Source organism: Vicia villosa, linkage group LG4 (genome assembly GCF_029867415.1).
Source record: "Vicia villosa cultivar HV-30 ecotype Madison, WI linkage group LG4, Vvil1.0, whole genome shotgun sequence".
Lineage (NCBI taxonomy): Eukaryota > Viridiplantae > Streptophyta > Magnoliopsida > Fabales > Fabaceae > Vicia > Vicia villosa.
Genome location: NC_081183.1, coordinates 190,942,702 through 191,014,790, shown reverse-complemented (window position 1 = coordinate 191,014,790; position 72,089 = coordinate 190,942,702). Strand labels below are relative to the sequence as shown.

The 72,089-nt window shown below is 36.6% G+C and overlaps 2 protein-coding genes across 2 annotated transcripts; both read right to left on the bottom strand.

Annotated features, from left to right (window-relative positions):
• Nucleotides 1-12,891: 12,891 nt before the first annotated feature.
• Nucleotides 12,892-16,225, bottom strand: LOC131596493 (putative cyclin-A3-1). The gene is made up of 8 exons (XM_058869152.1): nucleotides 15,669-16,225; nucleotides 15,330-15,562; nucleotides 15,157-15,232; nucleotides 14,948-15,024; nucleotides 14,819-14,855; nucleotides 13,741-13,890; nucleotides 13,521-13,655; nucleotides 12,892-13,360 (listed from the first exon to the last, which is right to left on the bottom strand). Exons 1-8 carry the CDS (start codon nucleotides 15,951-15,953, stop codon nucleotides 13,283-13,285), a joined length of 1,071 nt encoding a protein of 356 aa, XP_058725135.1. The 5' UTR covers nucleotides 15,954-16,225; the 3' UTR covers nucleotides 12,892-13,282.
• Nucleotides 16,226-20,050: 3,825 nt separating this feature from the next.
• On the bottom strand, nucleotides 20,051-70,710 carry LOC131598587 (uncharacterized). Its single transcript, XM_058871170.1, has 6 exons — nucleotides 70,252-70,710; nucleotides 69,775-69,966; nucleotides 68,974-69,636; nucleotides 20,381-20,512; nucleotides 20,226-20,338; nucleotides 20,051-20,144 (listed from the first exon to the last, which is right to left on the bottom strand). Exons 1-6 carry the CDS (start codon nucleotides 70,708-70,710, stop codon nucleotides 20,051-20,053), a joined length of 1,653 nt encoding a protein of 550 aa, XP_058727153.1.
• Nucleotides 70,711-72,089: the final 1,379 nt, after the last annotated feature.

Here is a 72,089-nt window from a genome sequence, read left to right as displayed (position 1 = left end):
GTATAAATCATGTATATTAGATAACACTTTAAAATAGTAGCTATTATTAACATTAAAAATCTATGTTGATTGTGTTTAGTTGTGATTATTGGATTATAATACTTTATTATATACATTAATCATCTATTAAAACAGTATTAATTATTCAATGTTTTTTGGTCAAAGTTTGATATTAAAATGTTGCTTCATAATGACAAAACTCTTTTCAAGCATGAGTCAAGGAAAAAGTTTTCTTTTTAGAAAGAGTTGTATGAACTGACTTCAAAGTCATGTCTACTGTTTAGTTAGGATATAGTAACCATTCAGAAGAAGCTGTTGAGTGTTATAGTAACACAAACTAGCTGCACAAGAATTTAGCAAAGCAAAACACTATTTGGTTGTACTTCAATTTCTTTTTCTTTTTGTCATTCTATCTTTTCTTTCCTATCTTCTGCTATTATATTCGGGCATGCAACTACAGTAATTAGATACCTCACTGCCATTACTATCATATTAGAAATTGCTTCATCACTTTAAAATTTATATATCATATTCTCCTTCTACAAAAGAAAAATACAAACATAATGAATTTTATATATATATATATATATATATATATATATATATATATATATATATATATATATATATATATATATATATATATATATATATATATATATAAAGATCAAATCTCTCTTAAGTTTTTTTTCCAACTATCTTCTTCACAAATATTTCTCTCTCTACATTTTATATCTCTTCTATTTATTATTTTCTTAACCAGAAATCAACCCTAAACAAACATCAATTTTAAATTCTATTCAGAGAGAATTTTGCTTTTCATTATAATCTCTCTTTTTCAATAAATTAATCTCGCAAGTTGCACGCAGATAATACAAATTTTTATTCATTGATTATTCAATGCATATGATTGAGATGAATATATGTTATTTCATCCATCTCAATAATTTTCATAATTAATTATCATTATTAGCTATTTCATTCGGATTAAGAAAATATAATAAATGAAAAATGGAAAATAGTATTTTTATTAAATTATCTTTATTCATTATTGATGTATTCAAATTATCATTAATACAGGGTGCGAGAATAATAAATTAAAAGTATTAATTAAAAAAATAGAATTTAAAGATAAAAAATTAGAAGTGTATTGGAAATTAAAAACGACAATTAATTTAGAACAATTTTTTTTAGGGAAAAGCTAACATGTGCCCCAAGGGTTCAAGTTAATGAGATATTTATGGAAATATTTTATTGGAACGCGTGCATTCAATGTATTGAAACTTTAAATTTGACTTTATTATATTTAATTATATTTTACTTTTTATCATTAACATGTGCCCTAAGGGCACATGTTAGCATGACCTTTTTTTTATCATATGCGACAATTATTATGGAAAAAGGGAGTATATATTTATACATTAAATATAAATTGCATATATTTAATCTTGCAAAGTAGCCACCATATTACTAACTTATAAGAAGAAAACAACTTCCAATCATGGTTGACAAAATTCTTGAAACAATACCTCTACACATTCAAATTTTCTCATTTACAAATCTTAAGATAAATACATATTTGTATTGACAATGAGATTTGACATAATCATAATGAGTCACACTATTTTTGGCAACAAAAAATAATACAATATTTTGACCATAATAATTTTTGTCAAACTTACTCTCAATCCAAACGTGCCCTAACGATTATGAAGAGGGTCTGATGCATTAGGAACTCTCCTCATCTGAGAGAAGTAAACAGGAATTTGCTGTTGCTGCTTTTGCTTCTGATTCTTCTCTGTCTGAGTTCTTTGTGGCTCAACAATTGAAGAGTCTTCATTTTCTTCTCCACATACTAAGAAAGTAATAAGCAAAAGAAAAACAATTACTACTTTGTGAAAGTGCATGGTTTTTTGTTACCTTCAAAGGAGAAGATAGTGTTGATGATGATGAGGTGGTGACACAAATGTATAGAAATATAGAAAAAGTGGGAGGAATTAAAGGGAAAGAAAGAAGCACATATGATGAAAAAGCTAATAAGCTTTGTTTGTTTGTTTGTTTGTTTGGTTGAGCAGTGTAGAAGGAAAAAGGTGATGCAGTGTTTTTCATTACTGCAAACAAGGGGCACATTCAACGAGACCCCTTTTTTCTTCTTACTTTTGCTTTTATTTATTCTTTGTGTTTCACGAGAAACTTTTGTTTTCATGGGAACCAAAAATTCTAAGGAAAGCTCTCAAAATAAAGAAATTCTAAAACTATCATCCATATTTTTGATTTTTTTTTTTAAGTATTTTTGGATTGCCAATGAATTTATTTTTATACAAAAATATATAAATATAAACTAATTTATAATGTATTCACTTTTACATAACTTAATTTATTTAAAATTAATTTTTTTTTATTTTACCTTTGAACACTTAGAGTTGATTCTAAATATGTAGAATTGCTATAGAGTAAAATTATTTCTATTTTGTAGAATTTATTTTATTTAAAATTAGTATTTAAAGCTTTTTAAATCTAAACATGATTTTTTAATATTTAAATTTGTTGCTTAACTTATTTTTTCATGAATTTATTCAAATATAAATTCAACTCATTTTTTAATCAGAAACATTTTTATATAATCAATTTATTCGTAATCAATTTTTTTACCACAAAATCAAACACACTACTCACTTACTTTATTTAAAGTGTGATAAAATGATTTGATCCGCCAAACATATAACATATTTTTAAAAATTTTAATTTTTAAAGATGTATGACCTGCATATCTGTCTTTTTTTTAACATAAAAAAAATTAAAATTTTAGATTTATATCTTCAATTATATTGTTTTTGGGTGAATATGTTTATTTTTTATTAAAATGCTTATCAACAAATTTGTTTAATTTTTTAAAATGCTAATTTATGAAGTAAATTAACAATGTCATAGATCTAAATTGGTACTAGTACTACTTACTTCACTTTATTTTTCAATCTACTGTTGCACAGAATCTGACTTTATTGTATCTTTTAGTTTCCCCAAAATAAGGGTCATTCCAAGATCAAAATATAGCCAATGTGTATTTAGATTTTGGCTCATGTGCTTTTTTCTTTATTACTCTTTGTCTTCACATTACTTGTCTGATTTGTAAAGGTAACGAGTTTTGCTTACTATACCTATTTCTGCTATCTAGCTGCAGGAGGACCCAGTAATCAACACATTGTTACCTAAATATGAGTAAGTTGTTGTAGTCCTCAACTTCCAAGTATCTTTTGTATCTCTCTCAGCTTTTTCATTTTTTGGGTTTTGGTTTTGCTTAGGGTAACACCCTAACATGTCCCTGTCTCACCTCACAGATCATTCATAATTGCTCTCTCATTCTTCCAATGACTTTTGTTTGATCAACAATTTTGACTCAAAATACTAATCAACTACAAGGATTTTCTTTTTTCTTATTTATAAGAAAAAATTTATTTTTAAATTTATTAAAAAAATAATTTATCTAATTTATATATAATTTAGATACATTAACTGTGTAATTTATTTAATTTTTTTATAAATATGATCTGAGAGAATAGTAAAGACGTGTTTGGATTGACGGTGAATAGAATTGATTCTAGTTGAATTGAGTTTAATAGAATTGATTTTAACAAAATTGAGTTTAACAAAATTGATTTATGTTTAGATATATTTATGCAAAAGTGAGTTGAACAATAAATTTCAGTGTAAAAATCACTCAGAATCAATTTTAAAAATAGAAGCTACAAATTCTAACTTCAAATACAATTAATTTTGAAAACAAAATAAATTTTATGTTTAATAAAACAAACATGTTAAAATTACTCAAAATCAATTCTATATTTTTATTGATTTTGAATTTTCCAAAAATTAATCCTAACATGCTCTAAGTAAAGTTTTATTTATTACTTAAATGAGTGGTCATGTCTGTCATGCGAGAGACTAATCAACTACCAAATGCCTGAATAAATGGCTTGATTGTGGATTACTGTATTTAACATTAAAAAACCAGTGGGTATTGTACACTTTTATTTTATCCTGTGCTTCCGTCACAGATACTCTCTTTTTCAACACTTTTAATTCTCTAACCTTCAATAAACATATTTTTTCACATATTTTTCTTTATGCTATATTACCAAATACCAATACATCACAATTATTACATCATTCTATTTACTAGTAGTATCTCTTTTTCGGTTTTAGAACAAATCGTGAACTCATCATCTCCGATGGGAAGGATTTGTTTCGAATGTTTGAGATATTTGTGTGAGACCAAATTATTACACTACATTTAAATAATATCTAAGTGACTTAAATAAATTTTATTTTAATAGTGATTTTGATAAGTAATTTATATGTGCCTCAATCAATTTATATTTGACCTTACAAATTATCAAGATTAAAAAAATATATAAAAATAAGAGAAAAAATAATGTTTTTACTATACTATTCTTGTCATGTATTAGAAATGATAAAAAAATTTAATAATTAGATAGTAGAATTAAAAAAGGTGTATTAAAAATTGAAATTGATCACTCATTTTGGAACACTATTTTATTCAACCATTTTGGACAGAATTGATTCTGGAAGAATTGAGTTTAGTAGAATTGATTTCAACATAATTAAGTTTAGAATAATTGATTTATGTTTGGATACAATGATATAGAAGTGATTGTCATCCATTAATGTTGTTTGGATAGTTTTAACAAAAGTGATTTTGAATTGGATAATTACCAAAATGGTAATAAATTCTAATACAAATAAAAAAGAAAAGAAGTAATTGATAAAAATTAAAGAGGGTAAAAAAGGAAAATTTAAAAGAGTTGTAATAAATAATATATAATATATGTAGAATTGATTCTACTAAACTCAAAAGCTAGGAATTGTAGCTTCTACTAGAATTGCTTTTGGAGTAGGAGAATTGATTTTGAAAAAGTATTCAAACAAGAAAAAAAATCAATTTTCAAGTTGAAGTGTACTAGAAGTGCTTTTGGGACTTGTAGAAGCCAATCCAAACATGCACTTAGTCACATAATCTATGGGTCTTCTCTCTACATACTCAAATAACTTAATCTATTTTTCATCATCATTTCTACTAAAGGTGTTACCTAAACACTCTTTTTAATATTGTCATTTCAAGTTGTTGTGAATTCAATGCCAAGAACAAAGTATAAAACAATGGAAGAATAAAGGACAAGGAAAAAGAAGAACACAAGAATTGGTTATAACTGTTATTCTTTTACTTTCTCTTAGAAAACAAGATTACAAGCTTACAAGAATAATAAATAACCTCTCCCACCCTAATTTAGGATTTGTTGTGTACAATGATGAGAGACTAGTATGTTATTTATAATAAAACCTAACATACTAACTAATGGGCTTTTTCCACAAGGCCCATTACACAAGTCAACTTAATAAACAAGCTAACTTAACAAATTAGGGTTTAAACACTAAAACCTAATTTAACACGCTAACAACCCTAGCATCTTTGACACAAGCATGTGAACAACTTTCGACTTCATGCTTAATCTTGTCGAACCAAGAAGCTACCCTTCGACCATACTAGAGTTCGATCCAATATCTCACAAATCTCCACCTTGGACCTAAATCTACAACAACAAGGGAACAAACTAGCTTTCTTCATGCAGCTTTATCAACTGCATACAGTGGAAAAACTTGCAACTTGGCAACGTCTTTATGATCATATCAGCAGCATTGTCCTCAGTCGAAACCTTCAGCACTTGGGCTTATCCACGCTTGATTCCTCCTCTGACGAAATGCAACCTCACATCAATGTGCTTAGTTCGCTCATGATAGGCTGAGTTCTTCGACACGTGTATTGCACTTTGACTATCACATTTAACAGTGATACCTTTACCTTGAAGTTTCAGCTCCTTAGCAAAACCTTCAAGCCACAATGTTTTTTTCATAGCTTCAGTTAGGGCAATATACTCCGCTTCAGTGGTTGATAAAGCAACAACCTTCTGAAGTGTTGCTTTCAAACTAATTGTTGTGCCAAACATGGTGAAAACATATCCAGAAATAGACTTTTTAGAATACTTACAACCTGCATAATCAGAGTCGACATATCCTTCGATTACTGATTTACTATCTTCACCCAAGGCTCCACCATAAATTAGGACCCTATTCAGAGACCCATTTATGTACCTTAAAATCCACTTCAATGCTTGCATGTGAGCCTTTCCAGGATTCGCCATGTACCTGCTTACAAGACTTACTACATATGCTAATGCCGGGTCTAGTGCAGACCATAGCATACATCAAAGAACCAACTATATTAGCATATGGGATGTTGTTCATATAGGCTCTTTCGACATGAGTACTGGGACACTGATCAATACTCAGCTTGAACTGAGGGTTTGTCGGAGTCACAACTGGCTTCGAATGCGACATACCAAACCTTTCGAGAATCTTTTGTAGATATGCCTCTTGAGATAAGCATAACTTCGACTTCTTTCTATCTCTTCGAATGTCAATTCCAAGAATTATGGAAACAGCTCCCAGATCCTTCATATCGAACTCCTTATCGAGTTCATCCATCACCCTCTTTACATCTTCGACGTTGTTGCTTGCTATGAAAATATCATCCACATAAAGCAACAAAATAACAAATGAATTACCAGGTCGAAATCTGAAGTAAACACAGTGGTCGAACTGACTTCTAATGAAACTTATGCGTGCCATGAACTTGTCGAATCTCCTATTCCATGAACTTGTCGAATCTCTTTAGCTTGCACACATAATCTTCCTTTCCCTTTTCGACATACCCTTCAGGTTGCCTCATCAGGATCGTTTCATCTATATCACCATACAAGAACGCATTCTTCACATCCATCTGTTCTAGTTCAAGGTCGAACTGTACCACCATGGAAAGCAACATTCAAATGGACCTATGCTTCACAACAGGAGAAAACAAATCATTGAAGTTGACACCTTCTTTTTGAATGAAACCCCTTGCAACTAACCTTGCTTTGTATCTTTTCGACGTCACTCCTTCAATTCCTTCCTTAACTTTGAAAATCCATTTACAACTGACTAATCTTGCCTCAGCATGTTTCTTGATCATTTCCCAAGTGTGATTATCATGAAGAGATTTCATCTCATCATTCATGGCCTTCAGCCATTCAGTCTTATTCTGACTCCCCATAACTTCCTTATAGTCTCTAGGTTCTTCGTCTAGAACCTCACTTGCAGAGATTAAGGCATAAGCTATAAGATCTGCATATCCAAGTCTGTGAGGTGGCTTGATGACTCTTCTCGACCTATCTCTCGACAATAGGTAGTCATCGACAGTTTCCTCAACTTCCTCACCATCTTCTGCTTCGTCTTAATCTTGAATATGGAATTCAGCATCAACTTGCTCCACCTCAACAGGAATCTCTACCTGTTCCAGCTCTTCTGCACTTCGACCATCATCATCACCAGTTTTCTTAAAAGTCATCTCAGCTTCATTGAAAACTACATCTCGACTGGTGATACACCTCCTGTGACCTGGCTCTAGGCATCATAGCCTATAAATTTTGACTCCTTCAGGGTATCCCATGAACATGCATTTAAGAGCTCTAGGTTTGACCTTGTCTTGCCTAATGTGAGCATAGGCTATGCAGCCAAATACTTTCAGTTTATCGAGATCTGGTGGATGTCCCGACCAAACTTCTTCAGGTGTCTTCATATATAACAGTGTCGAAGGACATCTATTTATCAGATATGTTGCTGTCGAAACAGCCTCAGCCCAAAACACCTTCTTTAATCCAGCACTAGTCAACATGCATCTGACTCTCTCCAAAATAGTTCGATTAAACCTTTCAGCCAAACCATTTTGTTGTGGAGTACCTGCAATAGTTCTATGCCTTGCAATACCATAGGCAGCACAAAAACTGTCGAACGCCTCATTGCAAAATTCAAGGCCATTATCGGTTCTCACTTCTCAACCTCTTGACCTTCCTGCCAGTCTGATTTTCGACCAGAGTCTTCCAACTTTTGAAATTCTCAAAAGTTTCATCCTTAGTCTTCTGGATGAATACCCATAACTTCCTAGAATAATCATCAACTATGGATAGAAAATATCTTGCTCATGAATGTGATGGACACCTTCCAGGCCCCCAAAGATCAGCATGGATGTAATCAAGGGATCCATGTGTTCTTTGTTTGCCTTTGTTGAACTTCACTCTGCAAGATTTTCCAAGTACATGTTGGTGATTTTAGTATCATCAATGTATTTTGGTAGTAATTTGATTTACTATAGGCCAATGCAATTATGCGTTAAGTTTGAAACGAGTTAGGGTAGTGCGGAGTGCACGCTCGTCGAGCCAAACGTGTAATTGAATATGAATAATAGAAACTAGGTTCCAAGGGGCGTAGTCCCTGGCGGGGTGCGGGGCAGCGCCCCGTTCGAAAAATTCGTTTGAATAGTTGCATCTTTTCCCAACGGACATAACAATTCGTTTGAATAGTTGCACCCGTTTCCAACAGACATAACTGTTTTTCCGAAAAGGTGTGTCTGTTCGTTTCTATTATTGGTCTCCTATATAAGGAGTCTTTTGGTCTCGATTTGGTACACGAAATTACATACTTCCTCTCTACATTCTGATCTGTTCTCTATTGTCAGAAACAGATTGTTCTTCAAGAATTATCCCCGCAAAGATTTCGTGAACCCAGACAAGAATAGGGTCGAAATACTTTGTTCGGAAAGTGAACAAACACGATTCTTGAAGATATCCAAGATTATCATACCAACTTTCTAACAGTACACAGGATTCACAAAACTTCAGCTTTTCGACTTTGTCTCCACCATGCAGATTTTGTTTCCCTAATTCGACCAGACCCCTTTCACTGACATGGCCCAATCTCATGTGCCAGATTTCTGTCTTCGACAATGGTTTCGTGGATGCATCATTTGTCGAACCACTTACAACTTCAGCCTCAAGGGTATACAAGTCTTGTTTCTTCACACCTCTCAAGACTTCCTTCAACCCCTTCATGACTCTTAGGATACTTTTCTCTCCTTGAAAAATATATCCTTTCTTGTCGAATTCACCAAGAGAAAGCAGATTTCTCTTCAAATCAGGAACATACCTGACTTCAGTCAACAACCTTATTGACTCATCATGGAGCTTGAATCTCACAGATCCAACACCTGCAATCTTGCAAGCTTTGTTATTTCCCAGCAGTACTGATCCACCATCTTGATCACATAATTCCTCGAACAAGTCTTTGTTTGGAGTCATGTGCCAAGTGCAACCTGAATCCATAATCCACTCCTTCCTAGAGTCACTGCTCGAAACCACAAGGACATCAGATGATTCGAAACCATCTTGAACAATGACTGCATTGCCATTATCCTTACCTTCATATCTTTCAGGCGTTCATGGAACACCTTTCTTGTGTGACCCTCCTTCTTACAATGATAGCATCGAATGTTGGATGCTTTGCCACTGTAAGACTTTGACTGGCCTTTGCCCTTCTTCTTGTCGAATTTACCATCCTTTCGCAAAAAATTTCCCTTAACGGCCTAACCTTCACCAACAGTCGAAGATTTATGCTCCTTTCGTTCGTTCAAGTCCTTAGAATACAGGGCTAATTCAACTTCTTCCAAGGTCGGGGACTCCCTTCCATACAGGAGAGTTTCTTTGAAGTGGGCATGTGTTCGAGGAAAAGCGCACAATAGTAACGGTGTTTGATCTTCATCATCGATCTTCTCATTAATATTTTCAAGATCAAGAATCAGCTTGTTGCACATAACCAACTGCTCAGCCAAAACTTTATCTTCAATCATCTTGAATGAATACAAAGCTTGCTTCAGGTAGAGTCGATTTACCAGCGATTTGGTCATGTACAAACTTTCTAGTTTCACCCATAATCCTGATGTTGTCGTCTCCTTTGATACCTGCCGGAGAACCTTATCACCAAGGCTCAACAAAATTGCACGGTGTGCTTTCTCGATCATAGTCGTCTTCTACGCTGCCGTTAATTAAGCATTCATGGCTGCTTCTCCCTTCAACGCTTTCAAGGAACCCTGTTGAACCAGTAGGGCTTTCATATTCAACTGCCACGGACCGAAATCATTCACTCCGGTGAAATTTTCAATCTCATACTTTGTTGAAGGCATCTTCTCCACGCTCACTGCACCAATTTGTTGTGAATTCAATGCCAAGAACAAAGTATAAAACAAGGGAAGAATAAAGGACAAGGAAGAAGAAGAACACAAGAATTTGTTATAACTGCTATTCTTTTACTTTCTCTTAGAAAGCAAGATTACAAGTTTACAAGAATACATGGATATCGACTCAATATGCCTTAAAGATGATTGGGTGCAAGCCTACCTGGTAGGTCTGAATTTGTCTCAAACTGAAACGAGGCCAATGTGATATTGAAGCCTTGTATAGTATGTGCAAAGGCTTGCATGTGGCGGCCTCGAGGGTGGACGTGATTATTTTTACTTCTATATTGAGTTCATAGCTGACTTTAGGGTTCGCATTCTATTTAATTCTGCATCTAGCCTTTAGTTTTGATGATAACAATTCATGATATCTTAGATAACAATTTTGTACTCGAATGGTTTTTGTCTAGTGTGTAGTTTTTTTTATTTCACGTTCTAACTTTGATAATATGGCATGTGACGTCATCGGTTACTGGAATAAACACACTCTGGCCATAGGAAGATACAAAGCAGGGTTCTTTACAAAGATTAGTCAAGATTTGGAACGCTTTTTGATTGTGCTTCTGATAAGAATGCAAGTCATCGCTTCTAATTGTGATTCTGATAAGGGAGCTTCTGAAGGCTCTCAAGATCTCACTTTTGGTGCAAGTTCTGAAGACCAAATTTTGAAGACTCTGAAGACAATGTTTTGGAGAACAAGTTTTGAAGATTCTTAAGACAAGGTTCTCGTGGGTTCGATAATCTTTTGTATTACTCCAATATACTCCCTCTATTCATATTTAGAAGCAAATTTTAACTTTTTTGATTCATTGAATAAATGATGTATTTGGACTATAAGAAGGGTAGATACATCAATTATTTAATGAACCTAAGAAGTTAAAATTTTCTTATAAATAGAAATGGAGGGATTATTTCGTACACTTGTGAAACGCATCATCTTGAAACCTCAAATTCTTCCTACAAAACCAAAGTGTTAAATATATTAATAATGTCACTTTGGATAACACGTTTACACTGCCAAGACCAAGATTTGTCACAAAAAGTTAAAGATATGTTGCGCATAAAGAGTGTCAATAGGGATACCAATGATGTTCTGCAACTAACTTCAAAGTTGTTGAGCAATAAGACATAAGCAAAAGATATGTGAAGATGATTATAGGTTAGTATCAAAAAGATCATATTTATAACAGTGGCACAACCTCTAAAGCAGAAGTTGTCATGTGTAGGTAATTTATTATGAATTAGTCTCTAAATAGTGATAGACTTAGATGTTGGAATATATTTGTATAAAATCATTTTAGTATAAGGAAACATATGTCCAATAGGCCTTTGAAATTCATAACCTTCTTTAAAGTTGAAAAAGTCATTCACACTATGAATCCAAACAAACTTGTATCAATCAGACCAAAATTTATCACGAAAGTTGAAGATATACTGCACAAAACTAGTGTCAATAGGGTTATCAATGATATTCTAAAACTAACTCATAAATTGTTGAGCAAAAGGACACAAGCAATATATATATATATATATATATATATATATATATATATATATATATATATATATATATATATATATATATATATATATATATATATATATATATATATGATTACATGTTAGTACCAAAAAAATCACATTTGCAAACAATTGCACAACCTCTAGACTACAAGTTATCATTAGTAGGTAGTAACTTATTATGAATTAGTTTTTAAATAGTGTTAGACTTAGATGGTGGAATATCTTTCAGTCAAATCATTTAAGTCCAAAAAAACACCTAATCAGATAACCTTTACAATTTATAATCTTGTTTAAAGTTGAGAGTTGTCCACACTATGAATTCAAACAAATTTGTCAGGAAACTTAATCTTGGGAATTATTATCTTGCTAAACATGTTACACATATTAGGAATGGTGTGCATAATATAAGCAGAAATGTGTCATTGATCAATGAGTATGAAATCTCTCACCTTAGCATTGAAGACCATGTTAGAGTCAGTAGAAAGACTGACCCCTAATTAGTAATCAAACTAAAAATTATTACAACTCACATTACCAACAAGTCATCCAGAAGTACTATATGAAGTTTTGCTTTTAATTTCTCCCAAAATAGAGTGGATGTGGCATTTAATAAAACATGTTTTCATAATGACTCTGTAAAAAAAAAAAAGAAAGCCCATTGGTTTTGAGAACTAAGAAGTTTCCACCTAAACTTAATCATTGCTGCTTCGTTCCTATCTTTAAGGCCATAGTGACAATTTTCCTACTAATAATATTACATGCCCATATGAAATTTGTTATCTACTTGTCAATGGTAAGGAGATTGATTGGAAAAGAATAGAAAAGAAAAGAGTAAATCATGCCACAAATGACGAGAACAGATCCTCTGCAATTTAAATTTTCTGGGTATATGAACTCTTCATTCATTTGTGCTTTGGATAAATTAATAAATAAAAAAGCCATTGCAATTAAAGGTTAGGATGTGCACCAGTGATCAGACGGTCTTCGTTAAAAAAAACCACAAGAGAGGAACCACTCTTCTTGAATGACACTCTGATAAGTTAACTCTTTTAAATCAACACGAGCAACCAAATTTCTGTAGACATTCACATATGGAGATAACGAGGTATTAAATTAAATTTAGAAAAATAACTTGGAAATGAATTTGGCCCCAACAACAGAAGAAACTTTAAATAAATAAATAAAAGTAAAACCAGCTGGGGTAATGTCACCTATTCAACACTTTTAGAAGATAATTTGATTTCTGCAGATCAGAGCTAGGACATCTTACAAATTTGCAATGAAAACCTATGCCAGTTTTCTATACATGAAAAAACAAAAACTCCTTGACCTAACATTTGCAAAAGATCTCTACACTATTAAAAAGAAAACCTAATTTAAAACTAATTGCAATTATATTTCATGGCAAAACCATCAATCAGCTATTGATACATTAAATGCCTAAGTAGTTCATGGTACCCCCTAAATCAGCATCAGCATATCCCCTCAATCTTCACAATAGTAAGGCCATTTTCCACATGCTTCTGCAGATTGTTGAAACAGAAGTGCCATAATAAAAAAAATTCAAGTTGCAGTTGCCTAAGTATCTGCCCCTCTAAATTCAAAGAAAGAAAGAGATATCTCTGGTGGAGAGGGTGTTGTTGCAACGCATTTGAACTGTGATCAAAATAACAAAGGCAAAAGAAATCAGCATTACCATACCAATTATGTCAAGTGCTACGAAATAAATAACCCACTTGTTTAAAAAGCTTCAGACAAGGCAAGACAATTTGATGGAAAATGGTTGGCAATAAGTGTGTAGGATTATTATTATTACCTTATGTTGTTTGTATTTGTCTCTCACAGCTTGCAAAGTGGCACCTTTCCTACCAAGATACAAGTCATGTATGTTTAGAACACATTCCTTCAAATCAGCAGGTTTATAACTGGTGCATTGATAGATGGCTGAATTCTGTAATGTGATGACAAGTAATTTAGTAATAGTTGAGTCAAACCCAAATACCAAATATAGATGTACACGCAAATTAAAACATTACCCAAGGTCGAGTCTTTGGGTTTAACATGAAACGTGCTAGAAATAGAACTGATGCAGCCACCATAGAAGGCAAAAACTTTACACAATTATAATCCAACAAACTGAGCTCAGCAAGATAACTGCAAAGGAACTCAAACTGCAACTCAGAGGCCTGCAAAAAGGAGTAAAAGTAATAAGCAAACCATTCAAGATTCCAAAATTGGCACACCCAAATTTGGAAATAGGTTATGTATGGGTCTACCTAACTTAATGAGCAATAATGCAAGTAAAATTGATTTCAAGCTTTGGGACTACTCAATTCAAGGGATCACTATTGCACAGGGCAAATATAATTTGTGTGGTAGTGGCTAGGTTGATCCAGATAACATTTTAGTGTTTGAAAATCCAATTACCACCAAATTAAGAAAATATATCCTAAAAGGAGGTAGTAAAATTCAATGGGTTCCCCTAGTCTATAGATAAAATAGGAATTTTATTTGAGTTAGTTTTAGAAAAAACTGTCTCTGGAAGGTTGAACACCAATCTTAGATTCGGGAATGGATTGCCTTCAGTTAAAAGATTTTCCCATGAATTTTTAGCCACATAAAATATAAATAAATAGACGAAGTTGGTATTTAAAAGGTAAAGATATGCACTACTCCACCGCCAATGAAAATTAAACTAGAGGGAATCCTTTCCGCGTAGATCCCCTATCTCTATAAGGTCGAACACAGATCATAGATCACCTATCTCTAGAAGGTTTCAACCCATCCTAGATCCCCCCAAATGCTCAAAGGTTATAACTACATTCCCAAATAACATCATAAATCCCTCCCTAATTCAACATTATATTTATATATACTATTGCATCATCTCTTATTTTCACTAACTATTTCCCAAGCTTAGATGCTACTATTCTGTAAGCACTTGGGCGGGGAGCACACCCTTAAGTTAAAAGCCAATACGTCATTTAGGTACATCACCAAACCAAGAATCACATACTATAAAGTACAAACCATAGAACATGGGCGCACGCATACCTAAATCCATGTCATAACCTATAACTTTTATGAGATGGGTTGAAGAATGAGATAACTTACATCAACACCCTCTTGCCCAACTTTAGTGATGAATCTTCTGTAAAGAGAAAAAGAAAAAGTTACCCAACTAGCAAAAACCAACAAAACCATTCAACAAAAGAAGAAACATAATCAACAAAACACACATGCCTTAGAAATGTCTTTATCGTAGGACCACCCAATTCAAACTTCAAAGATTTCAAAATTTCAGCCTCCATACTCAAAACCTTCAATCAAACAAAAACAAACAAAAAAACACCATCCAAAATCAGCAAGATCCAAGATCCATAACCAAACAAACCATAAACAAATACACAGAAACACAAAAAATCCATAACTACAAAAAAAAAAAGTATCACCTCTTCCTTAGAATACGTATTATCAGTAATGTAACAAAAATCCTCCACTTCCGGTGGCTTAATCTCCTCATATTTTCTACTTCCAAACAAAATCAAACAATTAATAAACAAAAACATAAACAACAAACAACAAATCAAAACAACAAACACAAAAAAAGTAAATCAAAACTTACGAAGCAATCAACATTGAAGAAACCCCAAGCAATTGCAACTTCTGTCTACTCAAATCATTCAAAGATAAAAACCTATCTATGTACGAAACAGAGAAATAAAGCGTATCCGAAACAAGCTTGTACTCTTCCGCAACTTCAACTAACCAATCCACAAGAACACCCCTCATATTCGCATTAATATCCCTCTGAACTTTCTGTATATAATCAGGTAAAGGCCTTTTACTAGGATCAACCTAAACAAACAAAAAAAATAACACTGTTACAAAAAGCCCCAAATTAGGGAAAAAGAAAACCCTAACGAAATTTCAATTTTAATTATAATTAATAATTAAAAATTACCTCTAAATTACGAAGGTAGTCGTGAATATCAGAAACATAGGGTTCACACAACTGAGGATCTTCCGGTTTCTCCGGAACCGGAGAGTTACCGGTGTTTCTCTTCTTCTTCTGCCGGTGACTGTGACTGTGAGTATCGGAAACGAGTCTCTCGGTTTCTGAAACGACGTCGTTAGTGATGTCACCAAGAGCAACGCGCTTTCGTTTTCGTTGCTCGCATAGTGCAGCTACTGCTCTTTTCTTGGCTTCACGTTGAGGGCGGCGCGTGGAGTTATCTTGGTCGGCCATGGAGAGGGTGTGAAAGGAAATGGAAGAGTGAAAAGAACTGTGAATGAGGAAAGAGAGGAAATAAAGAGGCTTATGAAAGGAAGCATAAGCGGGTTATTGATTTTGAAAATTTTTTGCGGTGAGTTTTTGGTGTTTTGGGAAATTTTGAAGCGGAAGCGCGTGGTTCGAAATTTTTTTGGAGCCGTGGTTCCCGCCTTGCTTTTGGTGGATTTTGGAGTTTGGAATTTGGGGGTTTTGGTTGGGTCTAAAAGTGAGCGGGTGGGTCTAATGATGATGATTAATGGAGTTGCGGCTTGATTCCATCCATTTTAATTGATTCATAATTTTAAAATAAGTCTATTGTTTTTACTTTGTTTCACTAAATTTAGTTGTGTTTTTTTTATAGATAAATGTTATGTATGTGACGAGGAAGGATCCACTTCATTTTTTACCTTCAATTTTTTTTCATTACTATAGTTTTGTGTGCATAAAGTTAAATGAATATGTCACATGTCTTAGAAATACGTGTAATATACAAAAAAAAACTATAATAATGGAAAAGAAATGGAGTGTAAGAAATGGAGTGGATCTTTACTCGTATGTGATATGGTAAAGAGTTTAATTGTTATTTATTGTGTGTGTTAAATGTTTTATATTCATAAAAGGTAAATATTTATATTAATCTAACAATGATGTGATGCATTAATATTGTAAAAAATGTGTTATTCTTCTTTAAGGGTCTGTTTGGTTCAAATGAGGGGGAGGGGAGGGATTTTAATGAAGGGAAGGGAAGGGGAGAGGAGGGATTTTTTTAATTATATATATGTTTGGTTCAAACAAGGGGAGGGGAGGGAAGGGATTTCGTTTAAAAATATGTTTGGTTCACGAGGGGAGGGGAGGGATTTGAATAATAATTTACAATTTTATCCCTGTAATTTTATATAAGTGATATGATATTCAATTATAAAAATTTCATAAATATTTTTTTGAAAATAATATTTGTATAACTGAGTGACTAAAAAGTCATAACTTATACCATAATATTAAAAAAATTGAGTACACTAGATTCGTATTATAACTCTCTACACAAAATAAACTATGCGTTGATAACAGCTTTTGAATACATAAAATAAATTATAATAAAACACAAAAAATTATAGTAGTTATAATTTTTATTAAGTAGAAAAATAAAAAATAATTTGAAGGTGAAGAATAATTATAATAAGTTGATGGAAGGCTTGGAAGCAATAGATAAAAAAAATCACAAAAAGAAAAGTAGAAACATGAAAGAAAATAATATTTTTATAATAATAAAATAAAATTGCGGATATTTTAGTAAATATATTAATTTAATTAATATTAAAACTCAGATCCCCTCCCCTCTCCTCTCCTCCGAATCCCCCGATTCGGGGGAACGCAAAAAATGTCATTTAGAGGGATTTTGCTCCCCTCACCTCCTCTCCCCTCCTACAAATTGAACCAAACACATTTCATTTTAAATATTCTCTCTCCTCCCCTCCCCTCCCCTCCCCTCGCTCCACCTCAAATCAAACACACCCTAATTATTTTGTCGTTACTTAACTTATTAAATGTTTATAAATCATTATATTTTTTATGAATCATATGGATCAATTTGCCTCGAGTATACACATTTGATAGACGAGATTATTGTATTAAAAAATCGACTATGTTTTAAGTCAAGAAGTTGACTTTACTTTAGGTCATGTAACGGTCTCAAATAAGAATCACATGTCTCATAAGATACGTAATTGATAAAGACAATGTATATAATAATAATAATAATAATAATAATAATAATAATAATAATAATAATAATAATAATAAATAGAAATATTAACGAGTACTCCTGAGATATTGGTTGCGAGATTAAAAAATAAGGTGAGCATTGTTTAATCAATTAAAAAATAGATTTTTAACCAAAATATATCTATTCAATATTAAAAACATAACCCGAGGGGGTTGGCCTAGTGGGAGGGTGCTTGGGTCTCAAGGGTACGCTCGCCTTGAGGTCCTGAATTCGAAGGAGCTTAGGATCAACTTTCGGAGGCTACGTGGAGATGCTCTAAGGTGGATCTCACCTTTTATAATGAGAGATGAGATGAAGAAATATGTGGGGCATTTTATGGTTGATGGATCGTAATGTTTGGTTTTTTAATTATAAATGAATGGCATTCATATGCATTTTCATTACGAATTAGTGCATGTTTTGAATCACTAAATTTTGAATCACCATTTAAAAACTATTATTCAAAAAAATTATTGATTTTGAAGTTTATAGTTAGTATAAAAAAACACTAGTATATCATTAATTTTATAAATTATGGAGTTTATATTTGATGGAAAATTAACACACAATGGCAGACTAATATACATCGGATAGAAAAAAAATTCAAATTCGTAAGAATCTCAAGTTACATAGTCGTCGGAATTATACCTCATAAGTTGAACTTTAGATGATTATGGAGCTTCACCAAGATTCTCATCATCTGACATATCATTCTCCCATTCATCAACATTAGTTGAAATATTCACCTCGTCTCCAAGTTGTTGACCGTCAACATAATCACATGGTTCACCATTCTAATCATCACCACAAATAACATCCAGATTATGATTAGGTAGCCGAACTGGATCAGTATTAGACAAAATGATATCTTCCTTAGGTGTAGTCTTATCCACCTTATCAATGTCTTCAATGGTTTGGTCTTCCATGAACACCACATTGTGGCTTCGAATAAACTTTTTCCCAACAAAATCATACAACTTGTAACCAAACTCATCTTACACATAGACAATGAAGATACATTGTTTTGACTTTGCATCCAACTTGAATCTTTCATCATTTGGAATATGCACAAAAACTTTGCAACCAAAGACTCTCAAATGATCATACCTGACATTCTTTCCAAACCAAATTTTGCCTAGAACTTCAATGTTCAAAGCCACAATATGAGTGAGATTAAGAACATGCATCGTCGTGTAAAATGTCTTACGCCAATAATGATTGAGCACCTTAGCTTCATAGAGCATACATCTTACTCTCTCAATTAGTGTTCGATCCATCCTCTATGCTAAACCATTCAATTGAGGATTTTTAGGTGGAGTCTTGTCATATGAAATACCATACTGCTTGCAATAGGAATCAAATGGTCCATGTTCTTGTATAAAAACTAGATTTAGGGAGCGTATCCTCGTAGGTGAGGAAAGCTTAGGGACCAGATGGTTTTTCGACTAACTTTAGGGATTTGGAAGCGGTGGGCTAAGCACCGTGCTCCAAGAGTGGTGTCTGGTTTATCCCTTGTACGGGAGCCCTTGTGTAAGTCGTTGTCGAGTGATCGATTAGGTTGTCATTTCCATTCTCTGATGGCTCTATATATAGGCAAGTATTTGGTCTAATGGTCATTAAGGCCTTTGTAACGTCCATAACTGCCTATTAATAACCTGTAACGTTTGTAACCACCCATAATGACTTGTAACGCTCGGCTTCCTGGTTAGTACTCGTCTTCTGTTAACATGCAGTTCCCGGATGGACTACATGCTTGCTGGGTAGAGCTTAGTGCTCGGCCTAGTGCTCGGCCAGATGAGTATTACATGCTATAAGTCAAGTTCTTATAAATATCCCGTGTCTGGAACAGTCCATAATACTCACCACCATTGTCAGAACGGACACATTTCAGCTTCTCGCTTGTCTGCCTCTCAACTAAAACATGGAATTCTTTGAATTTCTCCAACACTTGGTCTTTTGTCTTCAAGGCATAAACCCATATTTTTTCTAGAACAATCATCAATAAAGGCAACAAAATAAAGTGCATTGTTAAAGGATTTTACCTTCAATGGACCACAAACACTAGAATATACTAATTGAAGCAACTTTGACTTCCTCGAGGGAGAATGTCTTTTGAAGTATACTATAATCTATTTACCAGCCATGAAATGAGAACACTTCTTCAAATTAGCTTTCTTTAATCTTGGAAGAACATCTTTTTTGGCCAAAACATTCAGCCAATTTTCACTAATATTATGACTAAGTATTCGATGCCACAAAGATACTTACATGTCGATAGCATTCACAATGTCCCTATCAACCCAAGATTTGTCTAATATAGTTTGGAAAGCTTCTCCCCTCTAGCCACAACAAAGTTACATTTGTCGAGTTTCTTCCACTTTCTAAAACCAGAGTGATTGTCATAACTATAATCATAAAGTAAATGCACAAAGATCAAACTAAAGCGGGCATTTGGAGAATGTTTGACACCTTTAAGCAACAATTACATTCCCATGTTGGTTTGAAAGAAAACATCACCAACACAAATGACCTTATATACACCATTATTACCCATTTTTAACACTTCAAATTCACCAGAAGTATAAGATGTGAAGAAATCCTATCATAATTTAACATGCAATATAGCACCATTGTCAACTACCCACATTCTCTCGTCTGATACAAAATTAACAGACTCATGATCACGTAAAATAACAATATCATTACTAGTAGTAGTAACACGATAATCATCATGATCTTCATGATATCTTTGTTTAGACTTACTCTCTTTCATCTGTTATCCATTTTCCACTAATAGCAATACTTTCGTATGTGTCCTATTTTGTGACAATAATGACACTCCGGATTCGTGTATTGCGGCTTGGACTTGATTCTTTTATTCTCTCTACCACTCTTCGATTCCATTTTATGAATTATCCCCTTATTTTTAGTGATAAGTACCTCGATTTGATATGAAAAACCATGTGCCTTCCTTCTCATATACTCATTAAGAATACCACCCTTAGTCATTTTTCAAAGAAACAACACTTACATGAGAGAACTTGTGACAGATACCTAAAATGTTTCCAAAGACTTTAGTAAAGTTCATAATAGAAATAGTCCAAAAATTTCATCATCAAATTTAATACTCATTATTGACATCTAATCAAAGAGCCCTTGAAATTCATTCAAGTGATCTGAAATAAAAGTCAATTTCTTATACTTCAAACTTATGAAGCTATTGAAAAAGAATAATTTACTATTCCCTAAATTAGAGTCATACAAAGACTATATATTATCCCACTTTTTTTTTTACAAGTGTCTCATTAACAACATAATTATAAACATTATCTTCTTCATATAAGGTTTATGTTTCCTTTTCAAAGATTTCTAATATCTTAAACCTTTTTAGAGATAAAGTATACAATTTAGGGTATTAGTTGAGTATTTTTAATGATTTTTATAGTATTTATATTTGTGTTTTAAAAAAAATCAAACCAAAAATTGATCTAAACAGTATTTCATAAAATATTATTTTAAATATTTTATTTTTTGTTATATTTTTTATTAAAATTTTAAAAAATATTTAAATTAAAAATGATTTTAAATAATTAAAAGAAATATTTTTTAAATATATTCTTTAAAAAATTATATGATTTTACCTATGTTATAATCTCCAATAAATTATATTTTTTTTAGTGATGTGAAAAATAATTTCTTAATTTATAAAAAATAAAATAGTTTTTACTATTTCAAAATTTCATAAAAAAATTATTTCAAAAAACATAAATAAAGAATCATTTTTTAAAAATTTGTTCATGCAAATCACAAACCTCCAAGGTAAAATAAAATCATTTTGCTGTATTCCTATCAAACTTTTGATTTTGTTTGAGCCAGCGACCTACCACTGGGCTTTTCCTCTCATAAACTTTAATTGACATGTAATGTCAATATTAAAAATCTAAATAAAATATTAATTGGTCACAACCAATTTCCATCAACTCTAACTTTAGTAGCATACCTACTAAATAAATATTACTTTTTGAGAGAAATATAAATATTATCATTAACTTTAGTAGCATACCTACTAAATAAATATTACTTTTTGAGAGAAATTAAATATTATCATTAGATGCCAACTTAATATAAACATGGGAGGATCTTAGTGAGCCAGCTGAGGCCATGGCCCTCAATCATAATGTCAATTAAAATCATGACAATTATATATTAACAAGTGCTTTCCCTTGGTTTAATTATTTAAAAATGAACTTAATTTGCCAACAAGAAAGTTAAATTAAATAATGCAAGTTCATAGCTATAGTTTTTTGCTAACTTGTTTTTTTTGGGAGAAACAAGAAAATAAAGGTGTAAATGAAAAACACTTACGTGTCCAAAGTGTACAATATTTTAAGAATAGGAATCAGATCATTATTTTAATATCTATGGTTATATTTTTTAAAACTAGTTTTGTTTCTTGGATTCTCTACTTCCATGTGTTTCTTTCTCTAAACTATGAGTATCCTTCTCATGTGCACTTGGATATGATGTTCCCTCTACCCTTCTTTACAGAGATACCAAAACAACAATGCTTACGAGTTTTTGTTTGTTGGATTCTCTATTTCCATTTGTTTTTCCTTTGATTATTTTTTTATCCTTTGATTATTTTTTTTATCCTTTTTATGTCTTATGTAATCTTGATTATCCCACTCTTTTGTTTGGTTTTAAAATATTAAATTATGAAGATTATGGACCAACATAAACAATTTGTTGCCTTTATATATTTAACTAAGAGATTAAAGATGATGCACTGTCAGTATAAATTAGTTTTACAAAATTATCCAATAGAATTATAATATTCCGTCATGTCATATCAATAATTTTAAATTAAAAATGTTATTTGGTTGAATACACGTATCTGATTAGATGATATTATAAAATTATTTTATACAGGCAGTGTATACTCTTTTTTCTCTTTAACTAATTATAATTGTAGTCTCTATTTTATTTTTAGGGTAAAATTTTATATATGTTTAATCTTTGATTTACCTAGTTTTAAATAGACTTTTGTTAATAAGTGTATCAAGATTCAAGACAAATTATTTCGCACGGAACAAAGAATGACTAATATCTTAATGATGATCATTGTGCATACACGTCAACTATGAAGTGATATATTCCTTAAAAAGTAGTCGGTCAATAGCTTATCTAGTTAAGGTAGAGCGGTTACTACTCAAAAGTCCTTAAATCCAGGCCCATTAGTGTCTATAAATATCTCATCCTTAGGATTGAGAGAGATATTCAGAGTTCACTATGAAATACCTATAAAATACAGAGTTTCTCACCCTCGTAAGATTGCTCACCCGACATAAGACACCTCAAAACAAAGCCTCTTACCACCGTAAACTTGCCCTAAACCACTGCAAATTCTAAAGTCTCTAACTACCCCTACCAGCATAATGGTACCACACATATGTACTACTTTTTTAGCATGTACAAACTACAATGGTGATAATGCTCTAATGATGAAAAAGGGTACTTATAAAAAAATGTTAACACTCAAACGCTCAATTAATTATGGGATTGAGGTAACCTTTTGTAAGTATTAGTTGATTCGTATATGGGTGTGACTTAATGCTACACACACAAATATATATATATATATATATATATATATATATATATATATATATATATATATATATGTATATATGAGAATTAGTTATAACTAAAGGTGACAAATAGGATTGCACACCCAACTTAGGTCCGCTTCGTAAAAGTCTTTCAAAAATGGGTGGATGGGACATATAAAGTATAGGATATTGGTCTAAAACTTTGACTCAGCCCGCCAAAAAATATGGACAAAACATGCATGTCTGGCGGGTTAGACTCGTTTTGCCACCACTAGCTATAATCATCCTTGGGCAGTCTAGTGTAGAGCGCGAGTGACCGTTAGATAAAGATCAACGATTATAATAGAAGGAGGGGTGTGCTCTTTTTTGACTCCATGTGATGTAGTTCTACATGTACATCAAAGTGTTAAGAACCATAAGTGGATTGAGCCTGTGAATTAAGACGATCTATGTGGGTGGTTGGCCAACCCGTAATAGTTTCCCCACAAGTCCTTGTTGTTATGAACTAGGGTCAACCTAAAAGTTTGAACTGCGATAACATTGTTCGTTGAGAGATATTGATTATTAAAAGACGCTTTGTGGTGACTATTGATAAGTGTCAAATTGTAGTTAATTTTGTATATAGTTTTACGGCACTTCTTGACTCATTTTCCTCAACTTGTGCGTGAATGCTTACGTTTTCGTTATAGTTATACGTATTGTGTATTATTTGAGTTTTTATTCATTTATGTACCGTTTGACCTTTTCATTCATTTTATAGGTATTGATGCATATTGGAGCCTCGAGTAATAAAGTGTCGAAGATACGACTTCAATTATGCAAAATTTGGAGAAAATAAGGTATGAGCCCGCTAAGCCCCGTCCCTAGCGCGCTACCACTTTTCTGGAAGAGGCAGAGCCAGCTTTCGAAGCCCGCTTAGCCCGCCTAGCCCGTTAAGCTCACTCACTTTTACAAAGTTAGATTTTTTCAAGAAGCGGTTCAGTGTGTGAAAATAAAGGCAGTCCTCTAAGCGCGATGATCCCGCTAAGTGTGGCTCCGTAAATTTTGTTTATATGTATTTCATTTTCAGCATAGTTAGGGTTTATGGTTTTGGGGGTTTTTGTGTGCCAACTCCATCAATTTCATTCTTAGGTTAGATTAACTAAAAAACAGCGATCAGGTATTGCATTTAGATGATTAGAGGTAGATTTTTCATCAATCAGAGCTGACAACTCGTGAGATGTTTGGTTTTTTCTCTCTTTCTCTCTCTCTCTCTCTCTCTCTCTCTCTCTCTCTCTCTCTCTCTCTCTCTCTCTCTCTCTCTCTCTCTCTCTCTCTCTCTCTCTCTCTCTCTCTTCCTCTTTATGTATTTCTCGTTTGTTGGGGTTGTTTGTATATTTACCCTAAATATATGTATATTTATTGCTCGTGGCGTTGTATAAAATTTGCTCTACAAATCAATCTTGATGCTTTCCTTAATCTTTTTGCATTTATGTTTGAATTTGCGTTGTTGTAGAAATAGACATTACAAGTCTTGATTAGGGAAGGAAATCTGTTAGTTTCTCAATTCTATAGATATGGTTAGAGCTAACAATCACTTGTGTATCAAAGCTTAATGCTTCCTTGTTTGAGTTTCGCGCGAGACATCGCCGATGCGAGAATACAATTGTTCTCGCAACTTTGTGTTAGACATAGCATTGATTGTGATACATCTCATAGGCATTGCATAATTGGACACTGACGTGATAGATACATGATGATTTTGACGAGTATTCATGCCTAATAAGTTTTTCTCTTGGAAGAATGTATTTATTTTCCTGTTTATATTTTCTACTTTTAATCCATTTTAATCCAAGCTCAGAAACACGGAAATTGATGAATGTCATTCTTTCTCTTGCACTGTTCTCTGTGGACACGATAAAACCTGAAATACTTCCAATCTTTTTCTTGCCGCTATATTGTGTTAACAACTATGCACAGTGGGAATAGTTGGAATGAGGAACTTGCACATTATATGAACTTCGTACAAGTGAAACATTTCTTTGGCAAAAGCCCCATGTTTCCCACACTCGTATGGAAGGAAAGTAATGTATCTAAACTCACTTGAGGAAACTCAAGTGAAGTTACAAAATTGATATGACATCTAAGTTATTGGATTGAATCTTTGATCTTCCAGTGAACCATGATTGTTGCACTCATCACTTATATTACATATAAAGCGGGAAATTTATATTTTATTCTAGTCTTTCTTAGATTTCTTCTTTGCTTCAAGAGTGTTATCAAATAGAGTTTTAAATTACTTCGTCTTCGTTGTTGGAGGTTTCAGATTTGGACTGATTCACTCAATCAAATTGCATTTTCACTCAAATTTTTAGAACAACATGCAACAAACATGGTGACCAATTCCTTCTCTAAAAGTGGACGTTCAACTTGGGAAGCAATTTATCTTCAATGTTGAACGTATTCTTTGAAAGTCTTATCATCCATTTGTGTCATGTTTTACAGCTGCATTCGATCAAGAGTCTGTTCAATTTTATGCTTGTACTCCTTTAAAAAGGATTTAACTAAGTCTTTCTAAGAGTGAATGTGATCTTTCTTGAGGTACATGTACCGACTTAAAGATGCCCCAGTAAGACTTTCTTGAAAGAGGTGAATTAAGAATTTATCGTCCTAGGCATGGGGATTCATCTTTCTATAGTACATGATCAAATGATTCTTGACCTTGTTCTAATTTTTGAAGTCAGGTACTTTGAATTTTGGAGGAACCACAACGTTAGGGACCAATCATAAGTCAAATGCATTCAGATTATAATTATCACTCTTTTTAATTATCCTTAGTCGTTCTTGAAAAAATCTGACACCTTTATTTTGATTCAGTGTCTTAGGGGTTGATGATTAGTGATTGCACATAGTTTGGCGAGTACTTTATTTGAGGTACAGTTACCCCTTAAGGATGATCAGAAAGGAGGATAATTAATATCTTGCGGTTGAGGAATGGTGTTATGATTCCTCACACTTGCAACCAAAGATTTTTCATTTTATCTTTCATCTACCAAATATTGCAAGCCTATCAAAATCCCACCCATTTTATCTTTCAATTTGCTATCCTCATATTTCAAAGTTTCTTGACTTAGTACAAATTCGTCCATAATTTGAGAATGAGATCAATACAAGTGTAAAGGATAACTTGGCTATGAGTTTATCTCTCTGGATGATAAGTTAATATACATTAGGTATGAATGCGATGTAATAAAAATTGTTTTTTTTTTACCAAAAATGAATGCTATGAAATGAAATGCAAAATGATAAGAGTTTTTTATGAGAATAGATGCAATGCAATGCCATTTATGTATTTTAGAAGATACAAGTAACTAGGTTTTAAACAACCTACACAATAGTTCCTTATGACGGGAGGGTTATAGATGTATTCTAATTAGCGAAGCTCATAAGGGATGGCTCTAAGGTTTTTTGGCAGGGTTTCTAGAGTCACAAATCCTATTTTAAAATATCTTCATAATAGCAGGCTAGCCATTATATGATAATAATCTCAAAAGGAACTACTCTAGGCGAGGTTTCATAATACCCAAGCGAGATATACACCTCGAAGACCAACACCACTCAACCTGTAAACTTCAAAATGGTTCTATGATTCTAATAAGGTTCCTAGAGTCACCGATCCTATTTTGAAATATCTCCATAATAACGGGCTAGCCATCATATGATAACACTGTCAAAAGGATCTACTATAGGTGAAGTCTTCATGCTAACTAAGCAGGATGTAAACCCCGAAGGTCGACACCACGCAACCTCTATACTTATAATAATTTTACAGTTCTATTAACCTAACAATTTCAGCTAAAACGGATGTCTATGTGGAACTTAGCACGAAGAAATACCAAGTGTTGAAGGCATGCCTCGACAAAAATAATATAGTCGACTGAGTAATGTTCACTGATATGATATGTATGGTTTAGAAGAATCTCAAGAATAGATCCAAAAGATTACGATCATTTTTTCCTCCAAACATGTCCAAAATCTCGAAAAGGGCTTTGACATAATCAGTATCATCGACAAATTCATTAATCCTATGAGACTTAGAATATTTTAGAGTTCTAAGAGGCGTTCAACAGTTTTTGAACAAGATATTTCTCAAGCAGTTAATGGTTTTGAGGTTTTTGAACATGGGATAATGGGTATTTAGCAGTTTTTAGGGACTAACATTGTGGGAGCGTTTCAGAAGGTATAAACTATAGGTTTTTGCCACGCGTTATTTCGTTTGAAAACACAAAATGTCGAGAACGAGTATTAGTAGACTATTATAAGTAGAAGACTCATACATTGTGTTATACCCCAAAATTTTCCCATCATATTTCAAAATATTTTGTCTCATATGATCTTCAGTTAATCAAGATTATGCAAGGATTGGACATTTACCCATCTCCTAAGCAACAGGCCTTCAACTAGGGTTTTGATTCTCCCCAGGCAAAATCAGTTTCTGATACCGCAAGTGGACTTCATGGTTTCTCATATGCCTCAAATAATCCTCACACTAAGTTTCAAGCTCTCATTCATAAGATTGCTCAATCAACTACTCAAATGATCAATAGTCGACTAGTTTGACCTAAAAGTCAACTATGGTCAAAGTACAATCAAAATTCCTGATTTTTGGTCAACATCAATATTTTGAAGTTATATTCATCATTTGATCAAGAGTTGATCATGATTCATCAAGAAAAGCTCAAAAATCATCAAAACTTAAGGTTTCTAAGTTAGGGTTTTGAACTAAAAGTCAACCCAACTTTGACTGATCATATCTCCCACATGGTTCATCAGAAATTTCCCAAATAAAGCTCATTTTGAAGGGAATTGAATTCTATACAACTTTGTCTCTCTAAAGCCAAGGCCAAAAATGCATCATTTGAGAGATATGAGCCAAAATATTATAGGTCCTTTTAGAAGTTCACAAAAAACTGTTTTTTGTCAGGAGCCATATCTTCAAGATAAAATCCTCAAATGCAAAATATGTTCCAAAGTGGCTTGTATAGAACATCTTGGGATTTCCAAAAAGTCCTAGAACATCTCCATACCATAAAAGTTTAGAGAGTTGTGCATTGATGAAGTTGACCAATTTTGGAGAAAGTGCACGAAGTCGATATTGAGCAAAATTGAATTTCTTCCAAATGGGCCTATCTCTTTATGTTTGAAACTTGTTTCTAACATGGTCCACGAACCCTAAGCCCATTCATGCTTTATTCCTTTATTTATTTTATTTATTTTTGATTTTTTTCACTAAAAGTCAAATTTAATTAAATAAATAATAAGAAACATAAAAGATATGCATGATTTTATTTTTTCAATCAATCTTAAGCATATATTCACATATAAATCAAAGGGATTTAGTTGGCCCTTGATTAAGAAAGATTGAATGCAAAAATAGACATTTTTTATTCAAATTTCAATCATATCTTTTCATATTTTTTCCTTACCAGTCAATTGTTTCTTTCCAAATCTTCCAACCCTAATTTCCTCTCATATATATTCCCAAAGAATGCAGCGTAAAGGGGATGAAAAATTTGGAAGAAAAAGAGGGTTACAAAGTTGAAAAACATCAAGAAAAGGAGCACACTTGCAGTCATCATTCAAGCAAGCATCAAGAGATTCCACTCGTCCCAATCCACCTACAAGGTAGTAAAGGGTAAGAACATGTTCATAACTCAGGCCCCTAACACCTAAAACGTGCGTTTCCAAGTTTACATATTCATGCACATATTGTAAAATCCGTATTGCTCATATCCCTGCATTGTAATGTTATTCGTTCACGTATATGAGTTCCTGGAAGTGTTTAGGGGAAGTTTGAATCACTGGAACAAGTTATGGAGGCCAAGAACGGGGTCCACCATTACTAGGGCTCCAAAGTTTTTCTCCTTCGAATCTCTATATGCAGGGAGTTTCAAGCCAAACGAGGGCCACCAATGTACTCATGAGGTCTCTTACGGGCGAATCATGTTTTTGTTTCTGGTCATATGTCGTTTTTTTTGTGCGTTTTGATTTTTACTGAAAACCGCAAGAAATTCCGCAGAGACGTTTGAAACAAAATCCGCAGGAAATTGGGACCATTAACATGAAGAAGATGATGAACAATCATTTAAAAAAAGTGGACCATGGTGTGGCAGCGTGTCATACCCTAATTTTTGACCCCCCTGAGATGACATATCTTCAGGATTTTCATCAGGTCAAAGCAAGTACCCAGAGCAGTCACTTCTTCATTTGGCATTTAATCAAGGATGTTCAAAGACAAGAAAACTCAGGCAAAGGATCAATCAATAGAAGGATTGGTCTCTAACACAATCATAGGACTCAAAAGCTTCACTTTTATATTCATCTATGATTGATTAGACACTCAGTCATCTGAGTACAGGTTTACTCAAGTCACCAGACTAGGGTTTTTGAGCCTATCAAGGACTGAAATCAGGGATCACCTTTGGGAAACCCTAAAAAGCTCCAGGACATCTATTAAAGACTTCAATCATCTTCAAATGATCCATACAATATGATCCACTGGACATCACACCTCAATTCAAGATCCACAGTCACCAATTTCATCTGGTCGACATTTAGGGTTTTTAACCTAATTCATCTGGATAGTTGACTTTTAATCAAGGCATGGATCCAAAACTCAAGGCATGATTCAAGAACCTCTACTACCTCAATATAACCCATTTACATCACTCATTTGAGGAGAAGATCTTAATTCCACACAAAAGTCCAAAATCTCACTTTATTTGGAAAAAAGTCAACTGTATGGGATCACCTTTGACTTTTAAGATTTTTGGTCAAACCATGACTTTCAAAGATCAATATCATCAATATATGGATATTAAAGTCATTTGACCAAAGAAATTCAAGAAGAATCATCAAGGAGCGAAAAGTCGGGAATTAGGGTTTTTGAGGGCATTGTGGGAACTCAAAATTTCACCTACACAACTCAAAAAACTTCCAACATGAAATTTGTAGATCTTGCAAAATAAAACAACATCTTACATAGGAACTTTTTTCAAAAGATCAACATTTAAGAGATTTGGAATTTTCAAGCTTTAGGTTATAAAAACTTAGAAATTTTTCTAAGTGTTTTTAACCTAGTTTTCATCCAACTTTGGGCTCATTTTTCACAATTTTCCCAAATGATTCTGAAGAAACCCCAAACTAATGATTTGAAGTAGATGTTTAGGGCTTTCCAAATTGTGCTCAACCTTCTCCAAATTCATTTTGAGCTAGGAGTTATGCTTGCTCAAAGTTGGCCTCATAAGGTGAAATTATAGGTCATGTACAAATTGGAACTTTGCAATTTTGTGCAAATGCCTTCTCTAAATGATGCTACCCGACCTCTAATACATCTGCAAGCACACCATACATCCAATTTCATCATTGCATAAGGATTAGAGAAGATTCCCAAAAACAAAGGCATGTGATTATGTAATGATTACATTTAGGAATTTATGGCAAATTGATGAATCACCAAAGGAATCTCTTCCCAACCAATTGGAGCTCATTTCTGTCTCAGATTTGTCCCCTAAGATCAAGCAAAATCGAGGGCTAGGGGATTGATCAAATGGAATCAAAATTCTCATCATTGCATAAGAGATATTTGCAAACTTCCTTCATGGCCAAGAAAACCAAATCAACCTCACTAAGCAAGCTCACTCCTCTGCAACTATACTAAACCATTTGCCTATAAATAGGAGAGCATACCTCAGTAGAAAATCACACCAAAGTAACAGAATTCTTGCTTTCTCTTTTCTTTCTCCATACTTAGTTTTTTCAAAGGTCCTTTGGCAAGAAGACTCGGATTCTTCAAACCAAAGCTCTCTCTTTGAAAGTAAGTATTCAAACACATTGAGGGAGGCATTTAGAGGTGATCCAAACCTCTGGAACACTTCTGGGCGTGGAGAATCATCATCTTCACCTCTCATTTGGAGCACTTGCAGTTGGAGGACCACAGAACAATTCAGGAGGTTCCAAGTAAGGTTAAGCATCCAGGCACATTCCTTAGAGTATAGTGAAGCTATTCAGATGGTCGCAGCTCATCTGTAACTGCAGATTCATCATCCTCCATGTTCACTTGAAGCTCAAATCGAAGGAGTCGAGTAGAGCAATTCAGAAGGTTTGAGGTCACAACAAGCATCCAGTTAGCATCACTGAGTCCCAAGGAAGCTTTTAGGATCATTCATACAAACCCAGGTGCTCTCCAACATCCTCACGATCTTTATTTTCAGAGGTAAGTTTCTCAACTCCACCTCTTTAATTCATGTACCTTTTTGGATAAAACTCAACACCATTCTATTCAGCATCATAAGAGGATTAAAAACCCTCTATCATCAGTCATTTATGCTTCAGTATAGCCATTTAATTTAATTTTCAAATTTTAGGGTTCTTCACGTATTTTAGATAATTCAGTAGATGTAGTTAATATAAATTCATATTAGTTACATATCTGGAATCGTGAGTGAATTTAGAGCAAGTTTGGTCTTTACATCTTTGCGAATGGTTGAGAGTTGAGAGAGTTCAGAAATTCAAAATTTGAGAGCTTGAGGAAGAAGATGACAATGGTGGTGGCGCGCAAATTTCAAATCCCAGGGCAGAGTTTATTTTATATTTAATGACATGCGTTTCATAAACGAATGAATAACTTGCCCCAGTGGCCACACATGCGCTCTTAGTCTCCTCATGCCCAAGGTCTGGGGTTCGAATCCCCCTCGCCTCAGACCTTTTGATTTTATTTTCTTTTTTGCTTCTATACACTTGAACACTATATGAATTGCATTGAAGCCAGCTTACTATCACCACACGCGCGTTGGCTCAGTGGTGTTTGTTTTGGGTGTGTGACCTAGAGGGCGTGTGTTCAAACCTCGGAGGAGACAAAACCATTTTTTTTACCACTAATTCCCTTCATTTTTTCTCACAACTTCACACAATTAATTCACCTATCAAATTAAATCATTTTCACTTCATTTTTCACACACTTGTTATTTAATATACCTATTTTATGAATAATAAAAAAAAATCACAAAAAAATATTATTTATTTCATATATTTTAATTAGGTTTAAAATAGTATGTTTTAAGTGTTTTCTTAAATACTTTAAATATATATATTTTCATTTTGTTTTAATCTAATTATCTTGTAAATAATTTTATTATAAAACCCTAATTATTTAGGTCTTATTTAGGTATAGATTTTATCTTTACCTTAACTAAGCTGACTTTTGTCAATTTTCAAAACTGTATTTACAAAATCTCCTTTCTGTTTTCAAAATATTCTTCTGGTATTTGAAGGGCATTATTCCCGGTGAAACTCTTCAGATACCTATGTGACCTATGTCCATCTTCACTTCTTCTGTTTTCAAAAAAACCATTAACTGTTTATCATATATATTCAACTGTTATCCATCAACTGTTGGTGAGGCTTTGTACATACTTCTTCAAAGGCCTCCACTCCATCCAGGTTAGGCTTTACAAGCTTTCAATTTACAGTCTTTATTTAAATTACTGTCAAATATAAACTGTGCATATATTTGTTTAGAACTACGTCTGAGTGTAAACCTTAGGACAGTTAAACTATATATATATATATATATATATATATATATATATTATAGGAATATGACCTAGGATTGAGAATGTCTTCCCGGTGAAGGCTCTTTCCTAATTAGAGATCTGTAGTTCAAACCCCCAAGATGAATTATTCCCGGTGAAACATCTTGGCAAAAACCTTAGAATCTAAAAATAGGACACATCCACCCAAAGAGGAATTATTCCCGGTGAAACCTCTTACCCATTTGCTTAAAGCCAAAATAAGTTCAAAACCACATAGCTTTCTCTTGTGCTATAACAAGGACCCTCGATGACCCTCGATTAGCCTCCTCTTGGGCTTTGTACAAGGACCCACAGGCTTCTTAAAAGCATTTCCAGCTTCCTCTTGAGCTTGTATACAAGGACCCACCAGGTTTCTTATAAACATAGGAACAGGTATTTAGTCACCTTTTAACCTACCCTGGTGAGTTTTCTTCCAATTTAAACCAGACTCTAAACAAGCTAAGTTTGTCTCAATTTTACATTGAGTACACCTTTTGGAATGAGAGACATGGACAGTCTCTGTCACCCTTATCTTCATCAATCTTCCTTAGCAGAGTCTAGGATCCATGTTTGCTTATCCTCAGCAAGAGTCAGCCTTCATCTTGGGCTTTAAACAAGAAGTCTCCACTAGATAATCTTTCTGCCAATCATTTTAATAAAAACCCCTGGAAAGGGTTAGCCTCCAAAATCACTTCTTCAAAAACCAAAGATTCATTTCTCTTAGGAGATAATTTCCCCAAAAGAGTCAAAAACCCCTAGAAAGGGTTAGCCTCCAAAGTCAATTAATAAAAACCTGTTAAAAAGAATAAAACCCCTGGAAAGGGTTAGCTTCCAAAAATCATTCTTTTCAAAAGATAAATTCTCCAGCAGTCAAAACCCCTGGAAAGGGTTAGCTTCCAAAAATCATTCTTTTCAAAAGATAAATTCACCAGCTGAGTCAAAATCCCTGGAAAGGGTTAGCTTCCAAAAAAATCAGTCTTTTAATAAATAAATCCTCCAATAGAGTCAAAACCCAACAAACAGTTAGCCTCAACCTTGGGCTTCATACAAGGCACCAAAACAATAAAACTCCCCTGTTAATAGTCAGCCTCAACCTTGGGCATTGTGCAAGGCAGATAATAGAGTCTCCCCAGTGAGTCCTTCATCATTCAGGTAGCCACAACCTTGGGCTTTGTACAAGGCAGATAAACCATACTTCATGTGTCAAAGATTCCTAACATCTAGGATCTTTTCCCTATTAGAGTCATTCATACTCAGTCAGCCACAACCTTGGGCTTTGTACAAGGCAGAAAATAATATTTTTTCTAGCTAGAGTCAGCCTCAATTCTGGGCTTTGTACAGAATACAAAGATTCCTTGTAATTAACCCCCAGTGGAGTCATCTCCCAGAGTCAATAAATAATACATTAATCAAAAAGCCTCAAGCTTGGGCCTCATACAAGCCAGTTAAAAATCAAATCTTTTATACAGTAGATAGACATAGCTTATCTCTATAGAGAGATCTTTCCTCTATCTCACCACATTCAAACAAACAAACATTACATTTCATTTTAATTTTAATCAAGTCTCCCATTTAAGATTTTGAAAGGCATGAGCTGGCAGTAAAACCCAGACATGTGGTAACTTTCCCTAATTTGGATGAGCATTTTTCTTTCATTTAAGAGGCATTTGACTGGTATACTTGCACATACACAAGTAAGGTCCTCCTCTTGAATGAAATGAATTCAGTTATTCTGTCACTCTTTTAATGTTTGTGGTGGAATAGTAGAAATACCTCTCTGTAAAGATAACTTCATGTCTCTTTACTGTAAACAGAGATTTAATTCAAAGCTTCAACCTTGAGCTTCAAGCAAGGCACCCAAAAATAATTAATAATTAATTAGTTCCCCGAACTACATTAAGCTCTGACTTCCATTAGGGATATGTAGGCATGAGGTTCACAAGGAATCTCAGCGAGCTAATAAAATACCAAAAATAGTCAGTCTGTCTGTCTGTCTTTCTTTTATTCAATTCAATTCCTTCTCCTAATACAAAGGAGAAACTTTCCCAATAATCATTAGCAGCACAAACACATTTAGACACAGAGAAGGTTCCTGTAGAGTACTACAGATATGTAGGGTGCTTAAACTCTTCCCTATGTATAACCGACCCCCCGGACTCCAGAATTTCTAGTCTAGGTGAATCCCCACACTTAGCAAACTCTTAGGGTTTAGTTGAGATCTTTTTTTCCCTTTCCTACTCGTAGGACAATAAGAAAGTTCGTGTGATATCGTAGGAAGAACTGAAACAAAATTCATCCCACCACGGGCGCATTCTCCTTCCAAATTTCGCGTGAAGGGTCTAGCGTGCCGTCCTCCCAAGTGAAACGGGGAGGTAAAAAAAACGACAACCACAGAAAAATGGCGACTCTGCTGGGGATATAAGTGTTAAAAACCTTGGTTTTTCATCCAAACCAATGGTTGACCTGTTGCTGGTCCAGCCCCAATGAGGAATTAGGGATGCCAAATTCCCCCTCAAACAAGAGAGGTCCTGCCTAACCTCTGTGTCATATCATGTGTTTGCTGCATTTATATTTGTTTATTTTGTTTATTCTGTATCGGGAAAGGGCTTGATTCCACCTTGTGGTGAGAAATCCTATACCCGGATTTGAGTGCAACATAAGATAGGATGGAGGATGTCTTCCCGGTGAAGACCCTCTAATCTTGGTTCACAATTCTACTCTTGGGATTTGCCTGGCTGGTTGTGATTAACTGCGCCACTGCATTCCGAGACTGATTTGTACCAGGAGGACCTAGAAACACATTAACCCCACTTAAAGCCTTTTTTAGGATGTAGAGCGGTGATTACGAAAGTAATTGTCACGCAGATACTACACTCAGAGAAAACTCTCTTATAGATACCAATCAACGTATCTTTAAGGTTTAGCAAAAACTCTGAGACCCCTAGAACCCGTTCTACAGGTACAAAAATCCTTATCCTTAGTTTACCATTGGGGCGAGGTTTGCGTTTTGACTTCATGACCACTATACCCTTCTACACCATGTTTGTTTAAAAACTCTTGTGTGTGCATTCATGCATTCATGCATCATTCATCATAATAATTAAAACCAAAAAGAGTCTTTTTCGAGTCGTTTTTCAAGGAAACTAAATAACGAACGTTTTAAACTTCATAGAAAGAGAGAAACGGAGAAAGGACTTAAGGATCTATACCATGGATTACGGAAGAAAGAGAGCTAGGAAATACACCTTCAAGATTCCCCAGGTCGAGGAACTGGGAAAGCTCGGAAAACTGGTGGTCAACCCCCAGGCTTTCAAGGAGAAGTATGGAAAACTTCTGCCTTTGCTCAATACCAACATTGTGGATGGGATCCTTCCCACCCTGGTACAGTTTTACGATCCAACGTATCACTGCTTCACCTTTCTAGATTATCAGCTCATGCCTACGTTGGAGGAGTACTCTCGTCTGATTGGAATACCCGTGTACGCGCAAGATCCGTACTCCGGTTTGGAAAAGAATCCTGACGACATTATCATTGCTGCAACTACTCCTTTGAACGTAGTCGACATCAGAACTCATATGGTGAGTAGAGGAGGAATTCAAGGATTGCCTTCCAAATTCCTGTTTGATCAAGCTCGGTACTTCGTCAGCATCCAAGATATGAGCGTTTTTGAGGAAATCTTGGCTTTGCTTATCTACGGATTATTTTTGTTCCCTAACATTAACGATTTCGTCGACATCAACGCAATTAAGATCTTCTTAATTGGAAATCCAGTTCCAACCTTGCTTGCGAATGCTTATCACTCTATGCATTCAAGAAACCTGCAGCGAGGAGGATTAATCACATGCTGCGTACCGTTGTTATACGAATGGTTCGTCTTGCACCTGCCAAAGTCTAGCACTTTCTGGAACATGAGCGATGGCCTTTACTGGTCACAGAAAATCATGTCCCTCACTCATACGGACATTGAGTGGTGTAGTCCTGACAACGACGAAACCAAGATCATCTTCAGTTGCGGAAGTTATCCCAACGTACCCCTTATTGGAATTAAGGGAGGAATAAGTTACAATCCAGCTTTAGCCCGTCGTCAATACGGCTATCCCATGAAAAATATACCAAGTAACATCCAATTGGAGGGTCTGTTCTTCAAGAACATCGACGATCATGGCAACATGCTGAAGAAGGAAATTGTCCAAGCCTGGCGTCTTGTTCACAGCAAAGGGAGAAGATTGTTAGGAAAACATCTTTGCATCTCCCTGGATCCTTACCTTCAATGGGTACGCGTCAGAGCATTCAAGCTCAGGATGCCATATCAGCATCAAGAACCCATTCCCCTAAGGGAACCAATATACCTTTTCTCCACCGATGTTGAAAAACTACAAGCGGCATTAAACAAGGTATGCCAAGAAAGGAATGCTTGGAGGAACAAGTATCGAATCGTCAACACGGAAAATGTTGAGATTCAAAACATCCTAAGAAGGAAGGATGAGTTACTTGAAGTGCTCGATTGACAAGTGTCACAAACGTCACTTTCTCATCATATCCCTCCTGCTTCCTGGATCATCGATCAGCTCACGTCAGAGAACGCTCAGCTCAAGAAACATAAGAAGATGTTAGAACGTGAAGTCGTCTCTTCGTCAAAATTTTAGAGTCCTTTCTCTTATTTTCTCTGTATTTCCCTTTTCAAAGTGTGTAAAAACGGCGTTTCCGCTTAATTAATAAAAGTTTGATGTTTCATAACGTAATTATGGTGTTTCCTTGAAAAATATTAACTTAATTGCATATCATGCATCGCTTTAGTCGTACGCACTAACACGAGAATTGTCGCGGATCTAATAGTCACTTTCCTTTCTCCAGAAAGAGAGGAGGAGAAGGAGGTGAACCAAGACTTTTAAGCTGTCTCATCCATACAACACTCGTTCAAGTCGCAAGAAAAGAATGGAAGACTTTGAGCAAGAGAATGGAGAACTCAGAGAAGAGATTAATACTCTCTAGGGTACTGTTGAAAGGCTCAATAGCATGGTAGAAGCCCTGGTAGTTGCACAGAATCGACCAACGCCAGAAGAACCACAAAAGACTGTGGTTTCCGAGATTGTTTCTACTCTTATTCCTCAGTATGCCATGCCACCCAACCGACCTTGGGGCATGCCGTATAACTTTATTCCAGAAGGGTACATACCCCCATTTTCTGAAGTTCCAAAAGCTACAATGGAGATGCAACCACCGGAGGGTTACAAACCTCTGGAAATTGAAGTTCCAAGAGCAACGGCAATGGGTTTCGCACAACAGAATGCTGAGATTCCAAGATCTGTTGTCATGGCTTCTCCACGGCCCATTATGCATACTTTTCCTCCACAGGGGGGACAAGTATATCATCACGCTCCCAGTGAGGACGCTGGCGTGTATGAAAGATTGGACGAGTTCCAGGAACAGTTTCTGCAAATGCAGAAGGAACTCAAGACTCTTCGAGGACAAGATTTATTTGGAAAGAATGCTGCAGACCTCTATCTGGTTCCAAATGTTAAGATTCCTCACAAATTCAAAGTACCAGATTTCGAGAAGTAGAAAGGGAATTCATGCCCACAAAGTCACCTCGTAATGTACGCTCGAAGAATGTCAACTCAGACTGATAATCAACAATTACTCATTCATTATTTTCAAGACAGCCTGACTGGTGCTGCACTCAAATGGTACATGAACTTGGACAGTTCAGAGATTCGTACTTTTCGAGACCTCGGAGAGGCCTTCGTCAAACAGTACAAGTACAATCTGGATATGGCTCCCGACAGAGATCAACTCCAGGCCATGACTCAAAAGGATAGGGAAAGCTTCAAGGAATACGCTCAAAGATGACGTGAAGTTGCTGCTCAAATTTGTCCACCACTTGAAGAGAAAGAAATGACAAAAATCTATCTCAAAACTTTGAGTCCATTTTACTACGGACGAATGGTTGCAAGTGCACCAAGTGACTTTACCGAGATGGTAAACATGGGTGTACGTTTAGAAGAAGCAGTTTGAGAAGGACGCTTGAACAAAGAACCAGAATCTTCTATTGGTCCAAGGAAGTATGGAAGTTCTTTCCAGAAGAAAAATGATCAAGATGTCAGCAATGTCTTGCACAAAATCAAGAAGAGATTCCAACCTCAAGTTGCAGCAATAACTACGGTTGTTAACTCAGCGCCAGCTTATCAACCTCAGGTCCCGCAACAACAAATTCAACAAAGGTCGTAGCAACCTCAGCAGCAGGTTCGACCTCCAAATTACAACAGTCGGGCTCCAAGGTATCCTGCCTTTGACCCAGTACCAATGCCGTATGCGGAATTGTTTCCAACATTACTGGCAAAAGGACTCATTCAGACAAGGAGTCCTCCAAATCCTACAAACAGTTCCTCACCATGGTATAAGGCTGACCAATCCTGTCCCTATCATCAGGGGGCACCAGGTCACAATATTGAGAACTGTTTCTCTTTCAAGATTGACGTCCAACGATTAGTGAAGAGCGGAATGCTATCCTTCAAATATACTAGTCCAAACGTCCAAGCAAATCCTTTGCCGCAGCATAAAGAAGCTTCAGTAAATCTGATAGATCAACACCCTAACGTCATTCAAATCTACGACATTCGTCATATAGGGGAAAATCTTTTCAACATGCACGCTAAACAAGCTGGGTACGGCCATGTACCACCTCACAACTACTTCACATGCGATATTTGTCCAAAGAATAATCAAGGATGTGTCGTAGTTCAAGCTGCATTACAAGAACAAATGGACTTAGGATGGATTCAACATATCCGAGTCAGAACTGAACATGACATCAACATGGTTCAAGGATGTCCAGGAGAATACAAAATCTACAAAGTTGAAGATCTTGAAGGATCGGTAGTCAGGTTCCATAAAACTTTAAATGGACTTGCCTACTTTGGAACAGATTTCCACGCTTACAGTAGATGCAGAATTTGTCGAAGAAATTCACAAGGATGTTTGCGTGTTCGCAACGACATTCAAAAGCTGATGGATGACAATACCATTACTGTTCTTGCCAACAGAGCATATGATGAAGTCTTTACCATATCTCCTCAAATTAATCAAGTTGAACCAACGCAAGTCAAGTATGACAGCAGGAAGACAGCAATTGCCCCGTTAGTCATCTACTTACCAGGTCCTGTACCGTATGAGTCCAGCAAGGTTATACCATACAAGTACAATGCTACATACATTGAAAATGGTAAGGAGATACCATTACCTTCTGTTGTCAACATTGCTGATGTTAGTCGAGTCACCAGAAGTGGACGAGTCTTCAACAGAACAACAGAAAATGTGGAGAAACCTTCGGAAGAAGTACCACATAGGCAAGACAATCATCCGACCAATGTTGTTCAAGCGAAAGAAAATGATGAGATCTTGAAGTTAATCCAGAGGAGTGAACACAACATTGTAGATCAATTACTACATACTCCGTCTAGGATTTCTGTCCTTTCCCTGCTATTGAGTTCTGAAGCTCATAGGGAAGCTCTACAGAAAGTTTTGGAACAAGCTTTTGTAGAACCTAGCGTCACAATAAGCCAATTCAACAACAATTGCCAACATTTCCGCGGGAACTAATCTGAGTTTCTGTGACGAAGATCTTCCTGAAGAAGGAGTGGACCATAATCTTCCACTTCACATCTCAGTTGGCTGCATGGGTGATGTACTCACAGGAGTCCTAATAGACAATGGATCCTCTCTCAACGTCATGCCTAAATCAACATTGTCAAGATTATCTTTCGAAGATTACCCTCTAAGAAAAAGTCATGTCATCGTCAAAGCATTTGATGGATCAAGGAAGTCAGTTTTTGGAGAAGTGGATCTTCCCATAACTATTGGACCTCAGACGTTCAAAATCACTTTCCAGGTCATGGACATCCCAGCACAATACAGTTGTTTGCTAGGTCGCCCATGGATTCATGAGGCTGGGGCAATTACTTCACACTTCATCAGAAACTGAAGTTCATAAGAAATGACAAATTGGTAACCGTATGTGGGGAACGAGCTCTGATCATCAGCAACCTGTCATCATTCTCCAACATAGAACCAAAAGAAGTTGTTGGAACTAAATTCCAAGCACTTTCCTTGGATAAGGAAAAAGGAAAGGAGAAAGCAGCGTCTATCTCTTCATACAAAGATGCAATCCAAGTTGTAAAGGATGGAACTACCAGTGGTTGGGGGCACATTAATATTCCTACCAACAACAAGAACAGAACAGGAATTGGATTCTTTCCGACATCATCAAAAGCTATCCCAGGGATTGAGGTAGTTCTCCCAATTCAAGAAACTTTCTGCAGTGGAGGTTTTCTTCAACCTGTCCAGCAAACAGTCAATACCATCGGTACGGAAGACACCGATGAGAATTTTGAAGAGGAATGTATGTCCTACCTTCTCGAGGAAGGATACATAGCCCTATCAGAGTCTGATTCACCTTGCTGTTATCCAACTAAGGGATCTGAAAGTAAGACTCAACCAAGCAGTGATGAAGTTACTAACAGCTTCACCACCAGAAGTCATGGTTCATCAGAAGAAGTTCCTCCTATCCCCGAAGAAACCTGGGATACATTAGGAGAATCAAGCGGAAAATACGACCACATGGTCAAATACTCCGCTCCTGAAAGCTCAAAAACCTCTTTGGAAGATATTATTCCAACGGGATGGAACATTGATTACGAGTACCTTACTCAGCCAAAAGAGATATATAACCCTTGCTATTCATCATCAGCATCTGGTGAAGTCATCATTGAGGATTATATCCCCAAGTCACCTTCCGGGGCTATGGATCTAGAGTTCACATATCTAGTCAATGCCATCTTGGGAGAAGAGCAAGACCAAAATACAGAAGAGGATGATCTCGAAAGTGTCTCCGACAACGAGTCTCTCCATTCAGAAGATTGGAAGTTTCCTCAAAAGAAAGTTCAACATACTCCACTTGGAAATGGGTATGCTCACACCGCTCAGTCTGCTGAAGTAGAAGAAGATCGTCTGAGTGTTGCAAAGACAGTGGTTGGTAAATCAAGACCTACCACAGGCCAGCTTAAGCCTAAGGTTCCAGATTACCTAGTGCACAATGGGGTTCGCCACTATTGGACAGCTGTGGAAGTTACAACTGTTGTTCGCACTCCTAAGTAGGAACTTTCACCGTTATTTTATCCTCTCACCATAGCCCAGGGTGAAGAGATGTTTCATAGGGCTTTGCATTTTACTATTTCTTAGGAAAATGTCCCTCTTTGCTTCGCCCAAAGCAATAGAGTTTTGTTTTATAGGGTCTTTGTTTCAAGAAATGACTGTCAATAAATAAAAATGTCATTTTATTCCGTCGTTAGTTTTTCCTTTTCTTTTTTTCGGAAATTGGTAATCCTAAAAAACACCCTAAAAAAAACATCAAAAATTCTATTAACTGCATACACCGAGTCTTCCCTCGTTGTCTAAATAAAATTTATCACACATATGCAGATTAATCATAAAATACCCCGTTGAAACGTGCGATCGTATGACTTCTCCAAGCTTTGAGTTTCCTGTATTCGAGGCAGAGGAAGAAGAAGACGAAGAAATATCAAAGGAAATTTCACGATTACTTCAACAAAAGGAAGAGGCCATTCAGCCATACAATGAGCCTCTAGAGATCATTAACCTTGGTTCCGATGGAAACAGAAAAGAGGTTAAGATTGGAGCTTCGCTCAGTTCAGAGATCAGAGAGAGTTTGATACAACTGCTCAAAGAATTCTCAGATGTCTTCGCTTGGTCTTATCAAGATATGCCAGGGTTGGATACCAGTATAGTGGAGCATCACTTGCCATTAAAAGCAGAATGCCCTCCGGTCAAGCAAAAATTGAGAAGAACTCATCCGGATATGGCCATGAAAATCAAAGAGGAAGTTCAAAAGCAGATCAACGCAGGTTTCCTTGTCACTTCAGAATACCCTCAGTGGTTAGCTAACATTGTTCCCGTTCCTAAGAAAGACGGAAAAGTCCGCATGTGCGTCGACTACAGAGATTTGAACAAAGCTAGCCCTAAGGATGATTTTCCTTTACCACATATTGATATGTTGGTAGACAGTACAGAAAAATCCAAAGTTTTCTCATTCATGGACGGATTTTCAAGATACAACCAAATCAAAATGGCACCTGAAGACATGGAGAAAACAGCTTTCATCACCCCCTGGGGCACGTTCTGCTATCGTGTTATGCCTTTTGGACTAAAGAACGCAGGGGCAACTTATCAAAGAGCCATGACTACGCTTTTCCATGACATGATGCATAAAGAAGTGGAAGTCTATGTGGACGACATGATTGCCAAATCAGAAAATGAAGAAGATCACATACAAAATCTGACAAAGTTATTTCAACGCTTACGGAAGTTTCAGCTTCGCCTGAACCCCAACAAGTGCACCTTTGGTGTCTACTCAGGAAAACTCCTTGGTTTCATTGTCAGCAAACGAGGAATTGAAGTAGATCCAGACAAAGTCAAGGCAATTCAAGAAATGCCTTCACCCAGAACCGAGAAACAAGTTAGAGGATTTCTTGGACGTCTGAATTACATCTCGAGATTCATATATCTCACGACTGCAACTTGCGCTCCTATTTTCAAACTTCTACGGAAAAATCAAAGTTGCGTCTGGACAGGCGATTGTCAGAAAGCGTTCGACAGCATTAAAGAATATCTGCTCGAACCACCCATCTTGTCTCCTCCAGTGGAAGGAAGACCTTTGATAATGTACTTAACCGTCCTAGAAGATTCCATGGGCTGTGTCCTTGGACAACAAGACGAGACGAGAAGAAAAGAGCATGCCATTTACTACCTAAGCAAGAAATTCACTGACTGTGAATCCCGCTACTCCATGCTCGAGAAGACGTGTTGTGCTTTGGCCCGGGCTGCCAAGCGTCTCCGCCAGTACATGATTCGACATACTACTTGTTTGATCTCTCATATGGATCCAATCAAGTACATCTTTGAGAAGCCTGCCTTAACTGGGAGAATTGCCCGTTGGCAGATGTTGTTATCAGAATATGACATTGAGTATCACGCTCAGAAAGCCGTGAAAGGAAGCGTTCTAGCTGAGCACCTGGCTCACCATCCACTCAATGGTCATGAATCAACCAGTTTTGACTTTCCGGACGAGGACGTCATGTACCTCAAGATGAAAGATTGCGACGAGCCACTACCAGACGAAGGACTTGAGATAGGATCCCAGTGGGGCTTAGTCTTTGACGGAGCTGTCAATGCTTATGGACGAGGAATTGGGGCAATCATTGTTACACCTCAGGGTACCCATATTCCATTTACCGCCAGATTAACTTTCAAATGCACAAACAATGAGGCCGAATATGAAGCTTGCATCATGGGTCTCGAAGAAGCCGTGGATCTAAGAATCAAACACTTGGATGTATACGGAGATTCTGCTTTGGTCATCAATCAAATCAAAGGAGAATGGGAAACACGCCAACCAGGGCTAATTCCTTACAAAGACTACGCGAGAAGATTGTTACCATTCTTCGACAGGGTAGATTTTCATCACATTCCGCGCGAAGAAAACAACTTGGCTGATGCATTAGCCACACTCTCTTCCATGATTAGGATAAATCATTGGAATGACATTCCTCGGATCGATGTTATGCGCCTAGATAGGCCCGCTCATGTTTTCACAGTAGAAGCAATCATCGACGACAAACCGTGGTATCACGACATCAAGAACTTTCTTCAAAAGCAAGAGTACCCTCTTGGGGCGTCAAAGAAAGATAGAAAGACTTTGAGAAAGTTAACTTGTAGATTCTTCCTGAATGAAGATGTTCTGTACAAGAGAAACTTCGACATGATTCTGCTCAGATGCGTTGACAGAAAAGAAGCAGAAGTACTCATGAGAGAAATACATGAAAGTTCCTTTGGTACTCACACCAATGGACATACCATGACAAGGAAAATACTGAGAGCAGGATATTATTGGCTGACGATGGAGTCAGATTGCTACCAGTACGCAAAGAGGTGTCACAAATGTCAGATCTACGCCGATAGAATTCATGTGCCACCATCTCTTCTCAACATACTCTCTTCCCCTTGGCCTTTCTCCATGTGGGGAATCGACATGATTGGAATGATCGAGCCAAAAGCGTCCAACGGACATCGCTTCATCTTGGTAGCTATAGACTATTTCACCAAATGGGTTGAAGCAGCTTCATATGCAAATGTTACAAGACAAGTTGTCGTCAGGTTTATCAAGAATCACATCATCTGTTGCTACGGCATTCCTAGCAAGATAATCACTGACAATGGGTCAAATTTGAATAACAAAATGATGAAGGAACTTTGTGAAGAGTTCAAGATTGAACATCACAACTCATCTCCTTACAGACCAAAGATGAATGGAGCTGTAGAAGCAGCTAACAAAAACATCAAGAAAATCATTCAGAAGATGGTCATCACTTACAAAGATTGGCATGAAATGCTCCCGTATGCTCTTCATGGTTACCGTACATCAGTACGTACTTCGACTGGAGCAACTCCTTTCTCCCTTGTATATGGCATGGAAGCAGTCCTACCCATAGAGGTTGAGATCCCATCAATGAGAGTCCTGATGGAGGCAAAATTAACAGAAGCCGAGTGGTGTCAAAGCAGATTCGATGAATTGAACTTTGTTAGAACAAGATTTGTTCTGATCAATTATCTTAGTTTTGATGATAACAATAATATGAATTTTGCTTAAGATAATATGGTACTCTAATCCAATGCAATTTCCCTTTCAGGAAATATATAAAGAGTATGCATAATTCAGCGCTCAGAAGCTTTGTCTCAAAGGGTTCAGCATGCAACATCAGAACATGGTCTGGCAAGACATCAGAAGATGGTCGAAGCAGAATCAGAACATGGGTCTATGGAAGCATCAGAAGAACAAGAGAACAGAAGCACTGAAGTTCTGATGGTATCACGCTCAGAAGCACTTCAAGGTCAGAAGATCAGAAGATGCTATGCACCAAGCTGTTTGACTCTGATGATATTCAAACGTTATATTCACAAACATCAGATCAGAAGAAAGTACAAGTGGCAAGCTACGCTGACTGACAAAAGGAACGTTAAAACCTACTAAAGGCTACGTCAGTAGACACAGCGTGAACAAGGCTCGAGGTAGTTGACAAAAGCGTATAACATTAAATGCGATGCTGTACGGAACACGCAAAGCATTAAATGCACTCACTGGTCATCTTCTCCAACGCCTATAAATATGAAGTTCTGATGAGAAGCAAGGTTAACGATCCTGAACAAAACAACGCCTATTAACTTGCTGAAACTCTGTTCAAACTCAAAGCTCAGAATCTTCATCTTCATCAAAGCTCACTACATTGCTGTTGTAATATATTAGTGAGATTAAGCTTAAACGTTAAGAGAAATATCACAGTTTGTGATTATAGCTTTCAAGAAGCATTTGTAATACTCTTAGAATTGATTACATTAAGTTGTAAGGAACTAGAGTGATCGTGTGGATCAGAATACTCTAGGAAGTCTTAGAGGTTATCTAAGCAGGTTGTAACTAGAGTGATCGTGTGGATCAGTATACTCTAGAAAAGTCTTAGAGGGTATCTAAGCAGTTGTTCCTGGAGTGATCAGTGTGTGATCATAAGACTCTGGAAGACTTAGTTGCTGACTAAGTGGAAAACCATTGTAATCCGTGCGATTAGTGGATTAAATCCTCAGTTGAGGTAAATCATCTCTGCGGGGGTGGACTGGAGTAGTTTAGTTAACAATGAACCAGGATAAAAATAACTGTGCAATTTATTTTTATCTGTCAAGTTTTTTAAAGCTACACTTATTCAAACCCCCCCTTTCTAAGTGTTTTTATATCCTTCAATTGGCATCAGAGCGCCGGTTCTAAGGTGCAAGCACTTAACCGTGTTTAGAAAAGATTCAGGAAGAGAAAAACGCTTCAGTAAAAGATGGTTGATGAAAGTGAAAAGTCTACACCTGCATCTACATCTGGCTCTGCTGAGCAATACAACGGTAACAATGGTTATACTAGACCGCCGGTATTTGATGGTGAAAGCTTTGAATACTGGAAAGATAAACTGGAAAGTTACTTTCTAGGTCTAGATGGTGATCTATGGGATCTTCTGATGGATGGTTACAAACATCCAGTAAATGCCAGAGGCGTAAAGCTGACGAGGCAAGAAATGAATGATGATCAGAAGAAGCTTTTCAGGAATCATCACAAATGCAGAAATGTTTTGCTGAATGCTATCTCTCATGCTGAGTATGAGAAGATATCTAACAGGGAAACGGCCTATGACATATATGAGTCCTTGAAAATGACTCATGAAGGAAATGCTCAAGTCAAGGAGACTAAAGCTCTAGCTTTAATCCAGAAGTATGAAGCCTTCAAGATGGAGGATGATGAAGACATTGAAAAGATGTTTTCAAGATTTCAAACTCTTACTGCTGGATTGAGAGTTCTTGACAAGGGATACACCAAAGCTGATCATGTAAAGAAGATCATCAGAAGCTTACCCAGAAGATGGGGTCCTATGGTGACTGCATTCAAGATTGCAAAGAATCTGAATGAAGTTTCTCTGGAAGAACTCATCAGTGCCTTGAGAAGTCATGAAATAGAGCTGGACGCAAATGAGCCTCAAAAGAAAGGTAAGTCTATTGCATTAAAATCCAATATCAAGAAATGCATTAACGCTTTTCAGGCTAGAGAAGAAGATCCTGAAGAATCAGAATCTGAAGAAGAAGATGAACTGTCCTTGATCTCCAGAAGGCTAAATCAACTCTGGAAGACCAAGCAAAGGAAGTTCAGAGGCTTCAGAAGTTCAAAGAAATTTGAACGTGGAGAATCTTCTGATGACAGAAGATTTGACAAGAAGAAGGTCATGTGCTATGAATGCAATGAGCCTGGACACTTTAAGAATGAATGTCCAAATCTTCGGAAGGAAAATCCCAAAAAGAAGTTTCATAAGAAGAAAGGTCTTATGGCAACCTGGGATGAGTCAGAAGATGATTCAGACTATGAAGATGAGCAGGCCAACTGTGCGCTGATGGCGACAGAAGATGACAGATCAGAATCTACATCAGAAACAGATTCTGAAGAGATATCCTTGACTGCAAAAAGGACAAAGCACAATATGTCATGGTACCTGGACTCTGGATGCTCACGACACATGACAGGAAGAAGGTCTACGTTCCAAGACCTGGTGCTTAAGTCTGGAGGAGTAGTCAAGTTTGGAGGAGATCAGAAGGGCAAGATAACTGGCTCTGGAACTATAAAGTCTGGTAACTCTCCTTCCATTTCTAATGTACTTCTTGTAGAAGGATTATCACATAACCTCTTATCTATCAGTCAATTGAGTGACAATGGTTATGATATAATCTTTAATCAAGAGTCTTGCAAGGCTGTAAATCAGAAGGATGGCTCAATCCTATTTACAGGCAAGAGGAAGAACAACATTTATAAGACAGATCTGCAAGATCTTATGAGTCAGAAGGTGACTTGTCTTATGTCTGTTTCTGAAGAGCAGTGGGTCTGGCACAGAAGATTAGGTCATGCTAGTTTGAGAAAGATTTCTCAGATTAACAAACTGGATCTTGTCAGAGGACTCCCTAATCTGAAATTCAAATCAGATGCTCTTTGTGAAGCATGTCAGAAGGGCAAGTTCTCCAAACCTGCATTCAAGTCCAAGAATGTTGTTTCTACCTCAAGGCCATTAGAACTCTTGCACATTGATCTGTTTGGCCCAGTCAAAACAGCATCTGTCAGAGGGAAGAAATATGGATTAGTCATCGTAGATGATTATAGCCGCTGGACATGGGTAAAATTCTTGAAACACAAGGATGAGACTCATTCAGTGTTCTTTGATTTCTGCATTCAGATTCAATCTGAAAAAGAGTGTAAAATCATAAAGGTTAGAAGTGATCATGGTGGTGAATTTGAGAACAGATCCTTTGAAGAATTCTTCAAAGAAAATGGTATTGCCCATGATTTCTCTTGTCCTAGAACTCCACAGCAAAATGGGGTTGTAGAACGAAAGAATAGGACTCTGCAAGAAATGGCCAGAACCATGATCAATGAAACCAATATGGCTAAGCATTTCTGGGCAGAAGCAATAAACACTGCATGCTATATTCAGAATAGAATCTCTATCAGACCTATTCTAAATAAGACTCCTTATGAATTGTGGAAGAATAGAAAGCCCAACATTTCATATTTCCATCCTTTTGGATGTGTATGCTTTATTCTGAACACTAAAGATCATCTTGGTAAGTTTGATTCCAAAGCACAAAAATGTTTCCTTCTTGAATATTCTGAACGCTCAAAAGGCTACAGAGTATACAATACTGAAACATTGATTGTAGAAGAATCAATCAATATCAGGTTTGATGATAAGCTTGGTTCTGAAAAACCAAAGCAGTTTGATAATTTTGCAGATTGTGATATTGATATATCAGAAGTTGTTGAGCCAAGAAGCAACGCATCAGAAGCAGAGCTTCTCAGAAGCAAAGAATCGGAAGATCAAGTATCAGCTTCTCTGGAGAATCTAAGCATTTCTGAAGAACCATCTGTCAGAAGATCATCCAGACTCATCTCTGGTCATTCAGAAGATGTCATTCTTGGAAAGAAGGATGATCCAATCAGAACAAGAGCATTCCTTAAGAACAATGCAGACTGTCAATTAGGTCTTGTATCTTTGATCGAGCCAACTTCTGTTGATCATGCTCTAGAAGATCCAGACTGGATAATTGCTATGCAAGAAGAACTAAATCAGTTTACAAGGAATGATGTTTGGGATCTTGTTCCTAGACCAGATGGATTCAATATAATCGGTACAAAATGGGTCTTCAGAAACAAGCTCAGTGAGAAAGGTGAAGTGGTAAGGAACAAAGCCAGACTGGTGGCTCAGGGTTATAGTCAGCAAGAAGGGATTGACTACACAGAAACCTTTGCACCAGTGGCCAGGTTAGAATCTATTCGTCTATTAATTTCATTTGCCACTCAACATAACATCACTCTCTATCAAATGGATGTTAAGAGTGCCTTCTTAAATGGTTATATAGATGAAGAAGTTTATGTCCATCAACCTCCTAGTTTTGAAGACTCTCTGTCTCCTAATCATGTTTTTAAACTAAAGAAATCATTGTATGGATTGAAACAGGCTCCCAGAGCTTGGTATGAACGCTTAAGTTCTTTCCTTCTGGATAATGGTTTCACTAGAGGAAAAGTGGACACTACTCTCTTTTGTAAAACCTTTAAAAGGGATATTTTAATTTGTCAAATATATGTAGATGATATTATTTTTGGAACATCTAATGCTACACTTGGAAAGGAGTTTGCTGAGTCTATGCAGGCTGAGTTTGAAATGAGCATGATGGGAGAACTCAAGTATTTCCTTGGAATACAAATAAATCAAACATCAGAAGGAACGTTTGTTCACCAAACCAAGTATGTGAAGGAACTTCTAAAGAAGTTTAATCTTCTAGACTGCAAAGAAGCCAAAACTCCTATGCATCCAACATGCATCCTAGGTAAGGATGAGGTAAGTAAGAAGGTAGATCAGAAGTTATACAGAGGTATGATTGGATCTCTTCTATATCTGACTGCTTCTAGACCTGACATTCTGTTCAGTGTTTGTTTGTGTGCTAGATTCCAATCAGATCCTAGAGAATCTCATTTAACTGCTGTTAAGAGAATTCTAAGGTATCTGAAAGGTACTACTAATGTTGGCTTAGTTTACAGAAAATCTAAAGAATACAACTTAGTAGGATTCTGCGATGCTGACTATGCTGGAGACAGAATTGAAAGAAAAAGTACTTCAGGAAGTTGCCAATTTCTTGGAAGTCATTTGATCTCTTGGTATAGCAAGAAGCAAGCAACTATTGCTCTATCAACAACAGAAGCAGAATATGTCGCTGCTGCTGGTTGCAGTACACAGATGCTCTGGATGAAGAGTCAGCTAGAAGATTATCAGATATTTGAGAGTAACATTCCTATATTTTGTGATAATACTTCTGCTATATGTTTATCTAAGAATCCTATTCTTCATTCAAAAGCTAAACATATTGAGATTAAACATCATTTCATAAGGGACTATGTTCAAAAGGGTGTTATATCTTTAAACTTTGTTGATACAGACCATCAATGGGCTGATATATTTACAAAACCCCTGGCTGAAGATAGGTTTAAGTTCATTCTGAAGAACATCAGTATGGATTTATGCCCAGAATGAGAAGATGAGAAGTTCTTATGTATGAGTATCTTCTGAAATGAAAATGGACTATTTTTTTTAATCAGAAGTTCTGATTGAAATCTTTTAGAAATTATGATTCGGTTATTACTAACGTTTCATTGTCTAAGTTGATTCAGAACCTCTTTTAAAGCAAAACAGCTGTAACGTTTTATCTCGGGATGGTAAATCTGTCGTTACTATTCATGGATAAGCGTGCGTGCAGTTGAAGGGACGCCGACCATAGGTAACTGTGCTAGTCACCTCATTTGTCTTTATTATCTTTCCTCATGTCACGTAACATTAAATGCTATTCATCATTCGTTTCATTTTATTTTCTTTTAAATACTCTTCAAACACTTCTCCTTCCCCCTCATACTTTCTCTATTCACTCTATCTTTTTGCATTCATATCAAACCCTAGCTGTTCATCATCTGCAAATCCATCATGAACTCTTCATCAAGCCCAGGAAATCATGAAAATGATCAAAACAACAAGAGAAAAGCTGTTGAAACATCTCCTTCCAAACCCAAAAAGATAAAAATCACCTATGATCCTCTCAAGGTGAATCCATTCAAAGCAATGTTATCTGGAAACTATTCTAGACGTGTGTTTCATCCCCCTGGTGAAAGCCCTCCATCATCTCCATCTTCTTCCTCATCTTTCTACCTTCAAGACTCAACTTCCTCCTCATCTAACCCTTCCTCTCCCTCAACCCATTCCAAAGAAGTCTCCTCATCTTCACCTGCTGAGAATGTTGACTCTGATAAAGATTGTGGAAGATCTGCATCAGAACCAAGTCTCCCTGACCCCTCGCCTGGAAGCCCAAGAAGCAGTCAATGAGGCGTTTCACTCCTTCATGGCATGCTGGCACAGACTTTGTCTTAGCTAGGGTCCTAGGTTTTGGTCTTAGAAGTTTTCTTTCCTTGTTGCATCTGCTTGTTAAACATCTTCTCATGTAATATCTTTTGATTATCAATGAAAAGTTTCTTTGCTTTTACATTCCAGTGTTTTTATTTGTCTCTTGCTTTGCATCTGAATCTTTTGAAATATTCTTTTTGATGTTATGACAAAAAAGGGGGAGAAGATAAATGATAAATGATTTGATTAATCTATCAGTTGCTGGGTAAAGCTCCCACACATTTTCTAACAAGAACTGCAAGTTCTATATGGTTTAAGTGTTTTGCAGGTATAAAGAAGTAAAGAGAATCTTCAAAGCAAACACAAGAAGCAAAACCATGGAAACTGAAGCAAGCTGAGTGCTATCAAGCTTCAGAGATCAGAAGCAAGAAAGAAGAATGAATCAGAAGCACTGATAATAGAATTTGATCCATATTTCCATATTTGTCTATTTGTTCTGACAAAATTCTATTTGCTCTGATACATTATTTTAGCCTATATGGCTCTGATACATATAATGTGTTCAAATATACATTTTATGTTCTGACTCGTTCATGCTGACTTTTGTCGTTTAGTTTTTGTTCTGTAACATTTCAGGATGTAGAGATGCTCTGATGATGCTCTGGTACATTCAACAATGTTCTGATACAAATCTAGCATGAAGTGAGGTTGGTAGAAATTCAAGCTCTGAAGCTATCCGAGGGAAGCAGAAATCAGAAGCTGTGAATGTTCTAAAGATCCAGAAAACTCAAGTTCTGAAGCTGTCCTAAATGGAAGCAGAAATCAGAAGCTGTGAATGTTCAGAAGATCAAAGAAATTCAAGTTCTGAAGCTGTCCTAGATGGAAGCAGAAATCAGAAGCTGTGAATATTCAGAAGATCAAAGAAATTCAAGTTCTGAAGCTGTCCTAGATGGAAGCAGGAATCAGAAGCTATGAGTGTTCTAGGGATCTAAGGAAATTCTAGTTCTGAAGCTGTCCAATGGAAGCAGAAGTCAGAAGCTATGAATTCTCTAAAGACAGAAGCTTATATGATCGTCTCTACCGAAATAATCAGGGAAGTCCTTTATTAAAGTTCTTCGAGTATTTATTTCAGGGGGAGATTATTAATCTCAGGGGGAGACATATTCATATGCTTATGCTATAGCTGTGTAATTTGTCTTTTGCCGTCTGTTCTTTCTGATCGCAAATTCATATCATTTATATATGTTTTTGTCATCATCAAAAAGGGGGAGATTGTTAGAACAAGATTTGTTCTGATCAATTATCTTAGTTTTGATGATAACAATAATATGAATTTTGCTTAAGATAATATGGTACTCTAATCCAATGCAATTTCCCTTTCAGGAAATATATAAAGAGTATGCATAATTCAGCGCTCAGAAGCTTTGTCTCAAAGGGTTCAGCATGCAACATCAGAACATGGTCTGGCAAGACATCAGAAGATGGTCGAAGCAGAATCAGAACATGGGTCTATGGAAGCATCAGAAGAACAAGAGAACAGAAGCACTGAAGTTCTGATGGTATCACGCTCAGAAGCACTTCAAGGTCAGAAGATCAGAAGATGCTATGCACCAAGCTGTTTGACTCTGATGATATTCAAACGTTATATTCACAAACATCAGATCAGAAGAAAGTACAAGTGGCAAGCTACGCTGACTGACAAAAGGAACGTTAAAAGCTACTAAAGGCTACGTCAGTAGACACAGCGTGAACAAGGCTCGAGGTAGTTGACAAAAGCGTATAACATTAAATGCGATGCTGTACGGAACACGCAAAGCATTAAATGCACTCAACGGTCATCTTCTCCAACGCCTATAAATATGAAGTTCTGATGAGAAGCAAGGTTAACGATCCTGAACAAAACAACGCCTATTAACTTGCTGAAACTCTGTTCAAACTCAAAGCTCAGAATCTTCATCTTCATCAAAGCTCACTACATTGCTGTTGTAATATATTAGTGAGATTAAGCTTAAACGTTAAGAGAAATATCACAGTTTGTGATTATAGCTTTCAAGAAGCATTTGTAATACTCTTAGAATTGATTACATTAAGTTGTAAGGAACTAGAGTGATCGTGTGGATCAGAATACTCTAGGAAGTCTTAGAGGTTATCTAAGCAGGTTGTAACTAGAGTGATCGTGTGGATCAGTATACTCTAGAAAAGTCTTAGAGGGTATCTAAGCAGTTGTTCCTGGAGTGATCAGTGTGTGATCAGAAGACTCTGGAAGACTTAGTTGCTGACTAAGTGGAAAACCATTGTAATCCGTGCGATTAGTGGATTAAATCCTCAGTTGAGGTAAATCATCTCTGCGGGGGTGGACTGGAGTAGTTTAGTTAACAACGAACCAGGATAAAAATAACTGTGCAATTTATTTTTATCTGTCAAGTTTTTTAAAGCTACACTTATTCAAACCCCCCCTTTCTAAGTGTTTTTCTATCCTTCAAACTTGATCGAAGAAAAGCGCATGACAGCTTTATGCCACGGTCAGCTATATCAACAAAGAATGAAGAAAGCTTTCGACAAAAAGGTTCGACCTCGCACAATCAAAGAAGGCGACCTTGTACTAAAAAAGATTCAATCTTTTCTCACAGATTCGAGAGGGAAATGGACTCCCAATTATGACGGCCCCTACGTGGTCAAGAGAGCTTTCTCAGGAGGAGCCTTAATACTCACGACTATGGATGGAGAAGAATTCACCCGTCCTGTGAATGTCGACGCAGTCAAGAAATACTTCGCCTAAATAATTAAAAGAACAGCTCGCTAAGTTGAAAACTCGCAAAGAGCGACTTAGGCAAAAAAGAGCGTCTCGGTGAATCGAAAACCCGAAAGGGCGATTCAGGCAAAAGTTAGAGACATAAAAAATAAATAATCAATCCCGGTAGACTTAAAACCCGAGAGGGGTAGTTTACGCAAAAGTTAGGGATATATGGCAAGTAACTGTGTTCAGGACAAACTTGATCATTCAAAAATCCATATCGGAGTATTCATCAGCAGTAGGTCATCTTCTACGAAGCACGAATACAGCGCAACTCGGAGTGGAAGGGAAAGATAACGGTCGTCACGTTTCATCGTAGCCCTTTTCCCGAAAAATTACCAATTTCCAACTTTGTAAATACTCCATGGAATCAAGCATTTGGCTGATTACCATTCCGTAAATAAAAATTTGAGCCTTGTGATTTTTCTTTGCAAATCTAGTCTTATTCAGTTTCTTGAGATGCATTTTAAGTTTAAACAGTCATTTTCTTGAAACAAATGTTTTCATAAAATAAAATGAATTTACTTGCAAAAATAAAGGTGAAATTTCTTTCTAAGGTTTACAAACAATAGGAAGAATGCAAACAGCTACTCCGAGAACGGTTGAGACTCCGGGAACCAAGATTTCCCCATGAGGTCGCTTTGCGAACATCTCCCGATGACGGATCTTCACTTTAATTCATATCACTCACTTCGGACAGCGGACAAATGATAACCAGGTATCCCCAACAGAGTTCGAACTACAAGAAGAAGACATCTTCTGATCAACAAGATTCGAGTCGTATCATAGGATTTTACATCCGCGACATTTCTATTCACATTCACTTTGCATTTCATGATCATCGTAATATTCATGCATTTTGTCTCACACCATATTTGCGTAATGAGCATAGTCTAGCCAGGTTTTGATCGTGTTAATACCCAAATTACTTGGACATATACTCGAGATTCCCCTGCGAAGTTGTGAAAGGGTTTTTCTTCTTCATGAAGAATGTTCATACACCCAAATTCCCCAAGCAAGTCAACAAATGGTAGTCTCCCTCAAAGAGATAGTTTGTTCACTTTTGGAGTTCCTCAGCCAAGATTCTCCCGCAGAGCGACACTCGACAGTCTTCTTCAGATGAGATAGTCTATTTCGCATTTTGGAATTCCCCACAGGGTCGATGAGCGTTTCTCTTCTCCAAGAAGTGTGGATTCCCCGACATAATTGACAAGTGGTAGTTTTTCCTCCTGGAAAACAGTTTGGTATTTCCCCAGCAGGGTCAAGAGATGCCACTCTTCGTCAAAGAAAACAGTTTGGTATTTCCCCAGCAGGGTCAAGAGATGCCACTTTTCGTCAAAGAAAATAATTTGGAATTTCCCCTGCAGATCGACAAATGATCCCCAGCGGAATCAGTGAATAGCAGTCTCTTTCGGCAAAAGACAGTTCACTCACTTTTTCGAACAAAAATAACGAATGGCAGCCTTCTTCATGAAGACAGTTCGTTTTGCTTAAAGATTCCTCAACAAAGTCAGCAAATGGCAGCCTCTTTCGGCAGAAGACAGTTTGCTCACTTTCTTTCACGGCGGGGTCAACAAATGGCGGTCTCTCCCAGTAGAAGACAGTTTGTTCCCCTAGCAATTGGCAAATGGCAGTCTTTCCCCAAGGAAAGACAGTTTGTCTGTTAAACATTCAAGAGATCGACAAATGGCAGTTTCTTTAAACAGTTTGTCTGTTTCTGAGATGTTTCATCCCCTTCAGAGTCGACAAATGGCGGTTCTCCTCTTAGGAAAACAGTTTGTTGGTTCCCCGGCACAAGTCGATGAATGTTGGTTTTCACCCAGAAAACAGTTCGTCTGCTTTCAAGCAAAGTCATTAGCCCCTCAAAAGAGCGCGGGACCATATGACGATCCTTCAAAAACGTCAAGTTGAAAGGGAAGATGGTGAAGTTTCTTTATTACCATCAAATGGCGTCTCATCTCCAAGTGCTGATGAGAAGTTTGATGAGGAAACAAACCTTTGAAGTTTCTTTATTACCATCAAATGGTATCTTACCTCCAAGTGCTGGTAAGAAGTTTGATGAGGAAACAAACCTTTGAAGTTTCTTTATTTACCGTCAAATGGTATCTTACCTCCAAGTGCTGGTAAGAAGTTTGATGAGGAAACAAACCTTTGAAGTTTCTTTATTTACCATCAAATGGTATCTTACCTCCAAGTGCTGGTAAGAAGTTTGATGAGGAAACAAACCTTTGAAGTTTCTTTATTTACCGTCAAATGGTATCTTACCTCCAAGTGCTGGTAAGAAGTTTGATGAGGAAACAAACCTTTGAAGTTTCTTTATTACCATCAAATGGTATCTCATCTCCAAGTGCTGATGAGAAGTTTGATGAGGAAACAAATCTTTGGAGAATTTCTCTTTATCTGAGATATTGTCTAAAATCACAACTTAGACCAGTTTCGAGATGCAGACATCCGAAACAAGGGGAGGTTGCTTGCCTTTTTCTAAGTGTCAACACTTAGTAAAAGAAGATGGATTGCGCATCCTACATTGCCATCCATTCACCAGAATCCACATGACGTATTCCCACAGGAGTTTGTCTCCTCATCCCCCGCTAAGTGCGATAACGAGATCAGTTCATGTAAAGATTTTATCAATTACAACATCTCAGGAGCGCCCAAAATTCGGGCATTCTTTGATATTTAAGTCTCTTTCACGCAGGAGAGATCGAGATATCAATCTCTCTCCCTCCGGATAAAAGAAACTTAAATAGGGGCATCTGTCATACCCTAATTTTTGACCCCCCTGAGATGACATATCTTCAGGATTTTCATCAGGTCAAAGCAAGTACCCAGAGCAGTCACTTCTTCATTTGGCATTTAATCAAGGATGTTCAAAGACAAGAAAACTCAGGCAAAGGATCAATCAATAGAAGGATTGGTCTCTAACACAATCATAGGACTCAAAAGCTTCACTTTTATATTCATCTATGATTGATTAGACACTCAGTCATCTGAGTACAGGTTTACTCAAGTCACCAGACTAGGGTTTTTGAGCCTATCAAGGACTGAAATCAGGGATCACCTTTGGGAAACCCTAAAAAGCTCCAGGACATCTATTAAAGACTTCAATCATCTTCAAATGATCCATACAATATGATCCACTGGACATCACACCTCAATTCAAGATCCACAGTCACCAATTTCATCTGGTCGACATTTAGGGTTTTTAACCTAATTCATCTGGATAGTTGACTTTTAATCAAGGCATGGATCCAAAACTCAAGGCATGATTCAAGAACCTCTACTACCTCAATATAACCCATTTACATCACTCATTTGAGGAGAAGATCTTAATTCCACACAAAAGTCCAAAATCTCACTTTATTTGGAAAAAAGTCAACTGTATGGGATCACCTTTGACTTTTAAGATTTTTGGTCAAACCATGACTTTCAAAGATCAATATCATCAATATATGGATATTAAAGTCATTTGACCAAAGAAATTCAAGAAGAATCATCAAGGAGCGAAAAGTCGGGAATTAGGGTTTTTGAGGGCATTGTGGGAACTCAAAATTTCACCTACACAACTCAAAAAACTTCCAACATGAAATTTGTAGATCTTGCAAAATAAAACAACATCTTACATAGGAACTTTTTTCAAAAGATCAACCATTTAAGAGATTTGGAATTTTCAAGCTTTAGGTTATAAAAACTTAGAAATTTTTCTAAGTGTTTTTAACCTAGTTTTCATCCAACTTTGGGCTCATTTTTCACAATTTTCCCAAATGATTCTGAAGAAACCCCAAACTAATGATTTGAAGTAGATGTTTAGGGCTTTCCAAATTGTGCTCAACCTTCTCCAAATTCATTTTGAGCTAGGAGTTATGCTTGTTCAAAGTTGGCCTCATAAGGTGAAATTATAGGTCATGTACAAATTGGAACTTTGCAATTTTGTGCAAATGCCTTCTCTAAATGATGCTACCCGACCTCTAATACATCTGCAAGCACACCATACATCCAATTTCATCATTGCATAAGGATTAGAGAAGATTCCCAAAAACAAAGGCATGTGATTATGTAATGATTACATTTAGGAATTTATGGCAAATTGATGAATCACCAAAGGAATCTCTTCCCAACCAATTGGAGCTCATTTCTGTCTCAGATTTGTCCCCTAAGATCAAGCAAAATCGAGGGCTAGGGGATTGATCAAGTGGAATCAAAATTCTCATCATTGCATAAGAGATATTTGCAAACTTCCTTCATGGCCAAGAAAACCAAATCAACCTCACTAAGCAAGCTCACTCCTCTGCAACTATACTGAACCATTTGCCTATAAATAGGAGAGCATACCTCAGTAGAAAATCACACCAAAGCAACAGAATTCTTGCTTTCTCTTTTCTTTCTCCATACTTAGTTTTTTCAAAGGTCCTTTGGCAAGAAGACTCAGATTCTTCAAACCAAAGCTCTCTCTTTGAAAGTAAGTATTCAAACACATTGAGGGAGGCATTTAGAGGTGATCCAAACCTCTGGAACACTTATAGGCGTGGAGAATCATCATGTTCACCTCTCATTTGGAGCACTTGCAGTTGGAGGACCACAGAACAATTCAGGAGGTTCCAAGCAAGGTTAAGCATCCAGGCACATTCCTTAGAGTATAGTGAAGCTATTCAGATGGTCGCAGCTCATCTGTAACTGCAGATTCATCATCCTCCATGTTCACTTGAAGCTCAAATCGAAGGAGTCGAGTAGAGCAATTCAGAAGGTTTGAGGTCACAACAAGCATCCAGTTAGCATCACTGAGTCCCAAGGAAGCTTTTAGGATCATTCATACAAACCCAGGTGCTCTCCAACATCCTCACGATCTTCATTTTCAGAGGTAAGTTTCTCAACTCCACCTCTTTAATTCATGTACCTTTTTGGATAAAACTCAACACCATTCTATTCAGCATCATAAGAGGATTAAAAACCCTCTATCATCAGTCATTTATGCTTCAGTATAGCCATTTAATTTAATTTTCAAATTTTAGGGTTCTTCACGTATTTTAGATAATTCAGTAGATGTAGTTAATATAAATTCATATTAGTTACATATCTGGAATCGTGAGTGAATTTAGAGCAAGTTTGGTCTTTACATCTTTGCGAATGGTTGAGAGTTGAGAGAGTTCAGAAATTCAAAATTTGAGAGCTTGAGGAAGAAGATGACAATGGTGGTGGCGCGCAAATTTCAAATCCCAGGGCAGAGTTTATTTTATATTTAATGACATGCGTTTCATAAACGAATGAATAACTTGCCCCAGTGGCCACACATGCGCTCTTAGTCTCCTCATGCCCAAGGTCTGGGGTTCGAATCCCCCTCGCCTCAGACCTTTTGATTTTATTTTCTTTTTTGCTTCTATACACTTGAACACTATATGAATTGCATTGAAGCCAGCTTACTATCACCACACGCGCGTTGGCTCAGTGGTGTTTGTTTTGGGTGTGTGACCTAGAGGGCGTGTGTTCAAACCTCGGAGGAGACAAAACCATTTTTTTTACCACTAATTCCCTTCATTTTTTCTCACAACTTCACACAATTAATTCACCTATCAAATTAAATCATTTTCACTTCATTTTTCACACACTTGTTATTTAATATACCTATTTTATGAATAATAAAAAAAAATCACAAAAAAATATTATTTATTTCATATATTTTAATTAGGTTTAAAATAGTATGTTTTAAGTGTTTTCTTAAATACTTTAAATATATATATTTTCATTTTGTTTTAATCTAATTATCTTGTAAATAATTTTATTATAAAACCCTAATTATTTAGGTCTTATTTAGGTATAGATTTTATCTTTACCTTAACTAAGCTGACTTTTGTCAATTTTCAAAACTGTATTTACAAAATCTCCTTTCTGTTTTCAAAATATTCTTCTGGTATTTGAAGGGCATTATTCCCGGTGAAACTCTTCAGATACCTATGTGACCTATGTCCATCTTCACTTCTTCTGTTTTCAAAAAAACCATTAACTGTTTATCATATATATTCAACTGTTATCCATCAACTGTTGGTGAGGCTTTGTACATACTTCTTCAAAGGCCTCCACTCCATCCAGGTTAGGCTTTACAAGCTTTCAATTTACAGTCTTTATTTAAATTACTGTCAAATATAAACTGTGCATATATTTGTTTAGAACTACGTCTGAGTGTAAACCTTAGGACAGTTAAACTATATATATATATATATATATATATATATATATATATATATTATAGGAATATGACCTAGGATTGAGAATGTCTTCCCGGTGAAGGCTCTTTCCTAATTAGAGATCTGTAGTTCAAACCCCCAAGATGAATTATTCCCGGTGAAACATCTTGGCAAAAACCTTAGAATCCAAAAATAGGACACATCCACCCAAAGAGGAATTATTCCCGGTGAAACCTCTTACCCATTTGCTTAAAGCCAAAATAAGTTCAAAACCACATAGCTTTCTCTTGTGCTATAACAAGGACCCTCGATGACCCTCGATTAGCCTCCTCTTGGGCTTTGTACAAGGACCCACAGGCTTCTTAAAAGCATTTCCAGCTTCCTCTTGAGCTTGTATACAAGGACCCACCAGGTTTCTTATAAACATAGGAACAGGTATTTAGTCACCTTTTAACCTACCCTGGTGAGTTTTCTTCCAATTTAAACCAGACTCTAAACAAGCTAAGTTTGTCTCAATTTTACATTGAGTACACCTTTTGGAATGAGAGACATGGACAGTCTCTGTCACCCTTATCTTCATCAATCTTCCTTAGCAGAGTCTAGGATCCATGTTTGCTTATCCTCAGCAAGAGTCAGCCTTCATCTTGGGCTTTAAACAAGAAGTCTCCACTAGATAATCTTTCTGCCAATCATTTTAATAAAAACCCCTGGAAAGGGTTAGCCTCCAAAATCACTTCTTCAAAAACCAAAGATTCATTTCTCTTAGGAGATAATTTCCCCAAAAGAGTCAAAAACCCCTGGAAAGGGTTAGCCTCCAAAGTCAATTAATAAAAACCTGTTAAAAAGAATAAAACCCCTGGAAAGGGTTAGCTTACAAAAATCATTCTTTTCAAAAGATAAATTCTCCAGCAGTCAAAACCCCTGGAAAGGGTTAGCTTCCAAAAATCATTCTTTTCAAAAGATAAATTCACCAGCTGAGTCAAAATCCCTGGAAAGGGTTAGCTTCCAAAAAAATCAGTCTTTTAATAAATAAATCCTCCAATAGAGTCAAAACCCAACAAAAACAGTTAGCCTCAACCTTGGGCTTCATACAAGGCACCAAAACAATAAAACTCCCCTGTTAATAGTCAGCCTCAACCTTGGGCATTGTGCAAGGCAGATAATAGAGTCTCCCCAGTGAGTCCTTCATCATTCAGGTAGCCACAACCTTGGGCTTTGTACAAGGCAGATAAACCATACTTCATGTGTCAAAGATTCCTAACATCTAGGATCTTTTCCCTATTAGAGTCATTCATACTCAGTCAGCCACAACCTTGGGCTTTGTACAAGGCAGAAAATAATATTTTTTCTAGCTAGAGTAAGCCTCAATTCTGGGCTTTGTACAGAATACAAAGATTCCTTGTAATTAACCCCCAGTGGAGTCATCTCCCAGAGTCAATAAATAATACATTAATCAAAAAGCCTCAAGCTTGGGCCTCATACAAGCCAGTTAAAAATCAAATCTTTTATACAGTAGATAGACATAGCTTATCTCTATAGAGAGATCTTTCCTCTATCTCACCACATTCAAACAAACAAACATTACATTTCATTTTAATTTTAATCAAGTCTCCCATTTAGGATTTTGAAAGGCATGAACTGGCAGTAAAACCCAGACATGTGGTAACTTTCCCTAATTTGGATGAGCATTTTTCTTTCATTTAAGAGGCATTTGACTGGTATACTTGCACATACACAAGTAAGGTCCTCCTCTTGAATGAAATGAATTCAGTTATTCTGTCACTCTTTTAATGTTTGTGGTGGAATAGTAGAAATACCTCTCTGTAAAGATAACTTCATGTCTCTTTACTGTAAACAGAGATTTAATTCAAAGCTTCAACCTTGAGCTTCAAGCAAGGCACCCAAAAATAATTAATAATTAATTAGTTCCCCGAACTACATTAAGCTCTGACTTCCATTAGGGATATGTAGGCATGAGGTTCACAAGGAATCTCAGCGAGCTAATAAAATACCAAAAATAGTCAGTCAGTCAGTCTGTCTTTCTTTTATTCAATTCAATTCCTTCTCCTAATACAAAGGAGAAACTTTCCCAATAATCATTAGCAGCACAAACACATTTAGACACAGAGAAGGTTCCTGTAGAGTACTACAGATATGTAGGGTGCTTAAACTCTTCCCTATGTATAACCGACCCCCCGGACTCCAGAATTTCTAGTCTAGGTGAATCCCCACACTTAGCAAACTCTTAGGGTTTAGTTGAGATCTTTTTTTCCCTTTCCTACTCGTAGGACAATAAGAAAGTTCGTGTGATATCGTAGGAAGAACTGAAACAAAATTCATCCCACCACGGGCGCATTCTCCTTCCAAATTTCGCGTGAAGGGTCTAGCGTGCCGTCCTCCCAAGTGAAACGGGGAGGTAAAAAAACGACAACCACACAGCGCTTTATTCGCTGGTCCAACTCCTCTCTCTCTCTCTCTCTCTCTCTCTCTCTCTCTCTCTCTCTCTCTCTCTCTCTCTCTCTCTCTCTCTCTCTCTCTCTCTCTCTCTCTCTCTCTCTCTCTCTCTCTCTTCTCTCTCTCTCCAGACGCGTGCAACCACGTTGTTAGCTGGTCAATGATTCCAACTCCACTCTCCGTCGCTGATTGGCTGAGCGCATACCCAGGGGGCCCACGTTGACTTGTCTTTTGAATTTTTTGGTTTGTTGTTTTATTCATATATATATTAATTACGAATGGCTATAATTATTGAATTAATGTGCATGGCAATTGGCAAGAGAAGGAGAGTTTAACCTTTAGGTCCTGGGTTCGATTCCGACCAGGGTATTTATTTTTAACACTTGTTTGTTCTCAGATTCAACGCGTACGACCAAGGAGCGCTCACGACACACCATCAGTCACCAGCCATTGGATCCAACACAAGGCCAGATCCTGCATCCTGGAAGCGAACCTCCACCATACACCCTCACAGGCCAGCCACACATGATCATGCGCGCTTGGATTCTTCTGTAGTCTTGGGCCTCTTCCTTCTGAGCCCAGCCTTTTTCAAGTTCACCTCCCTTTCCAGAAAACACCCCCAGGTTTGTTTAGAGTTATTTTATTTTTCTGCTTTTATTTCTTTTTATTAACTTGTTTAAATTATATGTTCTTTTAATTAAAAGCAACCAATTAAAAATCACCAAAAATATTTTAATTTTAGAATTAGGTTTCTTTTGATTAAATATTTTTTTATCACTTAGAGTTTAATTTAATTATGTCTTAACTAGTTAATTATTTTTAATCATTTAGTCATAAAATAATTAGTTTTAGGTTTTTATTTAGTTAAATATTAAACAAAATTTTTAATTAAATTAGGATTAGTTTTATAATTAGATTAATTTAGGTTTTCACTTAATTTCTTTAAATCAAACTTTTTTCACTAACCTCCATTTTCTCGCGATTCTCTTATCATCTCAAAACTCTTGATTGTCGCATGATTGTTTAAGTTCTGTCTTTTATTTAAATTACTCATTTATCCGTTTATTTAATTTCTAGAAACTATGTATAGGTTGCAAGGTTTTTGATGTAATAGTTAATTAGGCTTTTATTTCCTCGCACTTTATTTTCCGCATCTCCCCCGACAGGTTTTTATTGTAATACCCCCCATCCCGAAGCCTTGTAATAGCGTAGGACATTTACTTTCTGCAATTTATTTTCCGTCAATATATTAACTGCGTGGTTAGTAAAATAGGGAGTGGTAATCTCTAAATTGAATTTAGCTCGCCAAATACAAGATAAAAATATCTGAATTGAATTCACATGAATGTGCATCCACACACCTTTAAGGTAATCTCTCTTATGCTGCCTTTCGATCAAAATAGTCAAGTCTCTCGAATGTAGGGATACCTTAGTCTGCTGCCTACGAATTCAAATCATCATAGTCCCTTCGATAAAAGATCATAGCCCTTCGAGTTGCCTACGATAAAATGATCTCATCCCTCGATGATTCCTTCGATTAAATGATGATCGTCCCTTCGAATGCTACAGTATCCTTACTGGTTGCCTACAAATGACTATTTACATCCTTTCCTTAAGACTTCCTGCCTTTCTTATGGTATGGATAGACTTATGGAAAAAGATGACCCTCGATGACCCGTGCATCCAATGAAAAGACTACCTACCCTCCTTATGGTATGGATAGCCCTTTCAAACGAAATACTTAAAGAACAAGAAAGACAAACTTAGGGTAGGTAGTTCTTAATTGCTTGCTTAGTTCAAAACAAATCAAATGCTTTTCACACCCCTTTTCAAAACAATTTCATAAAGGCTACACTTATTTACAAGTTAAAGTCCTTATTCAAAAATATTTTCTAATCACACACTACATTTTTTCAAACAATTCAAATAAAGTGAGCTAAGCAATTAAGAGCCCATGGATAATCATGGATACAAAGGGTGCTTAAACCTTCCCTTTGTATAACCTACCCCCCAAACTCAAAATCTTTCTAAGGTCTTTCCTGTTCTTTTTGACTTTCCAAAAATTGGATAAAATAAAATTTGTGGCGACTCTTGCTATCCGCACATTTTAAAAAGTCAGTTCTCCCACCGTGATACAGAACTGGCGACTCTGCTGGGGATTTCTTAAAAAAGGGGTTACCTTAAAGTCTAGATCACTTTAAATATTTGCTTGTTTGATTTGTTAGCTTTATTTTTAAGGGTATTGCTTGGGTATTTGCTTGTGTGAAAGATCCTACACCCGGATCTAGTGTACCTTAGGTATGTGACAATAGACCAAGGAGACTGTACGACTTGTATCGATATGGTTGATCTGGTGGCCACCGTTAGTGTGACACTTTGGTTTGTCCTGATGGCATTTGAACATGATCGAGGAGACATTTGGCTGTTGCGTGGTGTCATTAAGCACTAATTTGCCCTTAGAACTCTAGTTGAACTTGACTTTGGCCTATTAGGAAGTAGCGAGATGGATGGCTTTGGATTTCTGACTGAAGCTGGTTGATACTCAAAGCTACACTCATTGAGATCAATCTTTCAAGATGTTTTCGGTCAACCGTTCGAGTGTTAACTGAGATAATGCTTTCTAGAAAGATCCGTGATATGAGAATCCCTAGAACCCGGTTACTATTTTAGGACAGGTTGAACCAACTAAACTCAGTGGGGAGGGTACTTACTTATGAACTTCATGCTAGCCTCTAAACCTAAGGACACTTGTGTGATTTGCTTATGTGTGCTACTAACCCTTTGATTTCCTTGCAGGATTTGTTTGTAGGACTTGCTCGTCCTTATCACTTTATGTTTGCCTGATGCATTACATTCGCATGGCATCATGACATCATAACATAGAATATTAACTAACCCTATCAAGGATCTTAGGGATTTAGGGCACACAATTTTAGGTGCTATTATCAAGGACTGAATTCCTATCAAGGGGCAAGAGGATTTATTTTCCTCTGGCCATATGTCTTCCAATTCAGAGGCATAGTACTTATCAAGGGGCAAGAGGATTTATTTTCCTCTAACCATATGCTTTCAAACTCAGAAACAGGTATCCCGAATAAGAGGCTATGAACCATAAGATATGGTGAGCTTGATTCTCAAAGAAGGACGTTCAAAGACAAGAATCAGAATTCTTCAAACAAAGACGCGTCCAATTCATCTTCTAATGTCGCAAACTAAATTCCCTAAAGATCCTTGAAAATGTTGCATCTGCATTCATAACATCGCATAACAGGTTTCCCCAACGGGTTTCTCATCCCCTCTCGCTGTTTATTTCAGCACAAATGGATCTCGAGCGATCTGGCAGAAATCTCTAGGTTCAGAACAACCAGTTCCAAGAGATGATCCTTAACTTGGCCAAGGGGCAAGAAGAATTGAAGGCATTGCTGATCAAGAAAGAGAAGGATTAGCATAGGCGACAAGGTAGTCAAGGTAATTGGAAATTCAAACCTAAGCGATCATTTACCCTATTGCACATGCTGCTGTCTCAAGCTCTGCAACAACTGCTCAATTAGAACTTGATAACCCTATTGCCTCCATATTCAGTTCCTGCCAATCATGCTCCTGGGTACAAGTATAATGCAAGATGTGCTTATCATTCGAACAGTCCTGGTCATGATACCGAAGATTGTGGACCATTGAAGCATAGTATTCAAGACTTAATTGATGACAAGATCATTGATTTCAACTCAACTGAGGAGCCTCGTATGGCTGATGCTGTGCGCAACGAGAAAGGTCGTAATGAACACAACCAATCTGTTGGAGCAATTCTGATCTCTACAACGGCACCACAACAACGACGTAAGTCAGACGTACCTAAGCGTCAATTCACCAAGATTAATATGTCGTTGGCTCAGGCACTACAACACCTATTGAAGTCAGAGCTGATTACTTTTGAAATTTTGGACTCAGACACGCGATGTCTTACACGATGTCACGACATCACTATCTGAATGTTTTTAAACAAATGAACAAAGATAAACAGAAAACAACACAGGAAAATTGTTAACCCAGTTCGGTGCAAACACACCTACATCTGGGGGCTACCAAGCCAGGGAGGAAGTCCACTATAAGTAATATCAATTCAAGGTAATACAACTCGATATTACACCTCTCACTTAATATCTACCCAATGCAACTTCAATCTAAACACCTTAGATCAGAGATCCTACTCACTCCCCCTCAATCACAGCAGTGATGATAAACTAACCAAAAACATAAGAAGACACTCTTCAGAAACACAACTTGATCTTGCTTAAAAGCTTTGATCAAGTACAACAGTACTCTTGCTTAAAAGCTTCGAGTACTTTTACAACTCAAAAAATAACAACTCCTAGACCAAGACAATCATCATGGTGATTGTTTGGCTTACAAGAAAAACTACAACGAGAAAAACTAAATCAACAAAAGCTCTAACAGTTTCTCGACTCAAAAACCCCTGACGGCAACAGCAGCATCTGCACGGATTAAATAGCTTTCAGACAGTACAGCAACTGGGCCTTGGATCCACAAAATAGTTTTTGCCCTAATTAAAACAAATCTCCATTACACAAGGAACTCATAATAGTAATCATCCAAGGCGACTTTGAAACAGATCAGAATCCATTATTACCAAATATAGCACATAAGGTCTTATCAGATCATACACCCATAAGTAATAATAGAAAATAACGAACAGCTGCGAATGTCATGACATCGGCCCTGACATTAGGTAAAGGCCTGCATACACAAGGACTTCACAACCACATAAAGCATGTCATGACATTGTTTTTGACATGATAGAACCACAATTAGTTTTACCAAAAATTACAGCCAATCAACAACATCTACAAACTCCCCCTTTGGCGAATTTTTGGCTAAAACAATAATAGATGCAACCAGATATCAGAGCATACAGCAGCCAACAACAGAAAAATAAATTCTGTAAAAAAAACAGCAACTTGATTCAACTTGATTAATCACCAAAGACCAACTACTTAATCAAATATTACAGAAACCACTTGTCATTGTCAGGGAGAACCAGAGACCATCCAAATAAAGAAAACCACAAAGAAAAACCATGTCCAAGAAGAGACCAAGGGATCACCAGAACAACAAAACAGCCATTACATACAACCATTACAATCAAAACAACAACTAACACACTACTACAACTACTACTACTCCCCCTTTTTAGCCACAAAAGGAGCCAAACATCAGATGAAGATTTAATCTTCAGAGCCAGCAGTATCATCATCATTCTCCTCACTCATCTCTTCATCACTGGAGCTACCAGACTTATATTCATCCTCACTATCAGCATCCATATCAGCATCCATCTTCTCACCCTCACCACCAGCAGCATGATCATCATCACTATCAGCAGACTGCTCAAGACTTTGTATAAGCTGCTCAAGCTTCATCTTCCTATTTTCCAGCTCTTTGCAGGTCTCCTTCAGCTCAGCTATAAGAGAGGCTTTGGTCACAGATTTGCAAGTTTGAGATGTTCCAGCAGATGTTGAGGCATCAGTCCTTTGAAGCAGCTTGTAGTGAAAAGTCAAAGCACTTTCCCTTTTGCAGACAGAATCTTTAGCTTTCAAGATGCCAGGGTATTGCTTTAGGATGATTCCACATATTAAGGATGGAAAGGCAATAGGAAGCTTAGTAGCAGAGGTGCCTGCATGTCTCATAATCTGATCAAAAATATAGGTCCCATAGTCAAACACAGTCTTGGTCCCTATAGCATAAATGAATCTACCTAAGCCAACAGCAATGGTAGAGGTGTGATTTGTGGGTACCCAGTTGGCAGAGCCAATTTTATGCAGCAGAGCATACTTAACAGTCAAGAGACTAGCAGACAGTTTGCTTTTGATGGGCCACTTTTTAACCTTACCCCCAGTGATGGTGTTGCAGACCTCATTATCAGTTACTTCAAGCTCAGGTTGAGCTTCAGCATTTCTACCTAGATAGTGATTGATAACAGCAGGGGAGAACTCTATGCATTTTCTTCTAACATAAACTTTATGAAAATCATCTGTTCTACCATCAGCACAGTCTTGAGATAAATTGACAATGAACTCTTTTACCAGCATTTCATAACATTTAGAAAATTGAGAAACAGTCTTAATCAAACCTGCAGTTTTGATGAGCTGCATTACCTCTTGATTCTCCAGAGCATCATTTGCTAATTCTCTTTCAAGGGCCAGCCTTCTTTGATACACAAATTTCCACTGGATTGCATTAGAGGCATAGTGCAGATATATATTGTCCAAAGGAACATCACGAACCTTTGTAGCAGATTTAGTAACAGCAATTTTCTTCTTGGAGGGGATGTCAGGGACATCACTTGGGACATCAGTTTCAGAGTCAGAAATGCTTCTTTCCTTCCTCTTCTTCACACTAACTTTGCTTCCAGATTTTGAGGGTCCAGTAGGAACTTTCTTCATCTTATCTTTAGTAACAGTCTTCAGAGGAGTAACCTGTGGCTTGAGAGATTGTTGCTCACAGACTTGTTTTCCCTTACGAGCCTTGACCCTGTTGGAGATGCTGGAGATGAGGTCATCATCAGCAATATCAATAGGATCATCAAGTTCATCTAGATCCACCACGTCATGCACATTAGGGTTTTCATCTTCCTTAGCAGGAACATCAGGAACCTCTTCATCTTTCTCAGGAGCAAGAGTCTCATCATCTTTGGAATCAGATGCTTCAACATTGATAGCTTCAGATGTCTCAACATCTTTGGCAACAGGGGTCTCATTAACAGATGTCTCAACATCCTTAGTAACAGGAGTCTCATCATTTTTCTCAGCAGATGTCTCATCATTATCAACAGTTGTCTTAACATCTTTATCAACAGGGATCTCATCATCTTGCACACCTTGATCTTCATTGGAAGCAGGCATTTGGGCTAGAGGAACAGAAATGCCTTCAACTTTGCGCCCTTCATTCAAGATTCTGGTGACCAAATTTGCAATCGCATTATGAACATAGGAAGACCCCTCTCTACCCTGGACAGAAAAGGTTTCTGGGACAGATCCTCCGGTTGATTTTCTTGCATGCATCTTTCTTGGTTGACTGCGAGCAGAATCGGAAGGAGGAACAGAGTTCAATGGCACAACATCCAGCACAACATCTTGATCGCTCACAGCATTTGGTGCCCTAGAGCCTGATGCTGTTTCAGAGATAGGAGAAGAATTCTTTGAGGAAGGACTCTGAGACATGGTGAGAGAAAATGAGAGGCTGGGTAAAGAGTGATGAATGCAGAAACACAGAGAGATAGCGTGAGTGTGGAAGAGAGGTTTTGAGGGAATGAAAACCGTTTGGGTAACTTGCAAAAGGGGGGGAAAATGCGCTTTAATGTGTAATGATATCCAAGATTTGGAGAGAGAATTAATGCTGGCCCCACCCCCAATTAATTGCTATAATCCTTCACAAAGACAAATGCCTACTTTGTTTCTTAGATTTTCAAATTGATTTGTCTCTAAGGCTTTTGTAAAAATGTCAGTAGGTTGAAGGTCTGTAGCAACATGTTCCAAGTCAATTACTTTGTCCTTAACAGAATCTCTAATGTGGATGTGTCTAATATCAATATGCTTGGTCCTGCTGTGCTGAATGGGCTTCTTTGAAATGTTGATGACACTTAAGTTGTTACAATATAATGTCATGACATCTTGTGTGACATTGTACTCTGTTAACACTTGTTCCATCCAAACAAGTTGAGAACAGCTACTACCTAAGAGGGAGCATCCTCCTGAAGTACTTTTTCTGTCATCAGCACTGCCTGCCCAGTCTCTTAGATAAAGGTGACCAAGTTTTTGATGCCATGGCTTTGTCTCTTCTTCTTCAGAGCATATAGTAGAATAGCTGGATTCATGAGGCACCCACAAGTAGCAGTTATTTTTGGATCTGACACCCCTCATTACTACTTCCTTTTCTTCATTAGTAACCACACACTCAGCTTCAGTGAAGTTGACTTGGTATCCTTGGTCACAGAGTTGACTGATGCTTATGAGATTGGCAGTCAGGCCTTTGACTAACAAAACATCTTCTAAGTTTGGCACTCCTGAACAATCTAGTTTTCCAACTCCTTTGATTTCTCCTTTAGTTCCATCACCAAAAGTTACATACCTAGTAGAATGTCTCTTGATATCAACAAACAGATTTTTTATTCCAGTCATGTGTCTGGAACATCCACTATCAAAATACCAGTCTTCTTTGGCTGAAACTCTAAGAGATGTATGTGCTATTAAAGCCATACTTTTAGGTTTCCATTGTTGCTTCTGGATGGGCATGATCTGCTTAGGTTTGTAAGAAGGAGCTTGATCTGGATATCCATATAGTCTGAAGCAGAAAGGCTTAATGTGTCCAAATCTTCCACAGTAATGACATCTCCATCTTTGAAACTTTCTCTTCATTTGACCTTTCTCGTGATGTTGAGTCACATGTTTTGACATCGGCTTCAACATCTCAGCTTCAGGTTTAGTTCTGCTACTATCTTGGACATCTTTCTTTGCACCAACAAATCCTATACCAGACATATCTCTTGAACTTTTTCCAACTTGCAAGATCTCCTCCAACATATCCGTGCCACTGTTCAACA

Bases quoted from the DNA above. Each gene is read 5' to 3' on its own strand.
- LOC131596493 (XM_058869152.1), bottom strand. From the start codon at position 15,953: ATGGCCGACCAAGATAACTCCACGCGCCGCCCTCAACGTGAAGCCAAG. The intron at 15,025-15,156 runs GTGATACTTTTT...GTTTGATTGAAG, and splicing joins ATACGTATTCTAAGGAAGAG to GTTTTGAGTATGGAGGCTGA. The intron at 13,891-14,818 runs GTAAGTTATCTC...TCCTTTTTGCAG, and splicing joins TTGGGCAAGAGGGTGTTGAT to GCCTCTGAGTTGCAGTTTGA.
- LOC131598587 (XM_058871170.1), bottom strand. From the start codon at position 70,710: ATGTCTCAGAGTCCTTCCTCAAAGAATTCTTCTCCTATCTCTGAAACA. The intron at 69,967-70,251 runs GTTAATGAGACC...CTCAAGCCACAG, and splicing joins CTAAGGATGTTGAGACATCT to GTTACTCCTCTGAAGACTGT. The intron at 69,637-69,774 runs GTTCGTGATGTT...GAGGTAATGCAG, and splicing joins TTACTAAATCTGCTACAAAG to CTCATCAAAACTGCAGGTTT.